At 43.4% G+C, this 71,746-nt stretch overlaps 3 protein-coding genes across 3 annotated transcripts in view; 1 reads left to right on the top strand and 2 right to left on the bottom strand.

The window, feature by feature from the left end:
• Nucleotides 1-6,722, top strand: part of TRPC5 (transient receptor potential cation channel subfamily C member 5) — a 112,843-nt gene extending 106,121 nt beyond the window's left edge. Inside the window, exons 8-11 of the mRNA XM_042479205.1 lie at nucleotides 2,500-2,706; nucleotides 3,526-3,567; nucleotides 3,672-3,761; nucleotides 5,331-6,722. Coding sequence (XP_042335139.1) covers nucleotides 2,500-2,706; nucleotides 3,526-3,567; nucleotides 3,672-3,761; nucleotides 5,331-6,062 — 1,071 coding nt within the window. The 3' untranslated portion in view covers nucleotides 6,063-6,722. The remainder of the gene's footprint in view (nucleotides 1-2,499; nucleotides 2,707-3,525; nucleotides 3,568-3,671; nucleotides 3,762-5,330) is intronic.
• A 6,890-nt stretch (nucleotides 6,723-13,612) lies between these two features.
• ALG13 (ALG13 UDP-N-acetylglucosaminyltransferase subunit) lies at nucleotides 13,613-59,448 on the bottom strand. The gene is made up of 27 exons (XM_042480091.1): nucleotides 59,296-59,448; nucleotides 58,206-58,368; nucleotides 57,884-58,022; nucleotides 53,146-53,338; nucleotides 51,263-51,346; nucleotides 50,259-50,309; nucleotides 49,262-49,308; nucleotides 47,671-47,743; nucleotides 46,556-46,637; nucleotides 46,176-46,356; nucleotides 45,305-45,380; nucleotides 43,780-43,885; nucleotides 42,132-42,196; nucleotides 39,989-40,086; nucleotides 38,367-38,473; nucleotides 31,370-31,604; nucleotides 30,907-31,020; nucleotides 29,092-29,248; nucleotides 28,086-28,221; nucleotides 27,220-27,255; nucleotides 26,643-26,698; nucleotides 25,606-25,677; nucleotides 24,284-24,449; nucleotides 19,968-20,093; nucleotides 17,255-17,295; nucleotides 15,730-15,913; nucleotides 13,613-14,066 (listed from the first exon to the last, which is right to left on the bottom strand). The coding sequence occupies exons 1-27, from the start codon at nucleotides 59,374-59,376 to the stop codon at nucleotides 13,792-13,794; spliced, it is 3,144 nt and encodes a 1,047-aa protein (XP_042336025.1). The 5' UTR covers nucleotides 59,377-59,448; the 3' UTR covers nucleotides 13,613-13,791.
• A 3,468-nt stretch (nucleotides 59,449-62,916) lies between these two features.
• SERTM2 (serine rich and transmembrane domain containing 2) lies at nucleotides 62,917-70,021 on the bottom strand. The gene is made up of 2 exons (XM_042479503.1): nucleotides 69,553-70,021; nucleotides 62,917-66,607 (listed from the first exon to the last, which is right to left on the bottom strand). Exon 2 carries the CDS (start codon nucleotides 66,099-66,101, stop codon nucleotides 65,823-65,825), a length of 279 nt encoding a protein of 92 aa, XP_042335437.1. The 5' UTR covers nucleotides 66,102-66,607; nucleotides 69,553-70,021; the 3' UTR covers nucleotides 62,917-65,822.
• Nucleotides 70,022-71,746: the final 1,725 nt, after the last annotated feature.

Below are 71,746 nucleotides of genomic sequence, written 5' to 3'. Positions count from 1 at the left end.
GAAGTCCTTGGGTGAGATGATCTTCCACTGTTTCTCCATTTGTTAAAATGACTGGGGTTCTGGGAGGATCTGGAGCCATATAGAGGTCCATCATATTTTTCATGCACCCCTCAAATCTCACAAGACTTACCTTGACCAAGAGGGTTGCAAATGTAGATTGTGAAGGAAATTCATTATAAAACGGAAAGGAGAAATAATCAGAAATGGCAAAGGTGGCCACATTGGCAATAAAGGAAAAAGCATCTCCATCAGTCCAGATGTTTATCTATTCCCCCTCTCCGCCAGCATTGGATAACTGTGGAAGGGGAGAGTTATGGCAGCAGAATGATGTTACTAGGATAGTAACAGAGAAGCCACAGTGGAGTCTTGTGTGTGGAACTTGTACATTATGCATGACTGGGGATGCATCTACACTGTAAAAATAATGCAGTTTAACACCAGTGTAGCTCTATCCTGTGAGATTCTGGGATTTTCCAAGGTCTGTAACCTTCTCTTCCAGAGAGTGCTGGTGCCTCACATAACTACAACTCCCAGGATCCTGTAGCATAGAGCCATGGCAGTTAAAGTGGTGTCAAACCACATTATTTCGACAGTGCAGATGCACCCCATGTAGGATCTTGACCCACAGATTTTTACAAAAGGTACAGTAGTAGGCTCTCCTTCTTTGGAAGGTTTTAAATAGAGGTTGGACATTCATCTCTCGAAAGGCACTTTTGCTGTGGTTTCCCTCGTGGTGGAGAGCTGGACTGGATGGCCCTTGTGGTCCCTTCCGTCTCTATGAACATCCAGTATTGATGCAGACAATACTGAGCTGGATGGGTTAATTCTATATCAAGCAACTCTCTCCACTCCAGTGGCTTTCTTCCACTTTTTTTTTGTGCTCAGGCCTTTTTTGCAACCCACCGTCCAACCTTCCTGAGCATTTCAATGTGGCTTTTGTTTCTATGGTGATGCTGTCACCATCTCAAGACGAGAGTCCACTGCCCTTTCTCAGGTTCCCCGTAGGTCACATCCCTACTCTGCGCCACACCATAAACATTGCCACCCTTCCTCCCACCTGTCGCTCGCTTAGTTTTGCACTTGCTTGCTGTGAGCAATGGGCCACACCAGCTTGGCTCAGTGCTGCTGATGTTCTGCTGTATTTTTGAAAGGCAGAGGGTTGTGGTCTGCTAATTTTCAGTGCAGTGAATGTGCTCCTCATAAAATTCGGTTGCATTATGCAGATTGTTCTGGATGCTGAAGGAGAAAATTCCAGTTAACAGCTGTATTTTCTATTCCTCTGTCCCCCCCCCCCTCCTACTTAATAAAGGGGAAGGAAAGTAAGTGCCATGGGTCACTTGATGGCCTCCAAAGCTCTGTCCCAGCTCCAAAGATCCCAACCTCCCCAACGTTTGGGTGCATTATTTGAGCAGTTTTTGCACCAAAATCACACCAGTCCTTCCCCCTCAAACATGCAAAAATGCATGACGTTGCCTTTCCATAAATCTCAGTCCCCCAATTTTTTGGACTAATGTTGTTGTTGTTGTTGTTGTTGTTGTTGTCTGCCTTCAAGTTATTTTTTACTTATGGCGGGCCCATCGTGGGCTTTATTTGCAAGATATGTTCAGTGTGCATTTGCCATTGTCTTCTTCTGATGCTAAAAGAGAGTGATTTGCCCAAAGTGGATTTCTCTGGTCAAGCAGGGTCCCAGAGTCCTGGTCCAACCATTACATCACACACAGTCTCCTTAACACACGGCAAACTACCAGGCCTGAAACTATAAGTCAGGTGTCACACTACCAACTTTAGGCTTCAACGCTCAAACAAGTCTCTCACACTACGATTTTTGTTATGTGTCTTCAAGTCAATCCTGACTTCTGGCAACACTTTCCTTGGGTTTTCTTGGCAAGATTTCCGCAGAGGAGGTTTGCTATGATTGTCCTCTGAGGCCGAAAGTGTGTGACCTGCTCAGCACTTGTTTGTTGTTATGTGGCTTCAAGACAACTCCAACATACAGTGACCCTATCCTAGGGATTTCTTGGTTTCCTTTTGCCTTCCTATTAGAAGATTGACTTACTGAAGCTCACCGATTGGGTTTCCATAGCTGAGCTGGGATTTGAACCCTGTTCTTCTGGAGTCCTAGTCCATCACTCAAACCAAAACACCACACTGGCTCTCTATGGTCTTACCTTTCCTCATATCATAAGATCTATGAGTAGTTCACAATAAAATCAGTTTAAACCATTTTAAATTAGGATTACAAAAAACCATGACTATCCACTTTGGTCTATTTGGTTTCCTATCTGAATCTGTGTTCTTGGTTCATTGATAAAATGGTTATGGGTCTATTTGTCTCTACTGGGTGTCCAAAAGCTGAGTTTTTATTTGGATACCCATCAGTTACTTTTAAAGAGTACCTTGCTGTTCAGGCTAGTTTTATTCTTCAGCCACAGCATTACTGTGTGAAAAATTTGCTGTCGATACAAACCAGTAACGCTTTTGTGCTGTTCCTTTTCCCAGGACCATGCTGATATCGAATGGAAGTTTGCCCGCACAAAGCTCTGGATGAGTTACTTTGACGAAGGAGGCACTTTGCCACCCCCTTTTAACATCATTCCCAGCCCTAAATCCTTCTGGTACCTCTGCAAGTGGATCCACAACCAGCTGTGCCCGTCTCAAGACCCGGAGAATGACGAGAAGAAGCACGAGAATCTGAAGTCCTTCACGGTACGGAGGGAACCACAAACCCCAGGATTCCATAGGATGGGGCCATGGCAATTAAAGTGGAATGGGAGTGCTATAATTCTGTAGTGTGAGTGAGCCACAAGTCTTTTTGGCCGGACCCTTTTGCCTTTGGCCCTGCCCTCCATTTGGATGATGTGACCCCTGAGAATTTCATCAAAACTGGTTTTTTTGTAGTTGTTGTGGGTTTTTCAGGCTATGTGCCCATGTTCTAGAACAGCGATTCCCAACCTGTGGGTCTGGACCCCTTTGGGGGTCAAATGACCTTTTCACAGGAGTCGCCGAAGACCATTGGAAAACACATATTTCCAATGGTCTTCAGAAATGAGAATCTAGAATGTGGCCACGTGGCCTGAAAACCCCACACAAAACGATGGATGCTGGCCATGAAAGCCTTTGACTTCACATTGAATTTTTTTGGTCTTTGGGCTGAAAGAGATTCCTCACCTTTGTTTGAAGCCGCATTTGAAGGTTTCTTAGACACATCTTGCTGAGTTGAGCAGAAAATATAAGGTGCCTGTCAGGGTAGAAGGGCCTTTCCTCTGATCAAGTAGACCTTTCCTTAAACCCTTATAAAAGCTAACAATGCAACCTATGACTTCTTCATACAATGGGCCCTTGGTATCCACTGAGGTTAGGATACCAAAACCCATGGATGCTCAAGTCCCATTAAATGCAAAACCAAGGTCCCCTTTATGGAATATACATTGAATATTTTCAAACCATGGATGGTTGAATCCTTGGATGAAATATCTGTGGATATGGAGGGCTGACTGTGTATGACTTGTCCTTTTCTCTTTTCAGGAACGCCATGCAGACAACTTGATTCAGAATCAACATTATCAGGTAAAGCAACCATTCATTCACTGAAGCAGTTTAATTTATTTCCTTGGTTTCTCTGGGGCATCGATCCAAAGAGTCTCACTCCCATTTTGTGGCTTGCATTTCAGGAAGTGATCAGAAACCTAGTGAAACGATACGTTGCAGCAATGATCCGAAATTCTAAAACCAATGAAGGATTAACAGAAGAAAACTTTAAGGTAATGTAACTGTGTGCAAGTCAGTGGTGACGCCACATGACTCACAACCATGCGACTGCCCCAGGAGTGACGTTTCACGCTTGAGGACTTGTGCAATTGGCAGATCATTGATGGGTTTCCCTTGTCAATGAAAAGGGATGGAAAAGGATGGGTCAGGGAGGGTGCGGGTACAAGTCAGAGACAGTCTTGTGCTGTGACTATGGACAATGCCACTTCTTTCCTGGTGTAGCAGGGTCTTAAAAGCCACATGTAGTAATGTTGTAAGTGAGGAAAGCCCTATGATATGGAATGGTTCTCAACCTGTGGATCGCGACCCTTTTGGAGGTCAAATGACCCTTTCACAGGAGTCGCCTAAGACTATCGGAAAACACATATTTCTGATGGTCTTAGGAACCGAGACACATAATAAGTTTATGGTTGAGCGTCACCACAACATAAGGAACTGTGTTCAAGAGTCACAGCATTAAGTAGGTTGAAAACCACTGCTCTAGATGCTTGAGATTTCAGCTCCCATCCACTATGAGCAATGCAAGTGTTTTGGGGAGTTGTAATCCAAAACATCTGATGGTCCGAGGATTCTCTCCTCCATCTGTAGCAATGGTGAAAAAGAAACAGCATTTTAGTGTTGTGTTGCAGTGTTGTGTCATTCCCGGAAGCATTTTGGAAGACACTTTCAAATGGTCTCTAGTAGGCTCCATCTGTTTTTGTTTACTTATGCAAGGCTTTCCTGATCTTAATTGATTGTTTTATTTCAATATGTGTGGGCATTGTCAGTTTGGGATAGAAAGCTTTCTGGAACATGTTGAACTATCTTTCTTTTGGGTGGTGGAGGCACCTATCGCTATTCTTTCCATGTTGTTTCATCCCTCTAGTATCAACTTCCCAATGTTAAAATAACGATGCCCAGGGACAAAAAATGTCATCTAATAATAATAATAATAATAATAATACAAGCTCTGAGAATTACATCAACAAATTTGCATCCTCCCAACCCATTGGACCCATCTGGAGAAGCTCTAAATAGTCAAAGGAATGAAAATTGAGAGCTAGCAAACGTTGGACTGTACATGGTCATCATGTAGCATAATTCCCCAGGGCTTTCCTTTGGAGCAGTGGTTCCCAAACATTGGTCTTCCAGATGTTTTGGAGTTTGGCTTCCAGAATTCCTAACTGTTGGCCAAGCTGGCTGGGAGCTGAAGCCCAAAACATCTGGAGGACCAAAGTTTGGGAAGCGCTGCCCTAGAGAATAACACTGCTGTCATTGAAGGGTAAGGAACACCTTTATTTCATCACCATTAAACCAGTTCTTAGTTAAAAACTGGATTGGTATTTGTCCATCTAATAATGTCCTTCCTTCCCTTCGCAAAATGTTTTTCCAAACTTCTTTTTCCGGATGCTAAATAATGAAATATTTATTGGGATTCTTGGGCACAGTCATCTGGAATAATTCATTTGCATAGCTTTGAACGCTTGGCCTCAAGAGAGCACAGTCTTCCTGCTTTCTTTCCTTGCCACAGATAAAGCTGCAGCATTTAACTCATCCTTTAACTCTTCCTTCTCTTTCCTTAGGAACTGAAGCAGGACATCTCCAGTTTCCGCTACGAAGTCCTTGACCTTTTGGGTAACCGAAAACCACCACGGAGAAGCTATTCCACTAGCAGCACCGAGGTCTCCCAGAAGGACGACGCCAACGAAGAGTGCGCCGGGGAAACATCCAAAGCGAAAAGTGTTTCGTTTGGCCTAGCCAATAAGAAGAAAGACTTCAATGTCTCGGCTCTAATTAAGACGATGTCTGGGATTGAAATGGTGAACGAGAAACCCAAAAGCAATGGGATTAACAAGCGCTCCTTTGTCCGGAATGGGAATAGAGTCCAAAGGCTTTCTAGCTCCAAGAAGGAATCCTTCAAGCGCTTGGGACTCCTCTTCTCCAAGATGAACGGTCATCTGGCAGAACCAAATACGGAGCCCATGTACACCATTTCGGATGGGGTCATCCAGCCGCATTACATGTGGCAAGACATTAAATATTCTCAGATGGCTAAAAAGCGGGATGAGAACTGTTCCAAAAGTGAAATTAACCTCAATGAGGTGGACTACAGTAGGAATATCAGGCATACGGGGCAGAGTCAATGCCCGGTGGCCTGTTCCAGTTCCCTTCACTGTGCTTCCAGCATCTGTTCCTCCAATTCCAAACTCATAGACTCCTCCGAGGACGTTTTTGACTCATGGGGAGATGCTTGCGATATGTTTAGGAACCAATGGAAAGACGGGCAAGAGGAACAGGTTACCACTCGCCTATAAGTAGAGCTGCTCTGTAACCTGCTGTAGAACACTTACTAATAGTGGAAACTATTTGCTATCACAGACTCTTCATAGTTAGGATGCCCCTTCCCATCCCTCCCTTCCTTGCCCTGCCCCACTATTTTATCTGAACGGTTGAGTGTAGAGCTCACATTTGTTTTAGCCTATTTTATAGCCACATCTCTCTTCTCCCTGTATCCCCACTTTTTAAATTTGCTTTCGTAAACTCACAGATGTTGGACTTTTCGTTGGAATGGTCCAACCCTTTTGAAGAATATAAGAACCTATAGAATATGCTATTAGGTTTGCTTCATCCATCTCTCTTTCATTCTTCTTTCCCGCTGTAATCCTTTTAGGGTTTCTATATTTTTGTTACAGAATACCGAAGAATACTCTCAAGTCTTATTGCTTCTTTTCCAGCCTCAACCCGGTTAGTAGCTTTGCTTTCCACCATTTCATGTTCCATTTCCAGGCCCCCGACTTCTCTCCGGGGTCTTCAGCTGATGCTCGGTGACTTAGTTGGAAGCTCAGAGCCAAGCTGAAGTCGATCCTGGAGGGGAGAAGAGTTCAGACAGGAATGGGCTTTTCGCTTTCAAGCAATACGATCTCCCATGATTCCAATGGTTATGTCCTTTACTGAGGTTGCATATTGTTTTCTTCATGTAAATTATGATCACAATGAGTTAAAAACTGAGTTCTGAAACTTGCTGTTTTCACGCATTTGGTCTGTTTTGAAAAACGCACACTGCGTCCTCTCCCTCATTTGGCTTGCAGCATCCAATAACAGCAATCTTGTTGCAGGGTTTGATATGCAGCGAATAGCAACCCCTCCAAATATTCTTGACCATGTTCAAAATCCAGGTTGCATGCCTGTATTTTACACATCCGCCTTTCTAGAAAAGGTGTTGATCGAAGCATCTAGTTCTCCAGTGCCTTCCTCTGAGGCTGAGAGAGAATAATTTGGCCAAAGCCACCAAGCGAGTTCCCATGGTCAGGTGAGGATTCAAACCCTGGTCCCCTTAAGTCCCAGTCCAACCATTGCACCACACTGGTTTTCTCTATCTAAACCCAATCACCAAAACGACAGGGGGGTCAACCATTTTGAGATAGGAGGGTCAAACATCCATGCCTGTCGAACCTTTTGAGGAAGAACTGGTGGTGGAATGGTCAGCAGTGAGTAGAGCTGGGAACTCACCTGTATATACTCAACTATAAGTCAACTTCATGTATAATTCGAGGGCATGTTGTTGTTTTTTGGCCACAATTATGAATTTTGATTTGACCCATGTATAAGTCAAGGGTAAAACGTAGGGTCATGCAAGAAAGAATGAAGGAAAGGAAAATGATGCCAAAGAATGCTTCTGTTTTCCTATCCAAACCAGAATCAGCACCATAGCATGAAGAGAATAAAGGAGGCTGGTGCCTCTTTTTGGTTCTCCCAGGATGGACTAAGCTCTTACATTTTGCCGCTCAGAGGAGACAGATCCTATCATGAGTTAAGGTACAACACTTGCATTGACCCGCAGAAAAGTCGACCCAGGTTTTTTGGCTCGATTTTTTGACCCAAATTTCTAGACTTATACATGAATATATACAGTACATACCGACATATTCAGGACCAGGATCACATACGTTCCAGCAATGCTTCAATGCTCAAGATAACCATTTCTCTATGGCTAATAGCAGTGAGGAAGCAATGACCTGTTTCCAACCAAGCTGCAGGGAAGAGTGGGCAGGGTTCGGAGGGTGTCATGCAACCCATGGGTTGGCCATGTGTATTGTAAACAACATTGTGTCTGGTGTGCTTGCCACGTGGGTCATGTTGTTCCTGTGCTCCCTCTCACCTTCTCCAAAGCAGCGAGAAGCTCCAGGGTTTATTCTCTTTTGGATGAGAGCACATGAGAGTCTTTGTAATCATGCCTTTATTTGCGAGCGTACAAGCAAAACAGCCTCCTGTAAGCAGAGAGCTCAGCTGCTAATCTGCCATCGCGTCCCCAGAGAGCAAATTGTCCAACCTTTCCCTGTGTTGCTGATCCACCTGGCTGCAAATGCTTTGCTCAGCTTGGGCTCGCTCCAATTCCTCGGTGTCAACTTTTGCTCCGTGCTTGCATTCTCCTGCAGAGGGAATGCATTCCAGATTGCCCACTCTTGCAGGTAAAACAACCCATTAAACAAAACAAACACACACCAGCCGCTGCAGCAAAATGCATAGTCTCAGGCTCTGACCACCTCTGGCTCAACGGCTGCAGCTTTCAGGTGCCAGGACTCTCACAACATTGTGTGCCAACACAATTTTGCATTAGCAAACCTTACTGAGGGAGAGGTGGAGGCATCTGTGGGTGGGAGTCCGCGGCTTTCAATGGAAGCTGCATGCCAGCCATTAATGCTGAGATCCTAATATCATTTCCATAGCAACAAGAAGGCTGACGCCCCAGGTTTTACATATTCCCCGTAATACAGTGCCCCAGAATTTTGCATTAATTGAGCAAGTCCATCAAATTCAAATCCTCTACCAGCTACAGTATCCAATTCCGGGTGGAGATCTGTTGTCGTGAGATTAACACCTCCAAAACTGTGTTTTGCTGCAGATGAATCATAGGTTTTGTCCCTCTTAGCAGGGGGATAACAGGCTCGCTGGATTACAAGCATAGATAATGTTTGAGTTCGTATATAAACATTCTGGATTTGTCCACCAAACAGTGATACCCCTGAAGATGCCAGCCAGAGATGCTGGCAAAACGTCAGGAATAAACTCTTCTAGAATGTAGCCCGAAAAACCCACAAAAAACTATAGTGATATCTTTATTGGCTAACTGAAAAATTAGAGATGTCCATTTGCATATCATCAAGACCTCCCCTTTTGCAATCCAATATGTTTGCATTCCTGTGGATTTGTGTTCAGGACGGCCTCCCATTGACGTTTACTGATTTTTAACAGGGATTAAATGCAATACATTTTATTATTAACTTTGGCAGAGATCTGGCATCAGAGACCATTACGTGTCACTTTACAATGATGTAGCCGCTTACCTGCCAGGATATACCACTTTAATAGTGAACTGTAATGATGAGTACTGGGAGCTGCTGCAGCATCCCATTATGCCATAGGCACCAGGCCTATATTAGGATTCAGACTATCTGGCGCAGGGTGGCGGCAGCAGAAAACAGTGCCGTTTTTGTGCCCATTGGCTGCAATTGTTTCTTGCCTGGAAATAGAGCATCTGTGGGATACTATCATGTTAACCTGAGTACTTAATCCCCTCCCCAGTTCTTGAAGGATACTAGAAATTGGCTTTGGACAGAAGATGTGTTGCCAGAAAGGGGGAAAGACACACAGGTGGAACGGAGGCACCACAATTCAAGAGGGATATCCACAAGCTGATGTCCAGAGGAGGGAGACCAAAATGGTGAAAGGTCTGGAAACCACCAAACCCTAAGAGGAGCAACTTAGGGAGCTGGGGATGTTTAGGCTGGAGAAGAGAAGGTTAAGGGGAGACATGACAGCCATGTTTCAATATCTGAAGGGATGTCATATTGAGGAAGGAGAAGGCTTGTTTTCTGCTACTCCAAAGAGTAGGACATGGAGGATTTGGTTCAAGCTATAGGAAAAGAGATTCCACCTAAACATTGGGTGGTAAATGCTGTTTGGCAGAAGAAGACGCTGCCTTGGAGGGTAGTGGAGTCTCCATCTTTGGAGGTTTTCAAACAAACGGTGGATGTTCATCTATTGGGAGGGCTTTGTGTGTTTTCCTACATGGCAGAACGGGGTTGGATTGGATGGTCCTTGGGGTCTCTTCCAATTCTACAATTTTACATATTCTCTGGTGCTTTACGGCACAACATAGTTTATCTGAAGCTGTCTGAAATCCTTCTCCATTTAAGACCGAAACATTCTGTTCTTACTCAGGGAAGGGAGGGAGGGAATTCAGCTCCCACAGCGATTCAGAGTAAGATTTCAAGAGTCAATGCTTAGCATTTGACCTTTCTGGTCACTCCGTGCCGGACGCGCACCACACGCTCTATGCGACAGGTGAACAACGCATTATATGGGTGGCTGGACCTCACAGCAGTTATAGCTAGTGGCCACAGAGTAAGCGCCCTGAAATGTTTCCAGAACATTTGAATTATTCATCTCCCAACCCAAGGCTTAAGCATCATGCGAGGCCAGTTCAGCACGGATATGCTAGCTAGCTGTCAATGCACCATTTTGATTTTTCAAAATGGACACATCTTGCCGGAATATCAAGTCCAAAAGTCCTTATCCGCTTACTCTTTCTTTCAACAACCCACTGCAAGGCTATATTTAAACAAAACAATTAGCCGGCTTGCTGTAGCGTGCAACAAGAAACATTGGACTCATTTTTCTCTTGTATGTTTTCAGGAATTAAAACATGTGTAACAACAAAAATCATGCTCGGCTTTAAATAGACCATGCGGTCTGCTGGGGTTTGGGGCTTGCTTGTTATCATAGATCATCACAGTGCAGTGAGTTCATAATAAGAAAATAAAACATGCTATTAAGAACTCTGCCCTGAGAAAGCCGCACTTGTATAAATAGTGAGAAACCTAAATACCCTAAAGGCACCAGATCCTATCTGATATTGGAAGTTGAACATGGTCAGTACTGGTTAGTACTTGGATGGGAGACCGCTAATGAGTAATATAGGCTATTGTTTCAGAGGAAGGTACAGGCAAAGCCATCTCTGAGTCTTTCTTGTCTAAGAAAATCCTATCAACTTCATGGGGTCACCATAAGTCGACGGGCAACTTGAAGGCAAATATACACACCCATGAATTGTAAAACGATCACTTGGACACAATTTTGTATACCATAAATGTGATTTTATGTGTTTTTGCGCAGCTTTTCCAAATGATGGAGGTGATAGTAAAATCTATGCCAGGATCACACAACCCAAGCACCGCTCTCTTGCCTCCAAGATTGTTACAGCAGGCATGGCTTACACACATTCCAGCTTGTTTTCTATGGAGCCTTAAGGGCGAGAAACTTTTTTAACTGCCCTGGTTCAACGCCAAGGAATTCTGGGAACTACAGTTTTGTGAGACATTTCACCTTCTCTGTCAGAGAGCTCTGGGGCCATAATAAACTACAATTCCCAGGATTCCCTAGCACTGAGCCAGGGCAGTTAAAGCAGTCTCAAACTGAATTGTTTCTGCAGTGCGTCTCGGACCGATGACTCTATTCCATTCTATTCCTATTCATTTCAATAGGTCTGCTACAGCTGGCCTCTAAAGTATCAACAGCTTGATTCTCCTCCGAGTAAAGCTCAGGTGCCCTGCCAAACTGCCATTCCCAGAATTCCACAGCACTGAGTCACAGCAGTTAAAGTGGGGTCAAACCGGATTATTTCTGCAGTGTAGATGCATCCCGAAAGACATCCTGGGACAAACCACAACCAATTGATCCAAGGAACGGAAAGACGGCAGAAGTCTAATGGTCCATTTTTAGGTCCTTTTCTATTCTTGACAGACCCAAAGCGGATAACCTCAGCCTTGATGGCCATTTCATCCTGACCTTCTCCCACAATGATCAGAAGCAGCGCTTGGAAACAAGCTTTTCATTTTAATACTATTTCCCTGGATGGAAATTTCAAAGGAACGGAAAGGCAAAGTGCAATTCTTTTGAAACCTCGGGTCAAAACTTTCATGTCGGCAGCAGACAAAATATTAATCAGATTTTTATATTTAAAAAAATAAATGCAAACTTCAAGGACCATGCAGCCTTTTTGAAGTTTTTTTTCTTCTTCAATAAACTATGCAGCCATTTCATACCTACTGTTTTTAACACTGCAAACTTGATCTCTTCCCAGATACACAAGGCAAAAACAAAGAAAGATGATGTGCTTCCTGTAAAAAGCAAGCTTGAGTTTTTATTTCCATTTATAAATCATCTTTGCAAAGTAGGAGGCATAGTTCCAGGATTGCAAGGGTGAAGAGATCAGAGTTAAATCAGTTTGATGCTACTTTGGTAACTATTCATTTCAGCAATGAAACCCACTGGGTGAATTTGGGCAAGTCACACTCTCTCAGCCTCAGGAAGGTCATGGCACACCTCCATTGAACAACTCTTGCCAAGTAAACCCCACGATAGGTTCATCTTAGGGTTGCCATAAGTCACATATAACTTGAAGGCACAACAACACCACCACCATAAAAGATATCCAGCTTGGTCTGTCAGAGCACTCTGGTGCCTCACCAGACTACAAATCCCAGCATCCTGTAGACTAGTCATGGCAAAGTGGTGTCAAACTGCTTTAATTCTGCGGTGTGGATACACTCCAAGTCAACTCTGGCATCTAACCATGAACCAGGTCATCCAACTATAATCTGGGAGACTATAATCTGGCAAGAGATTGATCCACTTGGTTCTACTACCCATCAATGGGAACACCTAGATCTAAACCCTAGTTTCCCCAGACCAGTTCATCCAAAATACAGAGGACTTCCCAGCCAAAGAGAGTTGAGATACAGGGACAAGGTGGTTTAGACAATGCATTTCATAGACCACCTTCAAACTGAGTGAAATATTGACTTGATATCAATCAGTTGGACCTAGACTTATGGAAACCAACATGGTGCAGCAGTTTGAATGCTGGCCTAGGACTCCAGGAGACCAGGGTTTGAACACTTGCTAAATGGGGAAGAGTTTGAATCCCTGCAAACATGTAAGAAAAACGTCTGAACATTATCTTCCAAAGAGATGACTGTGATATTAGTACATCCGCTACGTCCGAGAAGAAATGCAGTGAATCATTGCATCCCTAGGTTGCACTGCTCAGAGACACACAAAAAACTAGGTCAGTGTTAAGTATCTGCTTTTATTGAGTGACGGTGGTGCCAAATTAAACCCCACCCTTACAACCATTTGTGCAGCTATTAGTTTTGCTTTTTAGAAACCTCATTACAGACCAGAGCCGCAGCGCGGATCTAAGACAAAGATTCCCCACCTTCCAAAACCGTGCCCCTTAAGAGACCGCATTAAAATTGGAGAATGATTAGTAGGCGGTTTACTAAGAGTGATGCGCTGGGATGGTCATGCCTCGCTTGGGGAGCGGTCAGTCCACAACCGTTGTTGGCTGGAGAACTCTTCAATAGTTGACTTTTTAACCCCCACCTCCTTTTCCCCTTGATGTTGTTGGATTTAAGCATGAGGAGTTACCATGAAAGCCAGTGGAAGATGAGAACGCATGACTTTGATCACTTTGAACAGCACATCACTTCACCTATACCTACATGTCAAGCAGTAATAAAATGTGAAGAAAATGTCACTGGTCCAGACTCCACTGACCTAACCCCTTCCAGAAGTCTTGGGCAAACACTCCCATTATCCCCAAGAGACATGGCCAGTGACCAATGACCATGTAGTTGGGGACGATGGGAGATGTCATCCAGCACTTTTGGAAGGCGCCAAGTAGTGGAAGGCTGCGTTATTCCAACTGATGTTCATCCCTTCTGACTCATTGCCTTTCCTTGCTGCAGCAACGCCTGATATATAAGGTTACGGTGCCCTATAGACGTCTTAATAAAATACGAAATATGGTTCCTGACCCCCACCCCCACCATAAATACAAACCAACAATTTATATAAAACACGACAAATTAAAAAAAGGTAACGTTTCGCCTACCACTACTATGCTCAGGAATTAAACCGAAATAAAACAACACAACAAAAAGAAACAGGAATGCTTCGAGTGATTCAGTCCTTCCAGGTTCACATACTTTGAGCTACAAAATGCGGCGCAGGGTTCGACGAGGCCACGTAACCAACTTGTTGGAAGTGGCCGGGATTCACAGCACCATGGATGCGCGCGGAATTGCCGTAGGATGAGTTTCCCGGATACCAAGGGCCGACGTAATGGTAGGCAGGCACTAAAGGAACGCAAGCGTCGTATCCCGGTAGAGGCGGCTGCGTGTAAGGATCGGGTATGACAGGGTAATACACGGCTCCGTGGGGCGGCAGAGGTGGTTCGGCGTTTGGTAAAGCCCCTGAAAAGGAAGGGAAGGGAGAAAGAAAGTCCATATGTATTCCAACAACTTGCAGTGGAGTTGCATAATTCTGACCTCTGTTCAAGTTGATTAATCATCTGTGTCTTGAACCAATTAATTCTATTTGCATGGTTACAGAGCTGTGACAGAAGTGCCCTTTCTTTTGAGATGCAGACAGGGCAGTTAGATAGTAAATCAGATTGTTATTATTGTGTTGTTGTTTTTTTAACATTCCCTCTGTCGAATCAAAACACGCAGAGGAAAAATACAGGAAGGCTAGCCCTTAACTCACAGCTCCGCTCATTAAAATTTGTCCCAATTAAAACATGTCCTGTTATGCGCTACGCACACAGCGCAATTTGCACAGCTGATGAGCCAGAACAATCTGGGCGGCAGCATCCCTCCCAAAACTTCTAATATGCAATGACTAACGGTAAGTGCTAAGAAAAGCCTGGGCTTTAGTACACACATAAATCATGCCAAGCCATGAAATTAGATTATCATGATTACTAAGAACCACTTATGAGGCTAATACTTTTCCCCAGTCAAATGACTGGATGGGTCTATCTCCTTGTGGCTGGGAAAAAAGGGTCCACAAGATACATTTTCAGGTCAATTACATGTGTCTCCCAGTGGCATAGATGTTTTCCCCAAGGTGCTCAAAATCAAAGCAGCCGCAGGAAGCTGCAAGTTGAAGTTCAGAGTCGGGGCACTTATCTCTTTTTCCAGGCTGCTTTTCATTATCAGAAAGGGGGGAAAGAGCTACTTTTCATTACAAAGGGAAAAAAAGATATGCGCATTACACAACTTGCAGGGTGTCAGGTACTTAGAGCCATGCCAAGTCATGACTGGTCAATCCAAAAATGCATCTCTTGACCCTGATCATTATTTAAGGGTGCAAATGGTGTGTTCAGCAGACAATATCGCAACTAGTTTACATCTCAGTTGCACTGAGCTGGGTTGTACGCAAGCCTTTTGCCTGTCGGAAGTCTTTGGATGCCAGCACCTACCAATGGCAGGGGCTATGGCCAATAGCCATGTGTGATGGACAATATGACCAAACAACATCTGGAGGTTCACAGGTTCTGCACTCTGGTATAGAGTAACCGTACCTCACAGCTTTATACGCTTGAACCAGAAACTCTATTAAAACCCTATGGAGACCTCGGCATGTGCCTCAAGAGGCCATGCTCAAAGCAGCCAACTTAACATCACAATCAAACATTTCTGCAAAGTGAGATTCAAGAGGATTCCAGCTTGTTGAAGGCAACACAGCATACTGTTTCACTTACAATGGGAACAACGAAACAAACCATGTTTTACTGTGACAGGAGGAGTTCAATCTGACCTCCCCAACAAATACAGAAGCAGTCAAAAGTTGCTTTAGGGTTACATTTTGTGCAAGGCAACAAGTCAAGTTTGCTCCCTCTGCTGGGTTCACAAACCACAACCAAACAAACCACAGATTGAAGAGTCAAGGATTGTTTTGCCACTCCTGCTACAACTGGAAATGAATGGATCCCCAATTCCCTGTGATGTGCAAAAGTCACAAACAGTAATGTTTTTTACACAAAGTCTTCCATGCCAAAGAGGAAGGGCACACCAAATCCTTTTCAACATTACTGCAACCGTACGCCAACAAAGTCACCACACAGGTACTGACCGTTTGCTGAAGTGTCGATGTGGACCTGGCGCATATCATTCCTTCCTACTTCTGAGTACGGTGGAGGCATGGATGGATCTATGACTGGGATGGGCTCCGGATACGGCTGGTAAGCTTCCATGTGAGGAGATGGCGGCACCTGCTGCACATGCATCATGGGGTTCCAGCAGCTTTGATGGTAATACTGGGGAAATGCACACCAAGAGAATGAAATTTTAAGTCTATTATCATGGCTAAGCAGAGCAAGAAAAACCAGTTGTGTTATCATGGGTTAACCTCTAATGGACCTACTACTAACTACAGGTCAGAGGAAGAAAGGAAGACCTCATGCCATTGGATAGGGTCCATCAGGGAGGTCACAGGTTTGGATCTACAAGACCTAAGCAAAGCCATGGAGGAGGACAGGGTTTTTTGGAGACGTCTCCTCCACAGAGTCACCATGTGTTGATGTCGACTCAAGGGCAGCTAACAACAACAAACAGTCCAGAAGGTTATGCTCCAGATTAAATGCACAACTGTACTGATAAACCATGCTATAGCTGCACAGGAATCAAACAGAGCTTTAATTGGTTCTGATGACTAACTTGCTCAACCGATCTGAATGAGACTAAAGTATGAACAAGTCATTCTAGATATCACCCATTACTATATTTGACTTGGGAAAGTCAACACATGCAACTGCTTTCATATAGGTTTAGGCTACACAGGGAATTCCCTTAACTGTACAGCATGGTTTCTCCCTTCTGCAAAAACTGGCTGGAGTACTATTTAGTTCTAAGAAAGCAGTTCACGAACACATACTGCAACTAAGCAGACACTACATCCTCTCTGCTCTAATGGAAGGGCAAAAGACACATCCTACAGAAGCTCTATCATTGGAACCTAGTTCTCAGGTGAACATCTACAAAGTGGACATACTCTGGAGAGGAGAAACTGGAGGAGTGATGTTTCAATGCTCCCCTTGCGCACTATTGTTGCTTTTGCACAGTACGCCTCTCTCCCGCCGTTGTGACAAACATGCCAAGGAGTTTATCACACGAAGGAGATCAGGAGTTTACCCTATGAAAATCCCAGAATATAGCAAAACGGTTTCACACAATGTTGCACAAAACCCACCATTAAAGTAGTCACAAAGAAGCATCAATGCACATCTTTTTACTTTCCGGATTTGAGCAACAATGCATTTCCGATATCACTTTATTTGTGCAATTATGTGTGATAATCATTCGCACAATTACTTGCCATTATTGCTTCATTTGCGGGATGCTTTAAATGCGCTTAAATCTCTCTTTAATGCCGAAATTAAAGCCCCAGTGTGATAAACTCCCAAGACTTGGGTCAAGGAGACTGGGAAGCCAGTATGGAGAGAAATGGATTCAGATGTTTGATGCAGTTTAGCAAATGCAACACCTACCAGAATGCTTAAAATCTGCAAACACAACCAATGGAAATTCACCTCAACATTTATATTCTCCCTCCAACCAGAGATAGTTTACCAGAATATGTCTTCTGAGCATCACTTTACCTGCAAGCCCAAATTAAAGTAATACTGCAAGATCTTTGGGTCTGAAAAGGAAAAGGAAACAGTGACTTGATTTTCCTTCCCAGACACGAATTAATAATAAAATAATATCATCTAATGATGGAAGATGAATATTAATTGCATCTTTACAAGTTATCATTAGAAGGCACAAGAACGAAAAGCTGAGCAGATTCAACAACAGCAACAAAATCCTTTTATAAACAACTTGTTTGCTGTTGAGAGTTAGGGTTCCAACAGCCTTCTAAGCTCATTTATCTAAGTATTAGTATCATATTTGCATATCTACTCTAATTATGAATACATTGACTAATTAAAAAGGATTCCTTAAGAAAGGAACTGTTTACTATGCAAATCAACTGCAGGTTGAACCTCCCTTTTGTGAAATGCTTGGGACCCGAAGTGCTTTGGAGTTTGGAAATCTTCGGATTTTGGAACACCCATATATATATATATATATGTACACAATGAGATATCTTGAAGATCGGACCCCAATCTACACACAAAAGTTACTTTACGTTTCATATACACCTTATATACATAGCCTGAAGATAATTTTATACAACACTTTAAATAGTTCTGTGCATGAAATGAGGTTTGCATACACTGGACCATCGGAAAGCAAAAGGTGTCACTATCTCATGCGCCGATGAAAAGCGTATGAAATATTTCGGCATTCCGGATGAGAAAGACTCAACCTGTACATGCAATTTTTGTGCACAGGCTTTGAAACTGTGGTTTTTGTTCTTACAGGAGGAACAAAATCACTAAAATTACTGGTTGTCTGCTTCCGTAACAGAAGAACGGTATCACTATACAAGACCGAGAACAGCAGACCCCCAACATGTTGGAGAGCTGGCTCCTTTTGAGTCACCTACCATTCATCCATAATGTCAGTGTCTTGTTTATGGCTGAGACAGACAGCCTTGAAAAGGGCGAGACAGTCTCTCACGCATTTTTCCAAGCCTCAAGAGAATTTGTGCCCAACATCAGAAGAAGCAACAAACTCTTTCCTCCTGTTGTACTTCATGCGGTTTGTGTGGAAATGTCTCTCAACCTGCGTTTCCTTTGGGATGCACACAACCGCTCACAGAGCTCCAAAAGTTGCATTAAAGATTAAGTGAGATCTCGAACATTTAAAATCAAGCCATTCATGTTGGTTCTGTCTTTGCTGCGGATGTCAGCGTTACTGGGTTTGAGAGGTTATTGCTCACATGATAGATCCTAAATAGAGCTATGTGATTTGTTACTAGGAACTATTAAGAAGACGGTGCACAAGATGAAAAACGTTAGCAGAACAGCCACAGATTGTTCTTTACTGGGCAGTAGAAAGTGTGCATCAACAACATTCAGTTATAACCTAATGGACAGCCCAGAAATGTGACTCAGAGGACAAATTTGGGATTGCTGGGGATTTAGGAAATGTAGGACTGGCACTCCTTTCCCCCCCAAAGTGCCAGGGACTGGTGCCATATTTGTGCCCATTGGCTACAACTGTTTCTTTGTTTCCTAAAAATGCCTTGTGAGCCACCTGTCCATGGCACTGATTTTGGGAAGACCTGGTTTAGGAGACAAACAGAGCTTTTGTCGCTCTTCCCGGAAAAGCCAACTGCATCTATATCTGAGCTGGAACAAATGCCTTTTTGGTTTACGGCGTCTGAAAAGGTCATGCATCTAAGTGGTAAACGCTCCAAATTCTCTGTTAGATCTTTGCACTAAACTCACACAAAGCGAACTCTTTCATAAAATCCCCCTTTACCCTATTGCTTGGTTTGTTTTTTTCCCCCTTGCAGAAATAAATCTGATGGATAAATTGCACTATTAGAGCCCAGCAACACTTTTTGAAGAGCCCCAGAAAGCCATGCTTCCCTTGTATTTTTGTACTGCAGAAATACTCCACAACCATCAGGAGAAAACTGCTGGTGATTTAAGTCTCTCTCTGAGTAAGTACTGATCTTTTGGGGCCAATGGAACAAACGCACACAAAAACGGCACTTGTTGAGACACTTTCCATTTCTGAAAGCAATGGTACCGTTTTAGTTTCCTTTGCCATATGGGAGTTCTGGAGACTGATGGGGTTTAATATCCATTTTGCTTACAAATATACAAACAGAGGATATTAGGCATAAACAGGCGGCAATTTCGTCCTCGCTTCATCCACTTCCCGGCCATTCCTGCTGCAAACCCGGGAAGGCTCTTTATTCTCCAGCCAAACCACAGCTTCAAACGTCAACTCCCCAAATTCAAAGCTTCAGATCTGGTTTTGCAGGAAAGGTCGCCATTCCTCAGCTGCTGTCCTCTTTCCTGCCCCAGCCCTGCCAGCATCTTTTTAAAGCGCTTTTGTGGGAATAATAATCGCAGGGACATAGTTTCCCCGCACATGGCCCTTTTACATATATCCATCCATAATTTCTCCCTGCCCTGTTTCCACATTAATCCGTTACTTCACACACAAAGCCTGCACACAAGTTTGCATTTACTTTAACCACTTTTAAATCAAATTTCTCCCTCTTCCTCCCTCTTTCTGGCACATTTTTCTGACCCAAATTAACAAAGCTGAGCTCCAATTCGAACATTAGTCCAAGAGATACAGGTTAGTTCGGATCGGAATTACAGATCCAATTCCCATCGCCTCTCCAGAAACATACTGTTCTTGACATAAAATTAATCCCAGACTGAAAACAAAATGGTTTCTTACCCCTCGGCAGGTCATTTCCACTTGGATCACAAGAGTATGGAGGAGTTACACTTCCGTTTTCTCCCACATCGCTGCTTGGCACAAGGGGAGGCGACTGGTACGGGAAAGGAGCTGAAGGAATCACAACTATATACAGTGAAATGAGAATCATCAAACTAGATTGTAACACAGCGAAGTCCATAAAACAGATCCTAACCTGTGCACTGGGTCTGAGAGCCTATCAAAGCCACAATGAGGATCTCGTACTTTGGACACGTCATGAGATGACAGGAGTCATGGGAAAACAAAGCAGCACTCAGCAAAGTCGAAGGGAAAAGGGAAGACTACATTACGGAAGGATTGACTCAAAGAAGCCACTGGTCTGAGTTGGCAAGATTTGAACTGATGGCCTTAGGTGTCTCATTCACAGGATTGCCACAAGTCAAAGTCAACTTGATGGCAAATAATAACAACCAGTGAAAATTTGGTTCTTAATGAAAAGCAAAGCCCTGTTGTATTGGATGGTTTGAGGTATGGTCTTTCTCCCCAGACCTGCTAGTCATTCCTACAGACATGCTTTCATTTCATCTGGTGCGATAGTACATTTTTATGTTTTTGAAGCACCTTCTGTTTGTCCTCCCTATTAAGCTTTACTGTTCGACCTTACCTTGTAGAGTCAGGAGGTAGAGAAAATCTTGTTCCTTTTCCCATATCATGGATACTTTTGTACCCCTCTAATATGTCTCCGCAGAAAGACAAGGGCAAACCCCTTCTGAAGAAACTTGCCAAGAAAACCCCACGATAGGTTCACCATAAGTTGGAAACAACTTGAAGGCACAGAACAACGCGTCTCCTCCATTTTGTTCCCCTCTTTTCCCAAACCGAACAGCCTCACACATTGTAACTTCCTTTATAGGGGACTTGCTTCATCCCTCTCCTCCTGTATTTGGGGTACAGATTAACATTTGTTATCATTTGCTATCATGACACCTTAGACCTATGGATGGGAAACCTCCATGAATCCTAGTCATCAAATTCAGGGCTGTGCCCTCCTTTACTGAGTCCACCCATCCATAATGTGGTCCTCCTCTTTTCATACTGTCATCCACTTTACCAAGCGTTGTTGTCTTTTTCAGTGCATTGGCTTGTCTCGTGATATGTCCAAAGTACTAAAGTTTAGTTACTTTAGTCTAGTAATGTTGCTTCTAGTGAGAGTTAAGGCTTGCTTTGCTTAAAGCTCCATTTATTTGACTTTTCAGCTACCGATGGTAGATCTCTTCTCCAGCACATTTCAAATGAATTGATCTTCCTCCCATCAGCTTTCCTCCATGTCCAGCTTTCACAACCATACATACAAATCAGATATACAATAGCATGGATAATTCTGACTTTAGTATGTAATGGTACATGTTTACATTGAGGATCCTGTCTAGCTCCTTCACAGCAACCTTTCCAAGTCTTAGCCTTCTTGTGTATTCTTGACTAGTTTCCTTTTTAATTAACAACTCAGACCAAGGTATAGAAAATCCATCTCAACATCAAGAGTTAACAAGTAACTCTACAGCTGAATAGAAAGAAAAACACTATGATTTTCAAACAGGTTCATCTGTTGCAGCAGCAACAATGGTTTTTGTGGCACTTCAAAGACTGACTAGTTTTATTCGGCACATGTTTCCATGGAATACAGCCCACCAAAACTTATGCCAAAACAAAACTTGCTAAGACTTTTAAGCTGCGGTGGTTATGAGTCCTTTTTGTTCGGGAAAATCAGAAGGGACAGTCAAGGCCCTTGCACAACTTTCTCCAGTTGTACGACATCCATGTATTTCACACTCCCGCACACATGCACACAAGCTGCGAGCAATTGGTCGGTTTGGGAACAAGCGGCTCAGTCCTTTTCTTTCACTTCCAGGGGCTCAAATAAGAAGCATGTGGCTTATACATATCATGTTCCCTCTGTTATTTAACAAATGCTTTCATGGACTTGTAAACCTTTACGCATCAGGCACTGATGACTGGGTAGCACATATATATTTATACAAGTACATATATAGGAACACCACGTAGAAATTTGGTGGCATGTGGGGTGACTTTTTGGAGTGCTGTGATGACAATAATGTTGCTTCTATGCAAAGGAAGTAACCTGATAAATTTGCTTCTTTACCCAGTTGAATCCAGACATCGGGAAAGGGTTTTCTTCCTCCCTTCTGACTACAGTTTCCATAATAGAAAGAGCCAGCCATGATTCTCAGAACTGTAGCCTTTGAAGAGAAAGGAAGCTTTCCCAGGCTCTACAGCTGTCACTCAGAAAATGCCATTTCATCCTCTCCTTCCTTTATTCCCCTTCTGTCTGCCTCTGCTAACCTGTTCCCTGCTTTCCCACCTATTTCTGCAACAACAGAAGACTGGATTTTAAATAGCACCGAGAGTTTCAACATATTCTAACAGTGACATGAGACAGTAAGAAGCCTCTTTCTCCCCGTCTTCTGATGTTTATGTACCTCTAAAAATAATGATACGGATTTCCTTGCCAAATGATATGTTCCCCCCGCCCCAACCCTGATTTTAATTCATCGCCTTCACTTCATTTTAGTGTTGTTAGCGATAATGAAAATGAAAAATTACTGATCAGAAAATAACGCTCTGTCTTTGGAGTTTGGTCCTCCCACTCCTGATCCCTGGAGACAATCCACAGCTAAGGGATGATAAGATATGCAGCAAAGTAAAAAGCGAGAGACGCACCAAACTGGAATAGTATTCCCTCTAGCCTTCTCTGCCTCTCTCTAGGGAAGCCTTAGGAATTTGTTAAGAGCCAGAGATTGGCACATGACACATGGTTATTTTTCATGTGATGGGCACAATAGGTGTCCAGACTCTGACTTGCTCAATGTGCAGCGTCCTTCTGCTAGAGAGCTTCCAAGGCTTCTCAGTTTTTCAAGAAGCACTGAGCCAGTTGCAGAAACTACAGAGAGAGGGAAGGCCGGCAGCTTTAGGAAGATCCAGCAGCTAAAGGAGGTCAATTTGGCACTTTTAAGGAAACACTGTTTTGCTTTTAAGTCTGTAAGGTGAAACATCACAAGAGCCCCATACAGACAAGCCAAAATAAAGCTGTTTCGGGTCACTTTGGAGGTATGCTGTTTAAATGATGCCTGCGTCCTAAGAGTCCGGAAACCAGCTAAGGACTGGAGGGTGGCTTTGGCACGACTTCCGGACTCTTAGGACACATGCATCATTTAAACAGCATACCTCCAAAGTGACCCGAAGCAGCTTTATTTTGGCCGGTCTGTACGGGCGCAGGATTTTCTGGGGCTGAGAGTGTGTAACGCACACAGAGTCATCCAGTGGGTTTCCAGAGGGAACTCAAATCCTGATCTCCAGGGTTGTAGTCCAACACTCAAACCACTGCACTATTTGGTTTCTGGGCACAGTACAAGGTATTGGTAATGACCTTTAAAGCCCTTCATGGGATTGCTTCCTTCCGTACAATCCACCCCACGCTCTCAGGTCCTCTGAGAAGAATTTACTACAGCCTATAAACACCAGGTTGGCTACAGTTACCCAGAGGACCTTTTCTTCAACTGCTCCCAGATTAGGGAATGGCCTGTCGGAGGAGATCCATCACATTACCAGCTTGGCCAGCTGTCAAGACGGATCTCTTCCGGCAGGCCTTTCACGAATAACAAACCTGGCCACCATCGAACCGACCATCACACTGAATACCCTGCGACCCTGTTTGCTAGTCTCTGATTATTTTAAAGGATTATTTTAACGTTTAAATGTGTTTAATTGATGTTTTTCTTTGGGGGGGGGAGAATCATTTGGTTTATGCTGTATTGTATGGATTTTATTGTAAGCCGCTTTGATCCTGATTATTATATTATTAGACTCACTGGCTCCCTAAGAAAATGTGGTTGTCGTCTCATGACAACCCTGTCGATGAGATATCACCAAGAGTCCCTATCCTCCACTGCTTTGCTTTGGTCCTGTAAATTGGAGTCAAACTAGACAAGAGCACATCATTGGAATTGGTGCTTTCTTAAGTAATGAAAATGTTCTAAAACAGGCTTTTCCTCATGTCTACACTTTGCATTCAAGCATGCTTTGTTTTGCAAGTGGCTATTGGAAAAGAACCATGTGCCCAACTTGCAAACCTGATTATGGAGACATGCAACTATAAATTTTCTAGGGCATGGCATGGGGGCATGGTTTATCACTAAGAACATGTAACCTTCTTAACATCTAATGTGATCCTTGCATATTCTCAGCCCTTACTGGTATGTACATGTATATAAACATTTAAATATTACTGGGGGGGGGAGAAGCACCAGTACTCGCACCTTGCCTTCCCACAGAAGGGGATATGATGATGGGTTGCACAGCGTTGTGTGGTGCACTTGTGGTCACGCTGACTTGAGTTGGCGCCGCTGAGCTGGAGGAGAAGGCCGAGTCTGGAGCAGGATTGGCGCAAGAGGAGGAAGAAATAACTGCAGAATTCACCATCACCTGCAAAAAGAAAGAGCCAAGCTCAGAAAAGGGGGCCAGGGAAGGGAGGCTATCCCACAAGCTTTTTGTCACAGCTTGGATTGTCACAAGAGAAAGGCCACACAAGGACAAGGAGCGTGGTATGAAAACCTCTTTGGCACAACAGAAGTTTTCATTTATAATGACCCAGTTTAAAAGCATTAATGCTAAACAGCCATTTAGTACTGCTGGAATGAGCAGACTCAATTTCACTTCTAAGGCCTTTAAGGATTCTTGTATGATTGTCATCCAGGCCGAGTGACTACAAACCCTCTCTCTCTCACACACACACACACACCTTAGTTTTAAAACAGACTTTGTCACCTCCCTACTGCTGTATTAGTGAAGCAAAACGGTTGCAGAGATGCTCAGCATGCCTAATAATGCTCTATGAAGGAGTGTGATGCAAACAATTAGCCCTGTACCCCAATTTTGCCTTGTGAACTCAGTCACTAGTCTATATTTCAGAACACAACCTGATGATGATGATGAAGATGATGGATGATCAGAGGTGGCCAAGTGAATAAACCCTTAGTTGCTCAAAAGTGGGTTCAAACTAATGTGAAGTATTTGGCCAGCTCAATTTTATAACTGTCAGAGGGTTGGAGCAAAAACCAATCTTGGAGGGAAGGAGAGGTAAACTACATGAAGATGCTGCTCTTACCTTAAGACAGGTAAATTGCAGCCTCCCATCCCTTTTTGCATCCTCTAACTCTCCCAATGCTTGCCCACCAATGTCTTGAAGATACAAAAAACCAAGTTCTTTTTGCTTTCTTGCTCCCTTTCCTGCTTTATGTAACTAAAGGCAGTGCTGTGACTACCAGAGAGGAGGCTCAGGTGCTCAGAGCAGCTTAGCTGCATTTCTGGGCCCTTTGCTTCATCACCCTCTTGGCAGAATGGTAGCAAGCCCTTTTGCTATTGCTTTTTAAAGCAAACCTTAAGCCAAGCCTGAAATCTGCATGGCCCCCCCAAATATCCCTTGCCCCTCAACATCTGGCAGGGAACAAATGGTCCTGATGGATGGAGAAACTAGGCAACGAGGAAAATAACTGGTGGAACTATTTGTTCTCGCCTGCAAAGACAACATTCATAAAAGATTTACGCCACCATTTCACAGCTTCTCCTCCAAAGAGATTACCTTCTGAGAATAACTGTATGAAGCAACTCCTTCTTGAGAAGACAGAGGACCTGTTCTCCCGTCTTGCAGAGACTAGACAATTAAGAAAGGAGAAATTGAAAACCATTATTGGATGCTAATATCTTAGAATATATCAATGAGGGTCAACTCCAAAATGCAACCCGCACCCACTCCCACTTACACAACTGAAACCTATAGGTAACAAACATGAAAGGTATGTTCCCAAACAGAAGGCACTGATAAAACTGTGTATATATAACTAATGTGGGCTTTAAAATGAATACTGAAAATGTAAAGGAAATGGTGAATTCTGTCCTTTTGAAGGCTCTTGTGAATCATGACAAGTGAATTTGTTTCAAATGAAACATTCTGTTTGCACCCATAGTTTGGCTGCTTTAAGACTTTGTTACATCAAACCTGGTTTAAATGCTATTTCACACCAAGGGCCCATCCACATTGCATAATTATAGTACCACTGCTCCACTTTAATTCCCATGGTTTCATTATATAGATTTGCAGTTTAGGGCCATTTAAAATTCTCCCCAACTACAAAGCCCAGGATTGCACAAGATGGAACCAGGGCAGTTAAAATAGAATATAGCACTATAACTGTATAGTGCGAATGGACCCTAGAACAAAGTGGTGCTTCCAATGACTCTGGGCAGAATCAGATATGGCACTTGTCAATCACATGGTCGACAGAAGAAAGAATGATGTCTGATTTGCCCCTGTGAGGTTCTTTGGACACTTTGGGCAAGAAGGTGGCAAACAATGGCAGATGCTGGAGTGCACACAACCAGCCAGTTCCTCAGTTCCAAAGCTGAAATGAAACCTGGCTGCTTGCCACTCTCACCGGATGCCACAGTTGCTACGCTGAGTAGGTTTGCTTAAGCCTCCAAAAAACAATACAGAGAAGGTCAGGCAAACACCACTTATTACACTGGATCCAAATCTCAACACTCCCTTCACGGCCCACTTGCTTGAATGCTAACACACTATGACAAAGGTTAATTTCACAGAACTTGACTAAAGCTTACTAAGTTTGCAGTAGATTCAGCAGCGCTAAATACTGTCGGAGTTTCACAGTCTGGATCTGGAAGAGATGAGCAAACAGATAACTGAAAACAGGCCAGTGTTATGTTGATGCTGTTTTCTTGCAAGTATGCAAAAGATTTAAGGTAGTCTAGAGACCCAGTGTGGCAAAGTGGTTTGGGCGTTGGACTAGGACTCTGGAGACAAGGGTCCAAATCCCTGTTAGGCTAAGAAAACCCAATGGATGGCATTGGGCAAGCCTTCCCTGAAGGGATATTGCCAAGAAAACCCAGTGAAAGGGTGGCCCTAGGGTCACCATAAGTTAGAAATGACTGAAGGCACACAGCAATAACAACAATGTGGGTATACAATGGGCCCTTGCCTTATGCGGGTGATCCGTTCCGGACCCCCCCTCCCGTGTAAGGCGAATTCCACCTATGCTGGAGCCCCATTCATTTGAATGGGACGCAACGACCCTTGTGCCACGCGCGCTCCCCACAGCTTGAGCACGTATGCTCATGTCCACGTAAAGTGCGCCCACCTATAACGCGGGCGCACTGTATAAAGAATGCTGCTACTGACCTGAAGGAGTATAGAGATAATCCTCATGGTACTCTCCTGACAAGGAAGAGGAGAAGCACATTATCAGAGAGAGAGATTAAAAACACACTCGATGTGAAAATCCTTCAAAGGAAAGACTATTAGAGAAAGTTTCAAAATCTTCCCTTTTCTTTGGTAGGATTGGCTTGGCGAAATCCTAGTTACTCACAACTAGAGGAGACTCACTTCAATCTATGTGTTGATCCACTACCCACTCAGAGAGTCAATGGGTCTCTTCTACTTGGGACTAGCCAACAGGATTCAGTCTGGCATGTCTAAAAGAAGATGTTGACTTAGATTAAAGGGTCTTGTCATGGCAAATGAGTATCTGACGCAGGTACCAGATCCCATCTGATTTGAAGCTAAGCAGAGTCAGCTCTAGTTAGTCCTTGCTGTGGGAGAAATGGCCAATGAATACAAGGTGTATTTCAGAGGAAGGGCCTGGCAAAGCTACAGTTGGCCCTCTGTTTTCATGGAGGACCCATTCTGGATCCCCCCGTGAAAACGGAGGCTCGCACATATTCAAGCCTCATAGCGTATGCCATTAGAAATAGCAGAGGTCGCCCCTCCACAGATATTCGAGGGCGCAGATCCCAGGGGCGACTGTACCTCCAAGTATTCCTTGCCTAAGAAAACCCTATGAAATGCATGAGGCCGCCATAAGTAGACCAACAACTTTGAGGCGCATCCACACAAAACACAGAGAGTACCAACACCTTCCGCAGAAACCAGCTTCCCTAGCCACATGGGCTAGTAGTGATATGATAACTGCACTTCTGTACCGTTTGCAGACCTACCGCAGGATGAACAGAGAAGTAGGAGCTTCTCTTTGGAAATGTGGTGCTTACCGTTATCACTTGGCTCATCTACTTCTTCCTCCGAGGAATTGAGACCCTGCTTGTTGGGTGGGATGGGGCTTGGGCCCGTCCTTGCTACCCAAAATCCTGCCGGAGCAGGAACAATTGGAGTTGGGTTGCTCTGATTCTGGGGACAAGATCGATGGCAGGTTTCATTAGAACTGCATAGAGTTTACATTACCACACTCTAAGCTGAAGGAGGCAAGGCAGGTGAGTCTTAAAATTAACAATCACAACTCAACAACCAAAGTATGGAGGTGGACAACAGAAACACAAGTGAATGGGGTTTTTTGTTTTACTTCACACATACCGTGAAGTATAACTACAAATTCATAGTATCAACATTTTAAAAAATGAGGTCTGACGACACATTTATGGCTTTGATGAATGCCAGTTAAACAATGTCTTTTCTCCTCTTATGCATATGCTTAGCTACTTTGAATAATGACAATGAATCACTACAACACTAAACCGTTCCAATCGACTAATAAGAATGTGCCATCTCAGTTCCAATGCAGTGAATCACTCCTGCAAATTCAGCCTTTTGTATATACTGGATATATACAAAATGTCTACACAACATGTTTTCTTCTGAATGTAGTAATATTTTACACCGGATACAGCTGTACTGATTACTCTGCTTCATGATGCAAGATACTGTTTAACTGAATCCTCTTAGCCGTATCCTTTATATACTAATCTGATCTACTGTCTGAACCTGGAAGTTAAGCAAGTTAAGCCCTGGTTAGTACTAAGATGGGAGGCCACCAATGAATACCAGGTGCTGTAGTCTATACTTCAGAGGAAGGAACTGACCAAGTCATCTCTAGCTAAAGAAATCCTATACAATCCGCTGAGTCGCCATAAATCGATAGGCAACTTTGGAGGTAATACACACAGACAATGTGCCAAGAAACCACTACCTCTCTTAAAACACTCCCTTTTATGCAGCAGTCAGTTGCTTTTCTATGCCATTATCTTCCATTCGGTGACTTACAGCTAAGGCAGGATAAGTTGTGTCGTCCCCTTCTTCAATTTCGTAGAAAGTGATGGTTTCTTCCAGACCTTGAGGCTCCTCGCCATTCTCAGGTGAAAAACCGTATTGGCACTCCTTATTGACACACTGCATTTGCCGGCGGCTACGGCTGTAGGAGCTTCCAGAAGGAAAGAGCAAGGCATTAAAAGCCATCACTGTGACCATAACATTCCTTGCGACTGGGATGTTTAGGGGGAAAAAATCTTATCTTGAAAGAGCCCATCTACCAATGAACAGATATCATGTTAAAGGTATCCTACAGTAACTTGCAATATGCTTCTGGCCTCAGTTCAAGGTGCTGGTGATCAGATACAAGGTGCCGATGATCATATACGAAAAGAAATCACTTCAGACACTGATATTCATGTGGTTTTCTGGGGCTGAGAGTATGTGACTCGCCCAAGGTCACCAAATGGGTTTTGACGGTCAAGCTAGAAATTGAACCCTGATCTCCAGAGTTATCGTCCAATGCTCAAGCCACTATGCCATGCTGTCTCTCAACATGTCTGTTTTCACTTACTATTTTATTTGTGTTAAATTGGTTAAACTGATTTTACTCTCAGCCACAGCGAAGCCAAAACATAAATATCTTAATAATAAATGAACTATTGAATTTAAATATCCTGAGTGATCTGTGTTTTTAATGTCAACAGTTTCTCATTTTTATTCCCTATAGCAAGAACAGGCCTGATGTCAGTTGTGAGACTATGGACATCTATTTGAACTCCGGGTCAATAAAAGAAAAGGAAAGCTGTATTTGAACACAGAGACGCAGGAATCGTTGGTTGTGTTAGAAACCATTAAACAGTTGCCTCAGGCATGCAAACAGAAAAAGCTATAGAAGATAGAAGCTAATGTGTGTAATTTTTTTTCTAAGATAGAAGAAATGAGTTCATTAAACACATGCCACCTTCTCTGGAGTTGCTGCTCTGGTTTACAAAGCCCAAAGGGATTGCAACTCAGCAGCAGAGAATATTCTCAGTTGGAAGGAAGTCAAATGGTTCTGTGCAAGGTTCAAGGATCTAATGTAGCATTGCTACCAAAATACTTCTCCATGGCAGCATTGCAGAACTCCTGCTTTTTAGAGTAAATGCTGGGTTGGACCAAAGACCAGCCGTCTCATTCAGGGTAAAAACAGCTCCAAGAAGAAGCGTTACTCCTTTCTGCATCCCCTTCCACTGGGAGATAACCTTAGAAGGTTGAACCAGGTGCCTTCCCAAAGTTGTAGACTATTGGTCCTCAACCTCTCGAGATATTTTGGATTTGGCCTTCCAGAACCTCTGCCCATTAGTTGTGTTGATTTGTGCTTCTAGGAACTGGACCCAAAAATGAGGATCACTGTTGTAGCCGCCAGTCCCCAGATTGATCAATACCTGGCAGAGGTCTTAATGCAAAATATCTGGAGGACACCCAAATGGTAGGTTCTTAGGGATGCAATTCTTCTCCAAGCTTCAACTTCAGAGAAGCAAAGAGTAATTTTAGCAATTTTCTTCCTGCTGTGAAAAAAAACCTTCAAAAACCCACACAATTTTTCGAAACTTATCTGTAATTCGGGACTTACTCCGCAGGAAATTTGCATGCGTTTGCTTTGCACAGAAAACAGCCTTTTGTTGCGCAGGAAATAACACTCCTCCTTAGAAATACCATTTCCCACTTGGAAAATGCTGCTTCCCGCACGCAAAAACAATGTTGTGTTCTATGCAGGGGAGCATAGACTGATAGAATAAGCAACACAGATTTCGAACACTGTTTCTTGGATATATTTCATATGCTTACCGTGATCTATATGAAAAGTTATCGTAGCTCTGATAACACCTCTTTCCTGCTGTAGAATAGAAGGCTATTTCAGGCCCTACTATGTTGTTCCGGTTTATAAACCGGGCAGATCCCCTAAGTTTCAAAGGAATTGAAAACAGAGAGAGAGAGATTAGTACAAACTCATATGCTGCAAAAAAGAGACTCAATAGAACCGCCGCTGGATCTGTAAATAATGGAACCACAACTGGATGTATCCTATCCTCTTTTTAGCGCATGCACTGCAAAACCAGTTCAGCAGCAACAGAAAACTATCATTCAGGACAATGAATGTTCCTGGCTGCATAGTTTATGGCCATTATTCACGGACCAGAAATCTTATCAGCTCAATGATGAAATTAGCAATGCAGGAAATTCATAGCGCCGAATTGCCCACACGGTGATAAAAACGGGAACAGTACTTGATAGGCTGCAAAGTGTCTACCTGGACATGCCATATCCCCTGCCAGGCCGCTGGGAATTGGGAGGCTGGTAATGTTCGTAAGGACTTATATGGCCTCCACTTTGGGAGCAATGAACCGGAGACGATCGTCCTGACGAAATGCCATGCTGCAGCCGAGGAGGAAGGACAGAGTGCCCTTTGCTATAGGCTACAGTCATATAGACCTCTTTGCCTCTGACTTTTTTAAACAGTTTCTTCCGCGATTTTATGTCCATATCTGAAAAAAAGAAGAGGAAACAACTCAAAAAGAGAGATGCAGAGGGAGCATGCAACTGCATTGGCTCTGGACACGTTTCATTTCAATGACTTCTCTACTTTAAGTCAGGGGTGGTGAAGGTGCGACCCACAGCCACGTTTTTGCAGCCGCCAAACCTCCAAATGTCCACCAGAACTTATTTTTTTCCTAGGCTAACTTGGTTTTTTTGCTTGCAAATGACCCAAAACATGCTAAAAAAATTGCACACAACTGTGGTGGGATTCATAGACACAGCCTTGTTTGTCTGGAGTATCAGTGGCACCTTTGAGACTGACTGCACAAAAGGAGTTGTAGCATAAGCTTTCATGAATTTGGTCTTCTAGCAATCTAGAATAAGGCCATTAGAAGTAGGAAGCAGAGCGTCAAATAATCATTGTATTCCTCTTTGGTGCAATTATAAATGAATAGTTCCTCAAGGCCTATACAAACTGCACCTGTCAAAGCATACCTTCCTGAAATATACACTCATTCCACTGAACTGTTACAGCTCTGGTTGTCATAACATCCCATGAGCAACTAGCTTCCTTGGAAGACCAAGCTCAACAAGGCTAAATCCTTAAAGCATCCCCCATAAAAGACCTCAACTAGGCTGGTTTTACACATCATGGTAAGCTAAGTTGTGGTTTGTCGAATTCTGACTGTTTCTAAATGGTGCAAAAAATAAAAAAAGATCATGGTTTTGTTAGAAAGTCACAAACCAGATAGAAAAATAGGGTTTGCTGTTAGAAACCAGCTCATCAAAACATCTGAACCTACAATGGTCGCCTCTCCCTGGTTTGTCTTCCCAGCTGCCTACCCTAAATCAGGAACCAACAAAGGGATGGAAAAGACACAGATCAGAAACTGGAAAATACAACCATGGCATTTTTAGGGCTATGTGGACATGTTCTAGAAGAGTTTATTCCTTGGCCACATAGCCCCAAAAACCCACAAAAAACTATGGATGCTGGCCATGAAAGCCTTTGACTTCACAGCTATGGCATGTTTGCTATCTGCATGACAATGCATGGCTAAACCCAACAAACCATTGCACCAGGATGGCTGAATTGGTTTAATTGTTCCAGACCTCTCAATGGTTAGGGGCCCAGTGTCAAAGGATAGGAAAATGTGTAGCTGGCTTCCCTTTCTTATTTCCCCTAGTCATTTCTCGAAACCCATGATTCTTCTGTTATCAACATTTTTATTACTTGAATGAAAATGCAGGGGATCGTTGAAGCTGCAAAGCTAAACCTGAGTTCACACTTGGAAGCCTGTGCTGTTGCTGACTACTGTAGAATTAGATTTCTATCACATCACTTATTGAACAGCTCTTACATGGGCATAAAAGGGGGCTTATTTGGAGGACAATAAAGAAAGGCTGAAGAAGTCAATGGATTGCCATTTCCTCTTTTGTGCCAAACTGGAAAGGCTTTGTTCTGTACCATTTTGACTCCAGTATTATTTGATACACAGATGCATTTCAACCCTGTTGTGTTGTTGTTGTTCTTTTGTCTGCTGGTTTTGCATCAGTTGTAAATTCACCTGAAGTGTGACGATCTCTGGGCCAGACAGAACAAATATGCACTCTAAAGAGTTTTAAAATCTGGCGCTGTATTATGGAAGCTTAAATTAAATTGGATTTTATCACTTTCGTTTCAATGGGGCAGATCGAGCATAAACCTTTCCCCCACAATTTTGCTTTGAGAGTCTGAAGTCACACAAATTGCTGAAACAGAACAAAAGAAAAGAGGTTGCTCAGGAAGGACTCTTGGAAAGAAAAAGACGGCGAGGCTTTGGTATTTTTGCTAAAATATATATATTTAGCTGGAAGCCAACTGGATCTGATGGATAAAGGATCAGGCAGGGACCCAAATTCCTTATTTAAAATCCTCTTCTCTTGTCCCCATTTACTATATCACTCCACTACATCCTTACTCCAAGTCCATCCATCAACATACATGGTTTATATGGCCCTGGGATAGAGTTAGATAGAACCAAGGGAAAAACTGCCTTGTCAACTCAGCCATGTAAACCCATTAGGTGACTTTGGGCAAGTCACACTTTCTCAGCCTCAGGGGATGGTGATGGCAAACCCTCTCTGAAGAAACGTACCAAGGAAACCCCAGGATAGTTTCACCTTTGGGGTTGTCATAAGTTGGAAATGACTCAAAGACACACAACGACAACAAGTTGCTGAACCAAATATGGTTCTAATACATCTGAAGTCAGGAAACAAGCATCCTATAAGTGTTTTGGACCACTGTCTCTCCATAGGGTTTATACTTAAAATGTATTTGTGGATGGGAGGGTTTATGGGTTACAATGTTTTATGATATTTTAATGTTGTCTTATTATTGTTAGCCGCTTCGATATGCTTGGAGAGGTGGGATATCAATAATAATAACAACAACAACAACTATTATTACTATTATTATTATTATAGGCAGGTGATGACCTTTTGTTTTGATAAGTCTTTCAAAGCCAACAGCTCAGGGAAGAAAGGGCCTTTCAGAATGTACTCAATAATTGTTTCTTTGCTGTAATATTTAAAGACATAGCCAAATTAGTTCATTGAGATTGGTTACTTCCTAACCCCAAATCCAAAATCTGAAATGGGTGGCTGAGACAGTGACACCCTTTGCTGGGGCTGATGGTCCAATGTGCACAAACTTTGCTTCATGCACAAAATGAATTAAAACACTGTATAAAAGTATCTTCCCACTATATAACACACACACACACACACAGTGTGTATGAAACATAAATGAATTTTGTGCTTAGATTTGGGGCTCTATTTTTCATGCAAATGAAAACCCACAGCTGAAGAGAAAAAGTGCTTTGAGCATCTTACAGTCTGTTACTGTATCCTTTCCAAAGCACCGGCATAATGGAGGTTGGAGCTAATGGCATCCTCGATCCTTTAATCTTGGTAAATCTTTTAATTGGAAGAGCTAACGAAGCTAGACGGGCTGAGAACGAAATTCTGTGTTGCGTAAAAACAAAGGAAAGGAAGGATGCGTCTGACTCGATGAGGCCAACTCTCTCCTCTCCAGGGAAAAGGAGCGTGGATTTGTGTAGGATGTAAATGTGTGTTTAATGCACTGCTCCAATACATTTCCAGAGCAAGAGAAGGGGGACACTGGGACCCACAGCTCTGGGATTTCAACACCTTTTAGTCCTCTTGGGGCCATTTTAGGCCCAAGAGAGACCCCTTTTATGAATGGAAGAGACCTGGAAGCCATTTATGCCTAGGTTGGCAACTGTCATCCAAACTACTTTTTCTTTAGCCGCCCCAAGATTGTGGAATAACCTTCCAGAAGAGATTTGTCAGGCAGAAAGGATGCCTGAACCTAAAGCAGCACTAAAGACCGGTCTCTTCTTGCAGGTTGATCCATATTGTTTTTAAATTATGAATTTTAAAGTCACCTCGAGTCCCTATTGTACTGGGAGGAAAGTGGGATATACATAAACATAATACTAATAATAAGTCTGCATTGATTAATTTTAATATGTATTGGTTTTGTATGCTTTTTTTAACTGTATTGTGGTTTTGTTAACTGTTACATGTTTGCTTCATTATTGTTCCCCACCTTGATCCAGAGGAAGAGGCAGGTATGAAGTAAGTAATAGTAATAGTTCAGTTGATATTTATTATGGTCACAGACCAGCACATAATAGTAGTAGTAGTAGTAGTAGAAGAGCGGAGCCTTCCCTTACACAGGGGATCCGTTCCAGATCCCCCGCATAAGGAGAAATCTGCATATGCTCGCACCTCATTGCAAACAATGGGGTGCATGCTCACAGCTCAGGGCAGTGCGCACACCATTTCTTTAATTGCGCATAAGGCGCAGGCGCACTATAGTAGTAATATAGGTTGAATAGAGTTTCCCATATCCAGAATTCCAAAATTTGAAATATTCCAAAATCCAAAACTTTTTTCATGGGTGGCTGGGATAGAGAGGGTTATCTCTATTCCAGAATAGCTCTATCTCTGTTCCAGGGGTTTGGACTGAATGGTCCTTGGGTTCTTTTCCAGCTCCGTCATTCTATGTTTCTTTCATTCCTGGAAAGTCACCAAGGTCCAGCTGTCCATCCTTGAGTGACCACCATTTTGAGGATGCCCTAGATAACGTTGGACTCTAACCCCCATCAGCCTCAGCCAATGATCAAGAATCATAGAAGCTGTAGTCCAACATCTGGGGCAACCCACTGGGATCTCCATCACCATCTTACAAGAAAGAGGATCATAGTAAGATATCCTGGAATAGAGATGCACCTCTTACATCTCTTTGCTCCTTCATCAGGGCTTTTAAATTTTTACTGTGAACAATTAATTTAAAAGGGGGGAAACTTTTACTTTGCTCAATTAAAGTAAGAGCTAATGTTTTACTTCCATGAGATAGCGTTAATATGCTGCAAGATGAAAAATGCCTTGCTAGCTCTTTGCAGGCCAACGCAACTCCCAGTTAGGACTTTCTGCCAGCAAAACTGTTTTAATTTCCTGCTTTATAGATACTCATTTCTGCAGTTATGCAATTAACAATTGTTGGAAGGAAAAGGAGCTATTATTACCTCTGTCATTAATACAAGGCATTAAAATTTTAATAATTGTGAATATCTACATCTTCAACATGTGGTGTGAGTTATATCTGTATCACGGCTCCAATTTTATTTTCTATGGAAACTGTTTCCACTATTATATTGGGATGATATACACACAGCCTCAGGCTCTTATTGGGGGGAAAGGTGCTATTTACTTCCCAAAAGGGAGATGTTCCATAGCGATAACGCTGAGAGAAGCCTTAAGAGCCTGGAATGCCTCCAGACCTTTTCAGCTCGTTGGGAACTGCAACAATAACGAGCTAATCTATTCAAGAAATTGGGGTGACCGTTTCATCTTGAAAAGCCCACCTATCTGCATCCAAGATGAATGCAAATTATTCATTACAAGCATTTCCAAAGTGGAAGGAAGAGATAATAAGAGTGAGGTCCTTTATCTCTGGGGTAAAACGCTATTGTAAATTCTGTGACACTGAACTTGGAGGCATGTTTAAATCAATTTACTCAACCATTTGAATTATCTGTAGGAATCCATGCTGGCTGAAGCTAGATCACTGACATGAGTTCACTCATCTGTTTGCTTGTTTTCTAATATATATTTATATTATATTATATTATATTATTCATATATATATATATATATATATAGTGCACCCACGTTATACATGGCTTTGAGCTTATGTGCAAAGCTGTGCGGGGCGCAAGGGGCGGCGCGTCCCATTTGAATGAATGGGGCAAGTGCCCATGGCCCACACGTGCTGCCGCATGCATGAGCCCCATTCACTTGAATGGGACTTGAGCATGCGCGATATTTGGCTTACATGGGGGGAGTCCGGAACGGATCCCCTGCATAAGCCAAGGGCACACTTTCTGTGTGTGTGTGTGTGTGTGTGTGTGTGTGTGTGTAGTTGGCCCTCTGTTTGCATGGGAGATCCATTCTGGCTCCCCCATGAAAACAGAAGCTCACGCATATTCAAGGCTTGAATAGGGCGCACCCCCGTGCGCATGGCCACGACATGCGCACCGTTAGAAATTACAGAGGTCACCCCTCCATGCATAATCAAGGTTGTGGATCTCAGATCCATGAGTTAAGAGGGGCGACTGTGTGTGTATATATATGTATATATCCCACCATATCATACAATAACTCAAAAATGCCCACCATCCTAAGTTGTAAAACAGGGTTAGGGGGAAAAACACTTTTGCTTTTATTAATCTAGCTATTTATCCCAATGAATGGACAGGATAGTTGGTAAGCAAGAGAGAAAACGAAAGACCAACATCACCAGCTATACCTAGTATCTATTCTAAAGCCAAGATGTGCCCCAATATCTGCTGAATTGGTTAGAGGTAAAAAAGAGGATAGCAGGTATTGTTTTGCTTAGCATCCTGGCTTAATGTCACAGCACCACTTTTTGCTAAAGATTCAATGAACTGCAAACCAATTTTCATTTTTGGCTGTGTGCGTTAACAGAAAATTTATTGGGCTGAATATAAACTACCTTTCTGCTGCTCAATCCTTCTGTAAATATTGGTACACAGTAAAAAGAATGGCTCTGCAACAAAGGTCTGTGAGATTTAACAGCAATTAATAATAAGAAGGGAAGTGTATAGAAACAGCATCGCAGTCGGACAGCCTTCCTACCTTGAAAAAGCCAATTCGGCACAAAAGTGAGGGTGATGCAACACAGCAGCACATTTTGGGGAACATAATTACTGACATTACAGGCATAATATTTCAGTAATTAATGACAACCTAACCTTTTCTTATGTTTAATTATGTAAAAAATGCACAGCAATGTTGTGGCTGTGTTCAGGTATCACAATAAAACATGGTTCACTGGGATAGAACAAACTTCAAGGGAGCTTAAGGCTACATGTTCCCTATTCCTCTGATGAAAAGCTCCCCCTTCCATTTTTTAGTAGCCATAGTTTGGTACAGAAGTGGGTAACCCCAAAAATATCTGGGGTCGCACCACTTTGCGCAGCTGTTAAAGCCAAGAACCTTTATTTTCCTAGGCTTACAAAGGCCCCGTTTCCTGATCCTAGCTGAGAGCAACAAAGAGATCAATGCCAACAGAGATACTCCAAACACCACTTTGGTTCTACTGCAAACCCATTATGCAACGTGAATTAAGTAGCAATTTCTCTAAGTAGTTTTATGTCCATCCAGCACAAACCCACCTGACAGCTTCTGATAGTTTCCCCCTTTTCGACTGGGGACTACGTTCCATACAGGGACCGGCGTCACTTGCGTCACAGGCTTCAAATTCACAAGTGGAACAAGGTGCCTAAAATGCACAAACCAGGAGAGGTAGCACATTAAAACTAAGGGCATACTTGTAATTTGTTTACTGTTGCAACCCACCTCGATCCATTGGAGAAGCCGGATAAAAATAAAGTCTATTATTATTATTGTTATTATTATTATCATCTTTGGGTAACAAGTTAACCCTAAGAGTAACTCAGGAGCCTACTAACCATAAGAATGCAAATTGGGTTGTACCATGATTGAAATTGTAATTAAACGCAATCCTATTCAAGGCTGCTCAGGCAAAATATACACTACATTTCATTAAGCTAAATAGCCAGAGATGGGATTTGAAGTCAAAGGCTTTCATGGCTGGCATCCATAGTTTTTTGTGGGGCTTTGTGGCCATGTTCTAGGAGAGTTTCTTCCTGATGTTTCGCCAGCATCTGTGGCTGGCATCTTCAGAGAATACTTCAGACCACTGAGCATCATGCCAGGGTGCCATAGTCATGGGGTTAGTTACAGGTTCACAAACTTCCAGACTTCATGCAGTCTCCGATGAGAGTGAACTTGACACCAAACTGAAACAACTGCCTGTTCATTTGCATTATTGCTTTACTTTGCACCATCCAGGAATAAAGTCCTAGCACAAATAAAGCAACAGCTCTATCAAGAGCCTCATTGTTTTCTCTTGGTACATATTTTGGTTCGGTTCTTCCAAGGGTCACAACTTGCCAAAGAGAAGCAAACGCTTGCCAACAGCAAATTCTGCAGGGAGCCATATCAGCTCTGGCTCTTCCAAGGAATACTATCTGTAACTTTGCCTCAAGCAACAGATTTGCTTCCTCTTTACTAATATACCCAATGTCCCCTTCTAGATTAATGCACCTATTCTAGGAGGTGCGCAATAGTCTATTCCTCTTCAAGTCTATTTTCAAGATGAAGGCAGAACCCCCCAAAAAGTGCACTGATAATCTCCATCCGAAGAGAGGACAACCAACCGGCACAAGTCTATAAGGACTGCAACAGAAGAAAGGGAACAGTCCCAACCAGAAAAGAAAATGGGAAATTATACCAATGAAAGAGTAAATCATCAAGATTTGTCACTTTTTGGACAGTGAAGCTAAGTTCATAAACCAGCTGTTGAACCGATCAGTGTTAAACTCAAGTGCATCTGAGGAAGCGTCCTGCAAAACAAGATAACCACTTCTGCATGGAGATAGCTTTATTATTACCTGATCCTATTCCCCACCACCACTCCCTTCTCCTTTTGTGTCGTGTCTTCTTAGATTGTAAGCCTGAGGGCAGGGAACCGTCTGACTAAAAAATTGATGTACAGCGCTGTGTAAACTTACAGCGCTTTATAAATAAAGGTTAATAATAATAATAATAATTATTATTATTATTATTATTATCACCATGGCTTCAGATGCAGCCCAGGCTAAGCCCTAGTATTTATGTTGTAATCCACTTCAGTCCCATTAGCACAGGGGCTAATTGGCAACCCAGCATCAACCACAAATACTAAGGCACCACAAAAAAGGGAGATGCGTACTTCTCTGCCAGCTCTTCAATGAAGACGGTTACCGTATTATCCTGTCCGACATCCTGGATGTGAGCGTTGTAGTATTTGCCCGCGGTGTCTAGGCGGACCTGGGAAAAACAAGAGCCAGCTTCAATTTAAAGGGATAATGAGGATAATGGACAACTTTAATGGACGATGATGATGATGACAGCTGAATTAAGTCAGATTCCATTTATAAAGCAGCATGTTTTATTATAATACTTGAACATATAATATATACTGACTCATTACCACAAACCTTTTCACCGGAACTGGAAGTCCAAAACATAGTGAAGGGAAAAGTTTTCTTATTATATTACCCAAAAGTTAGGATGCCTGCCTTGGATTATTGGGATTCCAGTCCTGCCGCCTTTAGTGTTAGTTTCACTTTTGATAAGAAAAAAAGAAGCAGGGTCCAAGAGCAAATCAACCCCTAACTTCCCCTAGAAGTGAAATTGACTAATATGAGGCTATCATACTATGGACATATCATGAGTCACTGGAAAAGACAGTAAAGTGGAAGGCAGTCAGAGAAGAGGAAGACCATAGTCCAGATGGATTTATTCAATCCAGAAAGCCAAAAAAAGAGCTTGCAAGATCTGAGCACGACTTTCAATAACAGTGTTTTTGGAGGGCTGGCATTCTTAGCATCACCTTAAGTCAAAACCAACTTGACAAGAAGAAAGAAGGTGAAAGAGCAGAAGAACAGGAGAGACATCTAAAAGGATATCTTGTGCCTCTCCCTTGAGGTCAACAAGATGCTCTTGTTGAATTTACAAAGGGATTTTTGGCTTTGGGGAGGACACTCTGTTCAAAAAAACGGACCCAATAAAATTCTCACCCATCTGCTCTGACCAAATTTTATTGGGAACAGCTGCTCTCAGTACAGAAAGGCTTACGATGGACCCATTTGGCAGGTTAAAAACAAGCCAATAGAGCTCGACATTTTTTACTTTGTGTTTACCTATTTGGATGGTTTTGGTTTTGAAACATAAAACGCTGGAGCATATAAGTAGTCTTATAAAAGATCAAATGTGATGAACTATTTATAGATGGTCCCCATTTTCAGGATGGGGCTAAAGTACTTCTTTTGACCTGATGTGGGTGAAGGCTAGACTAAGAGGATTGGATGATGCATTCACTGGGTGCTTTCCAAATCTGGTTTTTCTATAGCTCCTCTCTATCACTTTGCTACTCAAGGCTTGATTGAGAAAGACTAAGCGATCGCACCGTCGCATTTCAGCTACAGACTCAGAGCACAAAGGACGGAGCAGAACATTATCTCAAGGGGAAAGTCAAAGAGTCGGCACCTTCTCTTCTCATAAAACTATTGCATCCTGAGAACTAAATTAACAGCTCCGAATGTCAGCCATTCGGAAAAAGGCAGACAAGGAGAATATGAACAGCAAGCTACTAAACAGGAAAAATTAGAGTTACATTACAACATACAGCATCCTAGGACAGAAGAAGTGTCAAGCGATCCTTGTCTCTAAACGAATGCAAGGCAGGACTAAAAATATAATGCAGAATACGGAACGCAAAGATCAGCGCTTCGTTCTGGAACACAGCCCTTCCTGCTCTTCCCAACCTCAATTATTCTTGTACTGATTCACAAAACCACAAAGGCTGGGGTTGTAAAATATTTCAGCACTAAAAACTGAGATAATAGTTTAATTTAATTTGAAACAAAAGGCCGCACCATCAATTCCCCTGTTTCTATAGACCACAAAAGGTTTCCTTTCTGGCTGTTAGCACCAAAGACTAAGGATAAACACAATCGAAATGATGAATCTCCAGATCAGACAATGGCCTCTCCCCAGAGGAAAAAGCTTGGAAGACTAGGTTTTGGCCACAGAACTTGGGAAAGACACATAACACAGATACTAACAGCCAGGAGTAGGGCAGATATTGACAATTCCCAAGTTTGCAAAACTATTTGAAAGTGGGTTTTAAAAGTGTACCTGGCTGCCGCCACCACAACCCCAAACTGCAGCCGACTATGCCTTTAAATCAAGTTAGTTTAGTTCCTTCCATAGAAGCATCCCTTGGTTCACTCTTTATGGCCTGAATTGGAATCTGTTATTAAAACCTGCTTCGAAACAAACCATTACTAAATAAACTTAACAGGACTAACCTGACACTTGTCCCCAAGATAGTACTGTCTCCCAGCGAACACCAAGTAATCTGTCTTCTGAAGCTCTGAAAATGGAAAAAGAAAACCAAGCTAAGCATCTTCCCATACTAATGTTGATTTTTGTGGAAGTGGAACTAGTACCACCGACTTATCAACCCTTGTCTTAAAATACGCTGCACCAACAAACAAACAGTAAGCATCCAAGCATTGTGAGTGCAACGAACAGGAGTGCTAAATGTAGCAGCGTGCATTAATGGTTCTACATCCTTTAACTTAATGAATAGTACCTTCAGACAGTCTTTATCTGATGGCAAAGAAGAGGGCAATGCACTCTTCTGCACTGAAGCAGCTGTCATATATAGGCTGGCATTCACTATTGCATTTACAAATTCATAACCTGTGACCTTATCACACAAGGCACTTACTGCTGCCCAAACGTTGGGGAAGCGTCGGAGGTGTGATCATCAATCACGCATCTCTAAATTGAGGCTTCCCGCTTTCCTTCCATCACTGAAGCATTCGTGGGGAAGCCTCGGAGAAGCCATTTTTTAATATCAGGATCTTCTGTTATTAAAATGGCTTCTCCGAGACTTCCCTACAAACGCTTCATTGACAGGAAAGCGGGAAGCCTCAATTACATTAGAGAAGTGCGACCGACGATCATACCTCTGGCACTTCTGCAACATCTGGACAACGTTTGGGCAGCGGTAAGTGCCTCATTGTGATAAGGTCCCTAGAGTTATGCATCTGTAACTGCTCCATATGCACAATCCCTACATAGTCACAATTCATGATTGCCAATGCCCACCAAACCTACTTTAATGGACAGAAGCTGCTTTGAGAGAAGGAGGTCCATCCAGTTGGTAGTTGTGGATGGATGGATGGTGTTTCCAGCCCCTTCTGCCAGCGAGTGAGGCTGCGACAACCACGAGTAAGACCCCTGTTGCAAGGCCCTGCCATAGCCTTGCTTGCTGACGGTTGGAAAAATCATTAACCAATGCCCCAATTAACCAATACATCATTAACCAATGCTCCACTTCCCAGCAGAATGGACTTTCTTCCCTTGGAGCAGCTGCTGCCTTCTAAGTTAGGCTGGGAGGTGTCCTAAGCTGCTAGTTAAGTATACAACATGAGTATACTTCACTAAACAACTGATGTAGAATTCTAGCCATAGAATCTCCCCAATGTCTGATATATATAATTCAGTATAATTTACATGGTCAACAACCATAGAAAGCCAATAAAGCCAAGTAGGAAAACAATGAATTATGTCATAAAATAAGGACAGGGACATTATTAGATCTAATGTGTTTCCAATAAGGTGTCCTTTCAACCAGGAGTGCTCTGTTCTATATTCCTGGCTGCACACTAGTGCTTCGCACAACCAAACATGTAATGCAATTATTTTGCATATCCCTAAGTTATGAAACACTAGGATGCTGCCATTTAATATGCATATAAACAACATCCACATCTGTTGTATTTACTGTACACCAATTCATTATTTAACTATCTAATTTATATCCTGCTTTTCTCCCTGTACAGCTTTTGTACTACGTAGTGCTTTTGGTCTTTTAGCTATGATCAAGTGCAGGTAGAGCTCTTTAATATGCAAAAGCATCCTTATATACAGATTAACGTAATATACCTTTTCTACTATCCAACCAAACATCAAACTCGATATTCCGATAGATCTCAGGGTCCAGCGCTTTCAGTACTTTGTAAGGAAAGGGCATCTTTGGGTTGTCTGGAGGCTGCAAAAAATTAAAATGGTGCCAATTTAAAAGATGGCGGGCTGCAACTTTCACCCTGCTTTTATAAGAAATGCTCACCAGGCCAGTATCTGTACTAGTTTAAGGTTAAGAGGTGATATGATAGCCCTGTTTAAATATTTGAATGGATACCATACTGAGGAGGGAGCAAGCTTGTTTTCTGCCGCTCCAGAGAACAGGAAATGGAGCAATGGATTCAAACTACAGGAAAAGAGATTCCACCCCAACATTAGGAAGAACTTTTTGATGGTAAGAGATGTTCGACAGTGGAACACACTCCTTCCTCGGAGTGTAGTGGAGTCTCCTTCCTTGGAGGTCTTTAAGCAGAGGTTGGATGGTCATCTGTTGGGAGTGCTTGGACTGTGTATTCCTGCATGGCAGAAGAGGGTTGGATTGGAAGGCCCTTGAGGTCTCTTCCATCTCTATGGCGGGTTACAAACCGCCAAAAAGCAGAGCTCTGCTGCCGCCGCCGGTTGCTGCATCCGGGAACCGCAGCAGCCAAACTGCGTGGTTCCCGGAAGCAGCAAAGAAGAAGCACCATCTGGGGCACGACGTGCGGACGCTAAGCATCCAGCACGTAAAGATGGCGGCACCCGTGTGTACAGGGTGCCGCCATCTTTACGCCCTTGTCATGTGCTAGAGGTGAGGCCGGTATGGACGCTAGGTCCTCGGCCAACCCCTAGCACATGACGGGGGCGCCGCAAAGTCCCGTTTGTAACAGGCCTATGATTCTATGCAACCTCAGGAGCAGTGCATACATAGTTTGCACCAAGTATTAAGAGGACTGATAGAAGGAATTTTTTCTAACAAGGTATGACTTATGCAAGACTAAAGATGGATTGCTGGACAGTAACTCCCAGCATCCCCAGACCATGTTTGTGTGTGTGCAAAAACACATTTAACTATGCAGAAAATATGCATTGTGTTTTCTACACAGGAAACTGTATTCTATACATTTTTTTTCTGTGTGTGAAAACAACAAATGCACATGTTTTGCTAAACAGAAAAATCACCCAGATGCTCTGGTTTGCTCAGATATGGGGAGAATTCTCTGCAGAAACAAATACTTCATTTCTCCTCCATCAGGGAGTACTGACTCATCCTTGCATGCAAGGACAAAGTAATGAGGAATTTGCATCCCTATCACACACATCCCTCAATATGGGGTTATGCACAGAAAGCTGGAGTGTCATTTTCTCTAAGGTCCTATTTCTATCAACCCCTTAAAAGAGGATTTGGAGCAGAAAATGCCCAAGTGGCCTTTAAACACCGACAGTGTCGTGTCAGAAGGGAAGCAAAATGGAGGAAGAAAGGGGAAAAGAGACGTAAAACCATGTCTCCTCTGTTTTACAAGCAAGAAACACTCAGTGTGTGGGTCCTCTTTCTCTTTAGCTGCCAAACCTTTGCCTCTTCGACGGCTTGTTTGCACTTTTCCTCTGGCTGGCCGGCAGACTCAAAGCTCTCCCAATCTTCCAGCCTGAAGGATTAAACACACACACAGGGTTTGGAAACATCACTGCCGCTGTCCAGTGCTGAAAAACAAGAGCATCAGCCGTCTGCGGAAACATTGGAAGCTCAATGGCACCATCAAGTGGCGCGTCTATCGTCAACGGAAGCGCATCCTTCCCAGTCGCAACGATTTTCTACTGGGAACATTGCAGAACTGTTCCCTTCTGAATACTGTCAGTCCCAGTTGCAAATCTTCACACTTTCACAGTTTGTTCTCTATATACACATACATACATACATCATACACAAGATGGAGCCAAGGAAACAAGCAAAAATACAGGGCTGTGGAGTCAGAATCATCGAGTCAGAAGAGGTCAGATTCAGTAGAAATGCACCAACTCTCACCCTAACCTCAAAACAAATACTTATAATATTACCTTCCTAAGTTTTGTTGTATATTTAGGGAACATCTTCTTCTTCAGAAATGTTACTTTTTAAAACAATCCATCTAAGTAGCCTGATAAGTCACAACAAGGTAGTGGTTAAATGCCTTTTGGCTCCCATTTTACAGCAGTAAATTTGCTTTTACAAAATGATATATGTTTCTTTTCCCATTTATGGAGGAGTTGGGAGTAGGACAGCAGAAAAACAGAGGAGTTAAGTGTGGATAATTTGTCGCACCAGCTCCACAGCCCTGGAAAAAACCAAGCATATACACACCAAAGCCCACCTACTACCAAAGACTCACAAGTTACAAAGGTTGCCCTAAGGCAGGGGGAAAAAACATAGTAAATGAACCTATTTCTTATTATTGGTTCAATACCTTTTTTCTGGAGAGGTCCTGGACCCTCTTTCGGGAAGGCAGTCGAAACTGGCATCCTCGCTCCCCACAGAGCCACCACTTCTGTTTTTCTTAGACCCGCTTCGAAACATCTCCACGGCGGTCCTCAGCTCTTCCTCGTCCACGTTGAAGACGTTTTTGTATAGGATCTCATACAAGACAGCTGGAGAGACAAAGCAAAAGGCTACGCAAGAGAGGATAATAAAAACCCTGAGGACTTGAGGCCCGTAGTAACCTTGTTGAGTAGACCAAAAGCCATAACAACCTTCTCTAGTAGGTAAATTTCACATTTTGGGTAACTTAATCCGTCAAATGTTTAACAAAAGGAATGGGGAGCGGGGAAATCCAATGTTTTTATTTACCTTGGCAAATGGCAGCATTTGCCTGAAATTGTTTGCTGTACACAGAATCATAATGGCCATTACTGGAACAACAGAGTAGTATCTGAAAAGTCAAATCCACAGAGTTATCCAAAAACAAATACATCTGAAGAACCTTATTTTATATCTTTTCAGAGTTTAGGACACTATTGTGAACCAAGGCTAGATGAATCAGGGATCCATAGTCCAAAACTGGATGACCCTTGGGGTCTCTTCCAACTCCGATATTACTGAATACGGAGCAGTTATGGATCTGTAACTCCAGGTTATGAACTGCAAGGCAGGAAGCCAGCCAATATCTTCGCCCTGTTACCAAAAAGCAATCTTCTTCTTATGGCAAGTTGCTGCTGCTTCTGAGAAAAGCTTTGCTGGCTGGCTTTACCTTCCATCAATTGGGATTATGCCTGTGGTTACGGATAGCTTTCTGAGTATATCGGCTCTCAAATTCCTACAGTTAACAGTTGCGAAGTTGACAATGAGGTTACTGTGGAGTATTTCCCCCTCTCACAAATAATGCTTTCAAGCCCATCCGCATCTACAAAACAGTGGCTAAGCTCTCAAGGGGACCGAAAAGGAGAGTTAAGTGTTTTATTAAGAACCACCGCAAAAGGTCAGTTTACCTTAAGGGAAAATATTATATAGTATGTACTCTTACCACGAAGCAAGAAACTCACACCGTTCTTCTACTTGCTCTTACAAATCTGCACTTTTTGTAACAGAAGCACAGAAAAGGGAAAGGCACCGAAGCTAATCCTTGGTAATGTTTAGTATTTACTTATTGGATCCATTTAAACGCAACCTTTCTCCCCCGAGGAGAGTCGGCTAAAAGCCTGGCAAATAGTATTTCAAACATACTGTAGATACTCAACTATGTTTGACCTCAAGGACAGGTTTTGGGACCACAATTAGGACACATCAATAAGTCGAGGGTAAAACTTAGGGGCACATAATGGAGGATCTAAAGGGAAACAACGCCAAGCAACTTTGCAAAATCCTTGCAAGCATAAAGGCTTTTCTCTCTTTCAGATGCACACACAAGAACATGCATATACTTTTCTCACACCCATTTTGCTTCTATCCTACCACAATTTGCTTACTTTTTCCTCAAAGCCGTTGTCTGTCGCATAGGAAGGAGGCTTTCCAGGGTGTCGGTAAAGAATGAAGTCTCGGCTGGGTAACAAAAGTTAAGCGAGAAACGTGAAAACACACACATAACTGTTAAAAAATGTTACCGAGGAAACACTCTATTTTGCATTTCTGCACAAAGAGGAGGACCAAAATGGCCAACCCATCTAGCATTTCCACCTGTGACGCAACTATCTCCCAGTGGCAACTGTTTCATGTTTTCCTATGTTCTAGAAGAGTTTATTCCTGACATCCCCAAACTTTGCTCCTCCACATACTTTCAACTTCAGCTCTCAGAAACCCTAAGTCTTAGCCAAGCTGGCTAGGGCTTCTGGGAATTGAAGTCCAAAACACCGGAGGAACCAAAGTTTAGGAACCACTGTCTTAAAGGAAGTAGCTGAGCAAAAAATGATACCTGTACAATCTCCTTTCTTACTCATGAGTCCTGCCAATTCCAAGCTTTTACAACCAGGATTAGCCAATGAGCTCATTAACACCTTCTGGTTTAAATTTTCACCTTTAGGAAATCCAGATCTTTGGTTTTGAGGACTCCCAAGGAGCATTTTACTCTCTGTAGTACCAAGTAGATACAGTACATCCATTTTGTTTGGAGGTGACAACTCTCTTTAGCAAACAGGAAGGCAAAGGTGCCCCGCTCAAAAGTGTTGGCAACAATTACATTGCACTTCAAACTGCATTTGCAGGATTGCACACAGCAAGCAGTGCTTCTATTTCCCTTTGGGGTTTTATTATTATTATTATTAATTAAGGTCTAATGTAGCCTACATTGTATTTGGAAGTGTTTAAAATAACCACACTTCCCTCTTACACATAAGTGACACTTCTAAGGCTGCAAATATATGTAACGTTTAGACCAAACCGCAACCGCAGAGACTATAATCTGTAATGGTTCACCAGCAAAGGCTGGAAACAGTTCTCTAGGATCAACAGACCTGAACCAACTTCACTACCCTCCAAAAGTTGCAGATGTTTTCCTCTGAATTGGGCAAAAACAAGTGTCTGTTGGGGAGATTTTTAGTTGGAAACGTCACTATAAGAAGAAGAGCTCAAGGGCCACTTTGGTTGTTGCAATATTTCCATTGCGATTTCAACTTTGGAAGGAAAGAAAAGGTGCTGCCACCTCCGCAGAAAACATCTCCAAACCCATTCACTTCCAAGGCAGGAATCAAGTACTGAATAGAAGTTTGGATCCAATACAAGTTGAGTCTCCCTTGTTTGAAACGCCTGGGAAGTGTCACTTAGAGCATGCTCCATTTAGGAGACTGGAAAGTTTCCCAGTTTAAAGCTTTCCAGAAAACCCAGCAGTAAAAATCATGTCTGGCTGGTGCCAAATCTGAGGAGTTTAAGTTACTGGATTCTGGCCTCCTCTCCACACTTTTTCTATTTCAAATTAATACTATGAGCATCAAGTAAACAGAGGCAACTCTGTTGGGTTCCCAAACGAAAGGTGCCAATGGTTGTGATAGTTGGACCTTACGCCATCTGCATCTTCTAATAGTAAAACAAGGCTTGAGGGATGATGCTAGAAGATTGAATACTTACTTATAGATCAATGAGAAGGCACTGATTTCTAGTTGTCCAGCACTTTCCTGTTTGTATAGAAGGGAAGATAACTGACCACTCTGCATTCAGTTATGTAAGAGAGGTATTTTGCACTGATATCCCTCCAATATAAGGCTCTGGAGTCTACTTCAATAAAACATTTATCATTAGGTAACAGCCTGAAAGGACTTCCAGGTTTCTAGCTCTTAAGCACAGAAGTCCTCCCATTCTGTTATAAAATTCAAACTCAAGACGGCTTACAAATCACTCAAATTGCAACCATATAAAACAACGCCAACAAGAAAGTAACAGCGGTTAAATCATTATTGTAAAATAGCATGAAACCACTTATCAGCGACTGCAACTAAACAATACTATATCTTTACAAGTTGCAAAGCTCTGAGGCTGATATGTGACTTTGCTTGTCAGTTAATGGCAACCTCATTCATTTCTTAGGCAACGGAGGCTCAGAGGTGGTTTTGCCAGTTGCTTCCTCTGGCACTGATGGTCTTCCATTCAAGTACTAACCAGAACTGACCCGGCTTAGCTTCCAAGATCAGATGGGAGTCTGGTTTCTGGAGGATATTTAGGCTGAGGCTGAATTTAGGATTGGATTTAGAGAGGGTCAATTACAGCATGAGGTATATCTTATATTTCCACGGAAGTAGTTAAGTTAGTACTGTACTAGGTTTTGCAAAAATAAAACTTGAGATAGAGGGTATTTAAAACTATAAACCTGAATGTCACTGTTTATAGTATTGCTACTACTGTATTTTAAAAATATGTAGTAGTCAGGAAAAAAGGAAATTTTGAATTAAATCAACAGTTGCTGGGGTCAAATTCAGAGGAATCCTGCCACCATTTTCTCTCCACTTATGACTCCGAGGAGTTTCTCGCTTTCAGGCTTTATTCAAGCTGGGCATGTACTAAGCTTTCCAAATATAATGGTATCAACGTCTCAGTGCAACCTTAAAGTGTCATAAAACGCCAGGCTTACCTTGGGGTCTCCAAGCCGCTCCAGGTATTTCTCAAACGACCCTTCCACATACTTAAGCAAAGAGAGAATAGAGTCAACTGAGACGGAAGCGTCATCTTTGCCAGTGCTCCCAGATTAGTATATAGACTCTGCGCTCTTTTTAAAAAGGAAGTCCAAAGCGTTGGGAAAAGCATGGTTGATGTGTCCTTTGAAATGGAGCAGGTTGCAATACGGTCGGATTGCAATTCCCATCGGCCCTGGCTATCAAGGCAAAGGGTGCAGGCTGATAGGTAATGTATTCCTCAAACTTTGTGGTTGAGCAACCTCTGAGTTAAAGGATAAATCAACAGTGCTTTTCACAACACAAAATGAATGTAGTCGAACACATTCCCACATCAACACCATCATCACATTTATTTGTATAGCGCCATAGGCTTTACATAGTGCTTTGCAGCTAAACACCTGAGGCAGGTAAGCAACTACAGATTTCCAAATTGCAAACTCCATCATAAAGGTTCCGACACATAAGAAAAATCAAACACCGATGGATATGGCTATATCTAGGGTTGCCATAATTCATACACAAACATCACATTTTTGACATTTAGCATTGTTTTATTACATATTTCAGTTGTTGTTGGTTCCTGCCTTGAATAATGCAGGATTTGCTGCTTCAACCTTAGATCCAGGTTTGTCCTCTTTTTCTGGGACAAACGGCAAGCCTAGGTATAACACACTTAGCAAAATAGATGTGTTTTTGGGCATTGCTTTATCAGAACAATCGATACCAGAGGTAGAAATGACATGGAAAAATGGGGATAGCTTGCAAAGCCACTAAAACTGAAGAGCAAATGAACACGTTTCTGCAAACTCAACTTGCATCTAATGGATTGCATACCAAGTGCAAGAACCTTCTGAAGCTGTGCTTCCAAGAATGCTTATTATGAAGTTAAATATATATATATATATATATATATATATATATATATATATATATATTAGACGCCATAAACAGCTATGCTTACAGAGTCAAAACTCCGCTGGTTCTTCCGCAGGAACGCCACGCAGGCATTTCGGACGGCCATATGATGAATCTGACAAGCATAGACCTACGAAAACGAAAACAAAGAGAACTTTAGAGACTTGGAATAAGCAGTGAATAGCAAGGAAAGGTTACTTAATCATGTTATTTGTGCTCCGATCGCATTTTTTACCCACGGGTTTATTACACGGCGAGCCAATTTCTGGCCAAAAAGCAGGATTAAAAATGCACAAGGACTAACTTGGAACCGTGCTTAAAAGTAAATCCAATGAAACCACGATGACACATTTAGTCATGACTAATTTAAAGTACCATTCGTTTTAATGGGTCAGTGCTACCCAATGTGTTCCTTTGCAACAAATGGTGCAGCGTGAGAGTTAAGAGGCTATAAATTAGGCACAAATCTCATCTCAGCCATTAAATCGACTGTCTTGCAACCTCAGCCCTACAATGTGTAGATGAGAAAGGAGAACTACATCCAAGATCTATCTATCTATCTGAAGAGTTTATCCCTGCCTTGCACCTCAAAGGAAACCGCAACCAGGAACTGCAACGATGTGCAAACACTTTCACAATACCTAAAAGTCTACTCAAGGTGTAAATAGCAATAACAGCTAAAACACATACACACATATATATGATTAATTGGTATTTTTAAAAAATGATGTTTTCTCTAAAACAGAAAAAGGACTTGAAAGCCAACCAAACCTTATGGTTTGTGGTTTCACCCTCTTGTCATATTGTTGCTTTGCTTTGGAGGAAGGATGGCTCAATGTTGCCGCTCCTCGGTTTGTTTTTCAAACAACTGCTTTCCTTGGTATTCCTTACCAGATATTAGTATATTGCTTTTGCATTTTACAGTGTTAAACTGTTTCGTTCTGGGTTATGTATAAAAAGGGCATTATAAGCCATCACCATTATTTTCACACCGCCTTTTTCATTTTTATTATAAAGGCATTATAAGAAAGAAGGGATTATATGTCTGACTATATATGTCTCATGGTTTGCTTTTTGGTCAAAAGGGTGTTACAATCAATTATTATTACTGTTGTTGTTGTTGTTGTTGTTGTTGTTAAATTAAAAGTTTTCCCCAGATAGAAACCTGGGGGGAACCACCTTTTAATTTTGCAATGCACCCCACAAACCCTTTTAATAAACATCTTAAAATAAAGACGTAAGGGATTATATATCCAAGTATATATGTCTGATGGTTTGCCTTTTTGGTAAAAAGGGTGTTACAAACAAAGGATGATGATGATGATATAAAATAAAGTTTTCCCCAGATGAAAAACCTGGTGGAAAAGGCTTTTTATTTTGCAAGGCTCCCTGCAAAGCCCTTTGATAAAGACATTAAAAGAGAGAACTAAGGTAGTATATGTCTGATGGTTTGCCTTTGGGTTCAAAAGGGGGGGCTTACAAACAAATGTTGTTGGTGTTGCTGTTCATAATAATAATAATAATAATAATAATAATAATAATAATAATAATATAAAAGGTCTTTCCTAGATGAAAAACCTGGGGGGGAAGGCTTTTTATTTTGCAAGGCACCCTTGCCAAGCCCTTTAATAAGGACATTAAAAGAAAAGATGCCAATGTGAGGCATAGGAAGAAGAACTCCATCATGGCAAGGCTTTCTTTTCTCTTCCCAGCCCCACAACTTCTTCCAAAACCTGGCTGGCAAAAGGGGCGCAAGGCCTTGGCACCCCAAAATGATAAACCTGCAAATGATGCCAACCACAACCTTCAACCCAGGTGTCCCTATGCCCCAAACCAAGAGAGATGGAGCCCCATTTGGTGCAGAAAGGGCCAAGGGGAGCCCCTGAAGCTTGGTTTTGGGGGGCTCTGCCAATGCTGCCTGAGGGTTACCTGCTCAGAAATGGCCCGAAAGAGGCAGGTGGCATCTTTGGCGGTAAGTTTGCGATAGAGGCCCAAGCTGCCCAGATACTCGTCCATGGTCACCTCCGAGAGGGACTTCTGGCCAAAGTACTTCTTCCAGCCTTTCTGCATGGTCTCCTCCTCCAGAGGGAAAAAGGGAGTGGAAAAGGGGAGGAGGAGGATGAAGAAGAAGAGTGGAAGAGGAAGGAGGGCAGGAAGGAAGAAGAAGAGAGTGGAGGAAAGGGGGGAAGGAAAGTGGAAGGGAAATGAGGAAATAAAAGAAGGAGAAAGAAAAGGGGAAAGAGAAATGGAAGAAAAAGGAAGGAAGGAAAAGTGGAAGAAAAAGGAGGGCAAGAAAGAAAAAGAAGGATAGGAGGAAAGAACAGTGGAAGAAAGGGAGAGCAAGAAAGAGCTCGCTTGGCAGCAGCCAGGCAAGGAAGGCAGGCACCCAGTTCTCCAATAGGTTTTGGGGTGCAAAAGAGAGGGAAGGAAAAGGGGGGAAGGAAAAGAGGGAGGCAGCGCAATGGAGAGGAGGCGAAGGAGGCCTTTGGCGAGGGAGGCAAGAGTGGGGCAATGGCGCGCTCCCGAGGGCCCCAGGGCCCTGCTTTCAAGGCGGGGGCGCGCGCTCCCAGCAGCCCAGCTGCGCGGCTTCCCAGGCTCAGCCCCAACGAGGCAAAGGCTCCCCTCTCAGGCCTCCCCAGCCTCTGGAAGGCTTTAAGCAGATGATGGAGAGTTCCTGCATGGCAGAATGGGCTTGGACTGGCTGGCCCTTCTTGCGGGCTTATGATTCTGGCCACCCTCCTCTGCCAGGGGCTTTCTCTCTTGGCAAGGTTGGTCCAGGGCCGGGCAGTGTTTGCCTTTGCCAAGCCTCTGAGGCTGAGAGAGAGAGTGACATGTCCACGTGCCTTCCAGGCCTTTCCAACCTGTGGCCACCCTGTCATTGTCCACCTTGGTTTCTTGCCTTTGCCTCTCTCTCTCTGAGGGCAAGAGAGTAACATGCCCATGTGCCTCCCAGGCCTCTCCGAATGCAGTTGATGTGGCAGCTGAACTGCAGCATGGAAGAGAGTGGGAAATTCAGAAGCACCATCGCACACCATGACAGTCTGTTGCCCAAATTCAAGTCATTGTGTATTATGCACACATTATAAGTGGAAAGGACCAGATTCCAAAGCGGACAGGGCTCCTGCACCTTTAATGGGTCTCCAAGGGAGAAGTTCAACAGGTGTGTGACCTGCAGGACCAGCAACACCTGCGGAAACTCCTGCTTCCACTCAAGGAACATTACAGCTGCAGCAGGCCCAACCTTTTCCATTCAGAAAGAGACAAAATGAGGGTCTTATCCCCCTAAGTTTGCCTCCAGTCTCCACACTTCTAGCATTGCAGTAACACTTTACGTCTTCTTTTGCATTTTGAACTTGGTTTTGCTGCAACTGAACCAAGGACTGAGCTCCAAAACACACGACAGAAATGATCCAGTTTAACGCTACTCAATGCTAGCGAATTCTGAGAACTAGTCCTGCCAGACGTTTAGCCTTCTCTGTCAGAGAGCTCTGGCGCCACAAAACCCAGTATCCCATAGCATTGAGCCATGGCAGTTTGGTGTCAAACTGGATTCTTTCTGCAATGTGGATGCAGCCTCAGTCTGCCAAAATCTCAACCAGCCTGTGATAGTACCTTATTTCAACCTTCCAGGTGAAGGCTGTTTGGGAATGGGAATACTTACCTGGAGGATGCCAAATGTCTCCGGTACTCATGGATACAATTCTATACACACAAACCCCAAGGAATGCAACCCAGGTGGATCATTTCAACTAAATTTTAATTTCATGATGCACAGATACAAACATGCTGAACTGTGTAAAGTTATCAAATGCACAGGTCCGTTTATTCAAATGCCAATCGCTTTGTCCAAGAACTCAGCAAATTTTTCTGGCTGTCCAGGAGGAAAAGGCTTCAGGGTTGACAAGTCCATTGACTGAAGTGTCTCTACAAGGGCCCTGCAAGGAAACAACACAACCAACCGTACGTTAATCGGGGGAAAGTGTTTGTCACATATGTAACCTACAAAGACACACACTCTCAGCCTCAGAGGAAGGCAATGGCAAACCCCATCTGAATAAATCTTGCCCTGGTTTCCCAGACTTTAATGGCTCACCGTGTGTTAAGTTGACTCTGGCTGCATCTACGACGCTGCAGAATTAAGTGCAGTTTGACACTGGTTAACTGTCATGGCTCCATCCTGGGGAGTTCTGAGATTTGTATATTGTGACACCAGGGCTCTCTTGAGAGACAAGGCTAAATAGCTCACACAACATAGAACCCGTCATTCCATAGCATTGAGCCATGGCATTTTCAAATGTGAGCCAATGTGCTGCGGTAAGTCTGGGAACCAGGGTTTGAATTCTCACTCAGCCATGGAAGCCTGACTTTGGTCAAGGATAACTTAGGATAGCATTGCCATAAGTCAAAATATAAATTAAGCCAAGTGACCTGCCCAAGAGAACCGACTAAGCTTCATGAAGGTGCAAAGCTTTGATCCACAGCTTGAGACGGACCATCGGTGATCTTCAGCTGGATGACCTGTGCTACAGCTGGCATGTTGTTAATGACAAATTCTAATATAACATCAGCATATGTCTTTTTCAAATTATTGTTTGCAGAGGGAGGAATTCACCATCTTTCTTGGCACAACAGCCCCCACCCTCTTGAAATTCACCTTCAGGAGCCCCCCAAACAAAACCTTTTAGTGGAAGGGAAGCATTCAGCCTGTAGTTCAATCCACACTGCAGAAATAATTCAGTTTGACACTGTTTTAACTGCCCTGGTTCAATGCTAGGGAATCCTGGGAACTAGTTTTGTGAGACATTTAGCCTTCTCTATCAGAGAGCTCTGGTGCCACCACAAACTACAATTCCCAAGCAATGAGCCAGGGCAGTTAAAGCGGTCTCAAACTGAATGATTTCTGCAATATGTTTTGGCCTATTGTTGCCAAAACATCCTCAATTGATGTGTTGTTTTCGCATTACGTTGTGCACTCATAGCAACTTGGAAGAACCAGATGCAGGGGCAGTGTATCCTAGTGGTTATGGTGCAGCAGCTAGATCTCCCAAGCCGTTGTTCTAATCCTCGCTGAGCCATGAAAGTCACTGGTTGATCTTGAGCAAGTCTTTCTCAGCTGTCAGAGGAAAGCAGGGATGTAAATGTAACTTATAAATAGGGATGCTTTTTAATATAGCTTTCCTGCGTGTGGTGTAAAAATGCAGAGGAATAAAAAGGAAGATGCTCTTCTGAGGCTTATGCTTACGAAGGGTGGCTTGTTCCTGACCATATGGGAAGTAGGGTATGAGAAAGGATACCCAGAGGCACAGCTCTTTGTAGCTGCCATGAATTTTAGTTGTTTATTGATAAGAGGATTTATCCTGCTGTTTAAAAAAAAGACTCTGAGAACAACAAAGCACAAGAAGCATAATTTTATACACAAGACAGTAGTTTAAAAACAGGTCCAATAAAACATGCAACAGCGGTTTGAGTGTCGGATTGTAACTCTGGAGACCAGGATTCAAATGCCCACTTTACCATGAAAACTACTAGGTGATCTTGGGCAAGTCACACACACTCGGCCCTCAGAAAAGTCTGTCATAGGTTTGCCTTAGAGTTGCCATAAGTCAGAAATGACTTGAAGGCACACAACAACAACACACTATCACTACAGACTAATAAGCTTTGTGCGAACAGCTAATAGAAACTTCATTGGTCTTCACTTTATCATACGTCTTTGATTTGGCCGTCTCTCCCCTCCACCAGCCCCAACCCATGAATATCTGTGTGGAATACTTACCAGAGCAGACTGAAGTTGAGAAAGCTGATCAAACAGCATTATTTACACAAGGGGCCAACAGACTGATGTGTAAATGTTAAAAACAAAATGGTTCTGTGATATCGCTTCATGGTGGTGCTCCTCAAAATCGATGCTCCGTTTCCTCAGCAAGGCTTTTCGAAGTGTGTGCTTTTTAAATCTGTGACAAACTCATGATCACCTGGCCTTAATGTTTCCCTTTTACCTCCCTTTTCACCTTCTTCTTTCTTTATCTTTCCTTTTCTAGCCAGTAATACTGACATTTTCTGGAGCATGAAATGGGGCAGTTTTCATTTACAGGGAACTATAACACGACACTTTAACACACATGGCTGCATCCTTTATACACAATTCTATTAAAGTGGTTCATGAATCCACTTTAACTGACATGGCTGCATCCTTTGGGATCCTGGGGTTTGTAGTCTGGTTCGGTGCTGAGCTTTCTGGCTGAGAAACCTAAATATTCCTCCCCAAACTACAAATCCTAGGACTGTATAGGATGGAGACCATGGCTGTTAAAAGCGGAATCACAGTTGAATGTGAAAAGTCCCATTGAGATGTTTCCTTCCAGCCACCAAGCAGAGCTGAGTGGGAAAAGGCCTAAAAGGATGCTGATACCACTTTAATACTCACGACTCCATCCTATGGAATCCTGGGATTTCTAGTTTGTTGTGGCACCAGAGCTCTCTGACATAGAAGACTAAAACAACCCTACACATCCCAGAAATCAATAGCATTGAACCACAGCAGTTAAAGTGGTGTCAAACTGCAGTAGTCCTACAGTGTACATTAAAAAATACCATGGCACTAAATGTAATTGAGAAAGAAACCAATAAAGCCAAAGGGGTGTTAAATGAGAGCCCAGCAGCATACCTGCTACTGCAGTAAAAAAGATGCCCATCTCTGTGCAGCTGCCTTGCCAATTCTAACTGATGGTTGTCCATTAGTTTGTCATTGACAACCACCAGAAGGGGTTTGCCAGCTTCCAAGACCTCCAAACAGCTGCCGGCCCCTGTAGAAATAGAAGAGCAACACTGAACAGCAATACAAACAAACAAACAAAACTCCTCAATTCTGACCCAGACACTGGATGTTATCAGACAAGGGAAACTGGAAGTGTAATCTGATGGCAATCTGAACACAATGACGGGGTTTCACGTTTTTGCGTGAGAGGTGATCACTAACACACTGTTACCTGCGTGGCTTATGACAAGATCCGCCGCTCGCACGTCTTCAGCGAGCGTGTTCTTGAACCTGAAGACTTCCAGGGTGAAGGCGGCTGTGCTGAAGGGGTCTGGGCACACGGAGCCCCTGCCCACCTGAAGGACCAGCTTGCCATAGCCAAGATCCCGTAAAACCTGCAACGGAAAAGGAGGAACCACTTAAGCACAGAGTTTGGACTCAGCCATACTAAATGCAAGATGGTATCGGATGCTCTAAAATGGAGTGAGAAAGACGTGGCCCTTGTAATGTGCCACAATGGGCAGCATTCCTTGCCATTGGCTAGGGCTAATGGGACTTGCAGTCCCACAGCATCCAGAGAGCCATATGAGGCCCATCATCTTTGCTGTAAAAGTTACTTAGCTCACAGATGAGACAGAGGCAGCTTGACCAGGCATTTTCATTTTCCAGGACATGTCCTACATTTCATGTACTTCTGTCCTCCAGGAGGAATTCCAAAATGACTACGAAGCATGAGCTTACATCAGTCTGAAAACACACTGCAGAGATATCTCAGTTTGAGACTGCTTTAACTGCCCAATGCTCAATGCTAGGGAATTCTGGGAACTGTAGTTTATTGTGGCACCAGAGTCCTCTGACAGAGAAGGCTCAAATGTCTTACAAAACTACAGTTCCCAGGATTCCCTAGCACTGAGCCAGGGCAGTTAAAACGGTCTCAAACTGGGTTATTCCTGGCGTGTATTGGGTCTTTGTCAGAGAGAGCTTTGGGGCCACAATAAACTACAATTCCCAGAATTCCCTAACGTTGAACACCATTTTAAGGACTGCAGCTGCATCCTGTGGAATCCTGGGATTTGTAGTTTGGGTGAGGAGGAGTCCCCGGACCTTGTGAAACTACAAATCCCAAGATCCCATAATATGGGGCTGCTGCCCTTAAAGCGGTGTCAAAAACTGCATTGTTTCTACAGCGTAGGTTTAAATAAAGGCACAGCAACCATAGAGTGTAAGGGAGGAGGGTGAAGAACGGCGCCGGAAGTGACGCAACGCTTGGCGTCAGCGGCCTCTTCCGCCCTTCCTTGGGAAGCCGAACCTAAAGGACTCGCCTGCAGAGCTTCTGGGGCCGTGACGGCGGCGACGAGGTCGTCGAAGCTGGTGGTGCCCACGGTCACGAAGGCGGACTTCATGGCGGAGAGAGAAGCCACGCGGCCATAGAGAGCCGAGGGAGAGAGCGGCACGCACTCAACACGGAGGCACTTCCGGTTCAGGAAAAACCAGGAAGCGCCGCTCTAGGACTTGAGATTGCCACGGCGACGGCTGAACTCTATGGAAAATGTAGACACTGCAGAAATAACCCAATTTGAGAGCGCTTTAACTGCCCTGGCTCAGCGCTTGGGAATTCTGGGAAATGTAGTTTTGTGAGCCTTCAAACCAAGCTGCAGGCCTCACCAGAACTACAAATCTCAGGATTCCACAAGATGGAGCCATGGCAGTCAAAGCAGTTGTTGTTATTAATACAGTGGAGATATCAGCCCATATAGTCCTTCAGGGGTTCCTAAACTTTGCTTTTCCAGATGTTTTGGACTTCAGCTCCCAGAATCCTCAACCTTGGCCAATGGCCAGGAATTCTGGGAGCTGGAGTCCAAAGCAGCTGGAGAGCCAAAGTTTGGGAACCACTGTTTGAAAGCATTTTAGTCCAAAGCGGCCAGCTTCCGCAATAAACTACACAAGGAACAATGGTAGCCAATGGGCACAAATGTCTGCCAGTCGGTGGCACAATCTGGAGAAGAAGAAGAATCATTGCCCAGCCCTCAGCCACTGCTTTAGTTCAGACTCTAAAGGAGCAATCCCCAAACTAGGTTGAATATCTTGCATGGACACTACAGGTCCCATCGTCCCCCATCATTGGACATACATTGGGCCCTTGGTCTGCGCTGGGGTTTGGCGCCAGGACATGCCATGGATACCAAAATCCATGGATGGATGCTCAAGGCCCACGAAATGCAACAACGTCATAGTAAAATGGTGTCAAACCAGATCTGATTCCCTTGGGAAAAGGGGGAATATAAATAAATCATATTATTATTATTTCTGCAGTCTCTGAAAAATGCAGAGATCTCTGTGAACGCAGAAGTTCATAACGCTCTCGTTTCTAAAACAAAAGAGAAACCCAGTAATTTTTATTACGCTGAATTTTGTTAATTCTCTTTTTGCGTTCAGCAGCAACCAACCTTCAAACCATAGGTGTCTTACGCGAGAGTAAAGCTTTTCTAGCTAGTTTATCAAATGAAGGAGATCAGGAGTTTATCCCGTGAAACGCTTTTGCACGACGTCGCGTAAAACCCGCCATTAAAGTGGTCACAAAGAAGCATTAACACACACCTTTTCACTTTGGGGAGTTCAGTGACGATGAATTTTCTGATATCACTTTGTGCAATCGTGTGTGATAATCATTTGCGCAATTACTTGCCATTTTCGCTGTATTGTGGGATGCTTTAAATGCGCTTTAATCTCTCTTTAATGTGAAAATTAGCTCCAGTGTGATATAAACCTAAGGTCTATACCACTTCAGGTTGCTCAGGATTTATAAATACAGTGGGACCTTGGTATCTGCTGAGGTTTGGTTCCAGGATTCCCCCATGGATGCCCAAATCAGTGGATGCTCAAGTCCAATTAAATACAATGGCATAGTAAAATGGTGTCCCTTATATAAAATGGATATATATAAAATGGATAACAATGCAAAAGAAAAAGGTACAGTGGGGTGGGTGGCAATGGCAGTGGCCAAAAGGGCACACTGGCCCTCCAGGGTCTGCCATGGCATGTGTGTTTCCTGCTCTTCTGGTTCAGTGCTAGGCCCTGAGAGAAAGCCTGGATCCAGAGCAGCCACAAAGAGCATGCATGCATGCCCAACAGGGTGTCATCCCTCTTCTGGGTGTCACCTGATGCCATCCGCATCCCTTGCACAACCAAGTGACGCCACTGGCTCCGGCCCCAGGCTTTATCCCAGGGACTAGCACTGGGACCAGAGGAGCTTTATCCCAGGGAGAAAACCCCGGGGCTGGAGGAACAAGAAGGACACATGGCATGGTGGAATCTGGAGTGCCAGCGTGTCCTTTTGGCCACTGCCACTGTCCCCCACAATAGCTCCTCTGGCACCAGGTGACACCTGGTATGGGGACCCACTTTCTGCCTCTTAAAAAAGAACAACAGAGCAGGGCAGAGATGCAGCAGAGAATAAAACCTAGCTGACTTTGGGCTTGGTAGCACAGCATGCATCCCTGGGGGACATCCTTTTATGTTCCTTATTGTTTCTGTTTATAAAGAACTTGCCCCAAGGTGCTAATTAACAGCATGTATTACATATACAACACAAATACCATTCTCTCTCTCGCTCCAGTTTGACACCACTTTAACTTCCAAAGCTTAATGCTATGGATTTCTGGGGACTGTAGTTTGTTGAGGCCACTAAAACCCCACACTAGGGAGGCCTTTGGGTTGCCATAAGTCAGAAATGACTTGAAGGCACACAGAAACAAAGCATGCACCAGAAGCGCAAATATCCCAAAGGCACCAGATCCCATCTGATCCTGGAAGCTAAGCAGACTCAGTCCTGGTTAGTGCTTGGATGGGAGACTGTCAATGAACCCTAAGGGCTGGCAGCTCTAATTCAGAGGGAGGAACTGGCAAAACTACCTCTGAGGATGCCTTGCCTAAGAAAACCCTAGGAAATTCATGGGGTCACCATAAGTTGGACAGGTGACTTGTATAATAATCTTGGACCAAATTGGGAACCTTTGACCTTCCAGATGTTTTGAGCCATGGCCATCCTTGACCATTGGCCACACGATGTGAGGCTTCCCAGATCTGAAGTCCATGGAGGGCCAAAGGTTGCAAACCTCTGCCTTAGATGATCCCATAAGAAAGAAGCTTCATCTACTTTGGTCTCTTTCTCTTTTTTCCAAGCTCCTGTCATAAAGAGTACCAGGAGATGGTCTCCGTGGATTTAACTGGCACAAATGAGCACCAATTACAGAGTTTACTCTCCATTGGGGTTTGGGCAATCGTTTTGTCTAATTATGGTGCACATTTGCACACTGAAAAAAGCCGTCCTCCTTTAAAGAACAAATCCCCCCAGGAAATCCTAAAAACCTTGAATGCCAATTATAAAACACTCCCCTTGCATTCCATACAGAGGAAACGTATGCCCCTAACCCTTATCTACACTTAAATCGTGTGTGCATAAGCAGATCAAACAGAAAATCAAATGAAAGGAACCGGTTGACGTGAGATGGCTTCATCTACTGTGGTTTCACTCTCTTTATTGGGGGTCTTGATTCAGTAATGTATCATGGATATTGTGGCTTGGAAAAGACCAAGGGCTTTTGTATCTGATGGAAATGTTGGCTAGGAAGAAATGAACCCAGTGTTCGAGAGAAATAATCTTGTGTACACAAGCGTAAGGCCTGTCCCCCCTGCAGCAACTCAAATTGAATGTTAGTGCAAATCCTTCCAGCAAGCGGTTGCATAAGTCATTGGATGATTCATTGCAACAACCTTCCTCCAAATAGGACAATAATAATAATAATAATAATAATAATAATAATAATTATTATTATTATTATTATTATTATTATTATTATTATTATTATTATTACCAGATAGTTAGAACTGCAGTTTCCAGAATCCCTGACCCTCAACTGCGTTGGCTGAGGCTTCTAGGAGCTGATGTCCGGATCCAGTCTGGGGACTTCCATGGAGGAGAAGGCATCTCAGAAGACCCTGAAGGCTCCATCCCTGGTTCTAGAGCAAGGTTGCTTTGGTCTGGTCTCCTTGGAGTAGATGGCTAACCTTGTAGACTATGAGCAGCCCAAGGTGAGCCATCCATGCCATCATGCCAAGCCTAGTGGCTGAAGACATCTTCCATTCTTTCCAGAGGTTATCCCTGGATATTAGCACAAAGCCTCTTTAACTTGCATGTATCTTCTGATGGACTGAAGCTTTGCCCAGGCATCTTTTTAACAGAGTGCATAAAACATTAGTCATTTCCAGACCACTGCTAGAACAACCTGATTTTTAAACATGCTTTCATACCAGATGCATACATTTATCACCCCTCAGAGCTGCATCTAGCAGGAGTAGGGTACATGTATGCATCTGCACATACATACACATAATTTAGACCTAAGAGCTGCACATCATGCCTTGTTGGGCTCTGTAGGTGTCCCCCAGATCTCAAGTTGTGCCCCTCACTTTAGAGATTTACCTTAGGCTTTGAAACCTGAATGACGTACCCAAAGTGTGATGCAAACCTCAGGTTGGATCTACATGGCAGAACTGATGCAGGTTGACACCACTTTAACTAACTGCCATGGCTCAATGCAATGGGGCTCTGGGGTCTGTTTCTAGCACCCTGGAACAAGACCAATCCTGTTATTATGTCACATTTTTCTCGCGTACTCGAAATTCCCCCAAACTACGAGGTGAAAGAAGATAAAGCCACACCAAGGAAACTTCGCACGGTGCATTTATGCCTGTGGGCACATGTTTAAAACCACCTTACTATTTCTAATACATTAGATGAATACATTCTTGTTACTGTTACAGTCAAGGGAGTAGGTGCCGTGGCTAATTTTAGCCATGGATTCGAGTTTGGGGAATTGGCGCTTTCAAGGTTCATAGAGAGGGGGGAATTGGCGCACGAACGTTGCGCAGTAGAATTCCCCTCTGGAGTTTTATTTCTAGGCTAAATTGCAAGATGGAGCTGAGGTTAGTTCTTCTCTCCAAACTCCTCTATGCTGAGAAACAGTGACCCTGACACACTTATTTCCTTCCAAGAAAAATAGTTCGAGGACTTCTAACTTCGAAATGATAATCAGTGATATTGGGTTACCAATATTGTTATTTATGCAGAGGTCTATCTACACAGAGTTGTTGTAAAGCAAAAACTATGGATTCACAGGGCTAGTCCTACCAGCCTGCAGCCAACCTTTTCATTTAGGACCTCTCTGTTTTTAAAACAAGCCTTCCCCATTTTCAAATGTTTCTTTAAATACCGTCACTTGGATTTCATTTTTCAACACCATTTTGGCCTAATAAAGAGGGCTGCATCTGCACTGCAGAATTAATGCAGTTCCATGTCGCTTTAACTGCCATGGCTCAATGCTATGGACTGCTGGGATTTGTAGTTTTGTGAGATATTTAAATTTCTCTGTCAGAGAGCCCCAGTGCGATGCCAAACTACAAATGCCAGGATTCCATAGGATGCACAACAGTTAAAGCGGTGTCAAAGTGAGTTAATTCCATGGTGTGGAAGCAGCTGAAGCCTGTGAGCTTTGAAAGCTAAGGCAATGAACTGGGTATCTATTTGGTTGGCTGAAATCCAAAACACTGGGATGGCCAAAGTTTCCTCAACTGTAGTCCAGAAGATCTGAGGTCCTTTTGGATTCCTTACCTGCTGGATTCCTAACCAAGTTTCACTTTATTTTACTACTCTTCCCCCCCCCCCCCTCCTCCCATGGGCACCGGTGGAAATGATCCCAAACTTGGGTGGAAAAAATGACTCCTTGCACTACAAGTCCCTGAATCTCCCAGGATTCTGAGAGTTGTAGTCCCCAGAAAGGAACACTTCCAAACTCTGAACCTGATCTGATGGATCTGGCGAATTACTGCCTAGAAGAAAAAGCATCCACCAATAAGTCCCATGTCCACCCCAGTTAATCCAGGGAACAACATCCTGATCAATGAAGATCCATCCTTCAGTCCATGTCCATTTCAATGGGGACCAGTTTGTACAAATGGGGACCAGTTCCTGTGGTCCAAGTGAGCAGGTAAGCCATGCCAGATATGTGAGATCCATGCCTGGAAGAGACTCTCAGACTGAAACGTTATATGTTTGCTTTACTGGCAGCAAACTGATATCATCATCATCATCATCAGTGGCAAACCTGCTGGAAAGCAAGGCTCTAGAACTGAGTTTCTTTCATGGCATGTGCCACTCTGTCTATCAGTATGTACAGACTCTCTTGGGACTCACCAATGAGTTAAAAATGTCTTATCATTCAGCTCCTGGATTATGCACCAAGAGAGAGAGATCATTTGTTAAAAGGTTGAGTCTGTATCACATCATCCAGACTGATGCATGGGTTGCTTCCACAACCTCCAATGCTCAACCTCAATGGCTTTGGTGGATGCGCCACCTGCTTCTCTTCACTTCTAGAAAGTCTTCCAAGAGACCTCCATTTTATTTCTGAAATCAAACAAATGTAGGCCTTCTGAGATACTTTTGAAATCATGCAAAGCTCAGACTTGCACAGTTCTGGAGCATTGCCCAGGATCTCAGAGAACTCCTGTCAATCAGAGCGATCAGTACTGACAGAATAAGGCAAGATTGTGTGTTCATGTGTCCGATGGTGGGTTGCAACCAGACACCAAAGCGCATGTTATTTGCAGCTCCTAGTAGCTGGCTAAACTTGTTGGGCATTTGCTTCCCTTCTCAAGGCAAATCAGATCCATTAAGACCTAGCCAGACTTCCACAAAGACAAAGGTCTCTTCCGTTTCCACGTTCTGCTGAATACAACGAGTTTCTTCGCCATCATAGATGTCTTCTGCGCAGCCAGTCGCTCCCGATCCCTAAGGGGTGGGGATCCTGCCGTGCATTTCGACATCCGTGAACTGTTGGGTGTTCTCTGTGCTTTCGGGAGACGTAGTGATGGGGGAGATGACGTGCTTCAATCTCAGGAGCATCGTGAACAGGAGGATGAGCAGGATGGCCAGCAGCGTGAGGAACAACCCAACGTACAGGTACAAGTTGGAGTATTTATCGGCGGCGGTCACTTCCGTAGCCAGGGTGGGGGGCGGGTGGGCACGGCCGGTAAGATTTCCACGGTATCTGAAGTAGGCCTCAGTCATTGCTTATTTAGGTCATGTCCATTGTCTCTGTGGAGTTGTCCTTCTGCAACAAGGCTCTCCAGAGGATCCTCGGGAGGCAATTTATGTCTCAGCGTCGGACGGTTCCTCCAAGATCTTGACCTCCTTCCCTCGCGTAGGAAAGTAGTTCTCATTAGAGAAATCCGTCACGTCTCTTTGCCCAGCAAAGTGGCAGCACCAGTCAATCCAACTCCATAGGATTTATGTCATTTTATTTACCTGAAATCTCTCTTGGGTAAAAAACAAGATATGTCTGTCCTCTTCTGGAAAAAGAAATGCATCCGAGGTCAGAAGTGAATTTCCTGCCAACGGCGTTGCGCAACGGACCGCGTACCCACCACTTCTCTCAGCTAAAGTCTGGTTGGATTTAATTCTGGAGACGGCCTGTTGTTTTCATCTAGACAGGGAACATATTGGAAAGAGAGGCCTTTCTCACTTCCCACCTTCAATTGACCCACTTTTCAGAAGAATCGGGACACGTGCTCTTTCTGAAAAGGAAAAAGAAAGAGTCAGCGACGGCGAACAGCACTATTTAGCAAAGCTGCGCTGTTGTCTTTTGAAAGCAGGGTCTCTTAAATAACGGTGACTTTCATGTGTCTGTGGCGCAGGGTGACAAAACTGCTCTGGGGTTTAGTGCGAACTTTAAAAGAGCGATCCAAGGGGCTAAAACTCTTTTGGAGATCCCATGGCTGCAGTCCTATGCCTCCTTACCCAGGATTAAACCCCATTCAACTCTATAGGAATTTTTAAATACCTGCTTGTGTTTGGGCCTTTATATTTTATTTTTCTATTCATATCTGAACAGAATTACAATTGCATATGATCCAGTAATCTCTATATAAACAGTATTAAAGCCAACAATATTCATAAGTCAGTCATTATATATAAACATAACATATTATCATTTCTTAGAATTGGTATACTGAACTCAGGAAGGGAAAACACAAAAATAGTCTAGATGCCTTGAAAGGACATTTGAATGGGACATTTTGGAGCAAAGGCATATTCTTGTTAAGAAATATAATCCCAGTATTTATAAAGCATTTGTATCTTTTTGTACTTAAAACAGAACTCAAAGCAATACTTGTTTAATATAAGTGAGAAAACAGGAATGGAAACGTGAATACTGGAGTACACTGGAGTTTCATGTTTGGGCTCCTGCATTCAAAGCTTGCCAAAGTTACTTTTGGGGACTAGAAATGCCATAATCCATAATCTCCCAGGCTTCAGGGCCACTAATTGTGTTTTATTTAACAAGAGGAGTTATAATTACAAATAATAATAATAATAATAACTTTTCCAAAAGCTGGAAAATATATGTTGCGGACATTGCTTCTAAAAATCCAGCCACGTGATGTTAAGAAAGTCATTAACCTGGAGTTCAAGGGGAACAATAATCAATTATGAACCAAGCGCTCCAACTTAATGAGCCTTTGCCAGGGCTTTCTAAAGAAATGGAAGCGATTAAGGAATGGAGATAATTAAAATGATGGGAAGAGTAGCATGGATGCCTATGGTCTTACCGCTGCTTGGTTATGTATGGATGCAGCACAGATCTTGGAAAAGTTCCTTCTTTTGGACTGTATCTTTTGGAACTCCTTCCTAGGCAATACAGATTGAGTATCGCTTATCTAAAATGCTTGGGGCCAGAAGCATTTGGGAGTTGGGATTTTTCTTTCCAGATTTTGGAATACACAACTAGTGTAGTATGTGCCTATAGTGTATTTGCAAGGCTAGAGAGAGAAGCAAGGCTGGAGAAAGATGCAAGGATCTGTGAAATGGCGGCAGGCATGGATGTGCGCTGAGCACTATGCTTGGATCCCCACCATTTCACACATCCTTAATCTGTTCCTAGCCTCGGGTCTTTTTGCCCCCAGCTGCCCTCTTCCACTTTCAACATGGCAGAGGCACTCCTACTTGTTTGTCTCTCTCCAACCTTGTGTTCTGTTTGTTCACTACTTGTGTTGTGTATGAGACACAAGGCTGGAGAGAGATTTTCGACAGAGATGGATGCTGAAGCAAGCAGCTGGTGATAAAAAAGGTGTACAGTTGGCCCTCAATTTTCAAGGGGAATCTGTTCTGGACCCCACCACAAAAACGGAGAATCACTGATATTCAAGCCCCATAGGCTTGAACAGGGCATGTGTCCATGAGCGCATGCAGGGAGCGCCCCATTGAAATTAATGGCAGTCGCCCCTCCGTGAATATTCAAGACGCAGATCTCAGGTTTGCGAGAAAGGAGGGGCGATTGTATTGTCATTCTTAGGGTGCATCTACACTGTAGAAATAACGCAGTCTAACACCACTATAGCTGCTCTAGCTCCATCCTATGGAATCCTGGCATATGAAGTTTTGCTAGGTGCTGGTTTAGATGATTTGGGGGTGACCTTCAATTCACTTTGGATTAAGTTTTTTTGAGCTTTGGGCTTGTCTTGGGGGCCTCAAGCAAGAGGGTTAGAAGATGCATGGAGCCTAGGACCCACATGTTCCCCACCTCTGCTATATAGGGAAACATACACAGATGGAGAATTGGGCTCCCTGGGCACTAAGGTTGAATAACATAACTCTGCTATAGCTAGGCAACTCAGGTAAACATCCTTGTTCAGCAACAGGCAACAGCGGACAGGTTGCCTGCCTTGGCTGTCCCAAAGTGGAGTTTAAAAAGGAAATAGCATCCTTTTCAATGGGATTGCTGACCAGGGTTGACCCAAAGTGCTGCCTGAGACAAGAGCAGAGAACGGTGCCATCTACACATGCCACCCTAATGTGAAGCTGAAGGCTTTCACGGCCAGCATCCATACTTTTTGATGAGCTTTTCGGTCTGTGTGGCTATGTTCTAGAAAAGTTTCTTCCCAACGTTTTGCCGGCATCTGTGGCTGGCATCTTCAGAGAATGGTGAAACATCAGGAATAAACTCTTCTAGGACATGGCCACCCTAAATCTGCCACCTGAGGCAGCTGCTTCGCTTTGCAAACCGTCCCGGTCACCAACTTCTTTCAGAAGTTTCACTAGCTCCGAAATGAGACAGTTTGTTAGCAGAGTAATGAGAGCAATGCAGTATCACTACAGGGCTATACTCTCTGACTTTAGTTGGAAAGCTTCAGCGAAACAATCACACATTGCAAAATGTGTAGGATTTCAAACACCTCCTAAACCATCCCATGTGGCTATAATCTCCCACTGAGCCATAGCTGGCTTAATAGCATTCAGAATCTCTTCCATTCCCTTTAAAAACACCCACCCACCTGCCCTGAAAACAGATACCTTAATGCATGCTTTTAAGAAATCTGTTAGGAATATTAGTTTTCCTCCTTGCAGTGACAGATGGCCCTGTTTTTTCTTTCTTTCATTAAAACAGAGAAAGCGCACCATGAGCATCACCAGCACAAGCGGAGATGAAAACAAGTCGATTTCGAGATGCACAAATCATTACCTTTCATCAGAAATCTGACCAGAGAAGATGCAGACCCTCCAGGCTATTGCTTGGTAGGTACCTGCGGCGAAGAAGAAGGTTTTGTCCAAAAAGCATCCCCTTCCAACATTTCGGATGCTCTGGAGGAGACAAATGACTGTCTGGCTTCTGGAGATGGGAGATTTTGGTTTTCCTAATAAGAGAACACAGTTGGAGTCCACTTTCTGACTGCTTCCTTGGGATGCCAGGGTTTCTGCATTGTGGCAGGCTCTGAGACAGAGAGAGACAGAGAGAGAGATAGAGGCTTGGCTTATTTCTTAGGCACTGATGTCCAGCTTTCCTAAGGCTGCGGATGTGAATCCTCTTTCCAAGCTAAAATAGCAAGGAGGTACATCCATCCATCTCCTGGGCAAAGGGATCTAAGAGAGCTGCGGATGCCAGCTGGCTTTCTCCTCTTTCCTCTGTTGCAAGCAGACAGACTGGGCTGCTGAGAGAGGCTTCTCTCTACAGGAGGGAGACAATGAGAGGAAGAGAAAAGAAGGCTGACAGCAAGACTATTCCCAAAGTTTCTACAAGCCTCTGTGTTTTTCTTTAACTCTTTCTGCACCAGAGTCTAAAAAGTCCACCCATTTCAATTCTAGGCAGCCAGGCCCAAAGGTAAGATTTAGGATGTCCTGAATTGCTATTTGCCTTCAAGTCATTTCCAACTTATGGAGACCCCCAAGGGGGTTTTCTTGGCAAGATTTGTTCAGAGGAGGTTTGCCATGGCTTCCCCTGAGGCTGAGAGAGTGTGACTTGCCCAAGGCAACCCAATGGGTTTCATGGCCGAACTGGGAATCAAACCCTGGTCTCCAGCACTCAAACCACTATGCCACACTGGCTGAACTGGCACAACTTTGAAGAAGCCAGGCAACTAGCTAAGGCTGCTGGGAGTTTCAATCTGACAACATCTTTGTGAGTCCCATCCCAAAGTCACATTGTGATTTAAGCCATAATAATAAATGTACATGGAATGCCCCACCCTTACGATTTTTGGTTCATAAGGAAAGATGGAAGACCCGAAGCCCAAGTACAGAGCCCCTACATCCCCCCAAGACCTTGCTGGGTTAACAGAGTAAATATTATTTTATATCAATATGACTTATTCATTGGATTTATACTCCGCCTTTCTCCTGGGAAGAGGCTGCTTTACCACTTTTGATCTCAGTTTGCAGCAATTGAAATAAGCTGGGGACAAAGGAGGAGGAGAGAGAAACAGGGACGTTTTAAAAGCAGCTGAAAAAGTGGGAAGGCAGGGGATTAATCAGGATTGTCCTTGCCAAATTGGAGAGTATGAAATATTACACTCTTCTCTCTTTCATCACACAGATTTCTCAGGGGATTGCAAAGCAATATAACCAGGTGCATGCACCTGTATTCCTTATTTTTTGGACAGTTCATTTCCTTTCCAATGCACCCAGCCACAGATTTCACCCACCGATATATATATATATATATATATATATATATATATATATATATATTCCGTACTTAACTGAGATGCCCATACAGCCCCTGGGTCTTCCCTCATCCGCTGCAAAAGTGTTGTTGTTAAGGGCTCTCCTTGCCAAACTGACCTGCATGTGTGGGTGTCTGTGTGCGCGATGGAGAGGCCTCCTTGGCTAATGAGAATGCTGCGTGTTGCGCTCTCTCAAGTGAGAATCACAAGGTTCCAAAACACTTTTATCCTCAGAGCTGCAAAATGTGTCGGTGAGCTCCGAAGTAAACAAGCTGTGCTGTTATTTGGCAGAGCGGCAAGCAAGGAAAATCCCATGGGCTCAGAAACCAGGCTGGAACTGGGAGATAAGTAGATATATTTTCCCCATGTTCAGATGACCAATGCATGCAAACAGAGGGAGACATTGATACTGGACAGGTCAAAATGACGTTTTGATTGTCTTACCCTTCAACTGCCCCAATTTGGCAGGGTTCACTGCAATTAATCCTCTGCCATCCCACTTTTTCCACCTGCATTTAAAATGTCCCGGTTTCTCTCTCCTCCTCCCCACTTTCCCCCTGAGTTCAATTGCAGCAAACCGACTTCAAAGTGCAAAAGTCGGAGCTTATCACTTGGCTTTTAAATTCGGCTTACCTCTATCCGGCTTAAAGCTTAATTCAGGTGGCATCCCGATGTTATCAGAAGGTTTTTGCCGCTGAATTTGTTGTCCAGAATCAA

Source organism: Sceloporus undulatus, chromosome 7 (assembly GCF_019175285.1).
Source record: "Sceloporus undulatus isolate JIND9_A2432 ecotype Alabama chromosome 7, SceUnd_v1.1, whole genome shotgun sequence".
NCBI lineage: Eukaryota > Metazoa > Chordata > Lepidosauria > Squamata > Phrynosomatidae > Sceloporus > Sceloporus undulatus.
Note: the sequence above shows the minus strand (reverse complement) of the source record. Positions and strands in the feature narration are given on the sequence as shown.

Bases quoted from the DNA above. Each gene is read 5' to 3' on its own strand.
- ALG13 (XM_042480091.1), bottom strand. From the start codon at position 59,376: ATGAAGTCCGCCTTCGTGACCGTGGGCACCACCAGCTTCGACGACCTC. The intron at 40,087-42,131 runs GTTAGTCCTGTT...TGTTTTTCCCAG, and splicing joins ATCTTGGGGACAAGTGTCAG to GTCCGCCTAGACACCGCGGG. The intron at 25,678-26,642 runs GTAAGCTTTAGT...TTAATTGTCTAG, and splicing joins CTGAATCTACTGCAAACTTA to TCTCTGCAAGACGGGAGAAC.
- SERTM2 (XM_042479503.1), bottom strand. From the start codon at position 66,101: ATGACTGAGGCCTACTTCAGATACCGTGGAAATCTTACCGGCCGTGCC.